General features: G+C 40.8%; 2 long non-coding RNA genes across 2 annotated transcripts; one reads left to right on the top strand and one right to left on the bottom strand.

The window, feature by feature from the left end:
• Positions 1-46,935: 46,935 nt before the first annotated feature.
• Positions 46,936-69,056, bottom strand: LOC122460278. The gene is made up of 3 exons (XR_006281499.1): positions 68,882-69,056; positions 63,417-63,423; positions 46,936-46,946 (listed from the first exon to the last, which is right to left on the bottom strand). It is a non-coding gene; the product is annotated as an uncharacterized LOC122460278 (long non-coding RNA).
• On the top strand, positions 56,058-61,717 carry LOC122460279. Its single transcript, XR_006281500.1, has 3 exons — positions 56,058-56,157; positions 57,130-57,161; positions 61,446-61,717. It is a non-coding gene; the product is annotated as an uncharacterized LOC122460279 (long non-coding RNA).
• Positions 69,057-72,089: the final 3,033 nt, after the last annotated feature.

The following is a 72,089-nucleotide window of genomic DNA, read 5'->3' as shown; positions in this document are numbered from 1 at the left end:
CTCCCAAACATTAATGATTTTATCCTCCTGACATTCCTGCCTGGTAAGGAAGTACACATCACAGATATTAAAAGACTTGCACAAATTTATAAGAATTCTGTGGTGGAGATAGGAACAGAAGGCAGATCTCCAGATTCCCAGTGAAGTGCATTAATCAGAAGACTATTCTTCCTGGATAGCGTTTTTCCCTTAGAGGAGGAGGCTGTTTTTCTCATTTAAGCTAACTGATAGTTTGAATATAAAATTAAGGTGCTCAAGCATTTCTCTCTCATTTAAATTATCTAGAGGTCCCACTACTACATATTGCATATTGGGGTTTTCACGCGAGCCGGACAAAGCACATCAGCCAATATGGTTGGTAGAAAAGCTGTTTATCTGTTATTTCCTCATTGCTTTTATACACTCCTCTTACATAACATTTTCAACCCCCTCCCAAGTCCATCATCCGGTCACGGAGACATTTTGTTGGTCGAGCAGCCTTAGCACATAGATTCATAGATTCATAGATACTAAGGTCAGAAGGGACCATTCTGATCATCTAGTCCGACCTCCTGCACAGGGCAGGCCACAGAATCTCACCCACCCACTCCTATGAAAAACCTCACCCATGTCTGAGCTATTGAAGTCCTTAAATCATGGTTCAAAGACTTCAAGGAGCAGAGAAGCCTCCCTCAAGTCAACCATGCCCCATGCTACAGAGGAAGGCGAAAAACCTCCAGGGCCTCTCCAATCTGCCCTGGAGGAAAATTCCTTCCCGACCCCAAATATGGCAATCAGCTAAACCCTGAGCATATGGGCAAGATTCACCAGCCAGATACCCAGGAAAGAATTTTCTATAGTAACTCAGATCCCATCCATCTAATATCCCATCTCAGGGGATTTGGCCTATTTACCCTGAATATTTAAAGATCAATTACTTACCAAAATCCCATTATCCCATCATACCATCTCCTCCATAAACTTATCGAGTAGAATCTTAAAGCCAGATAGATCTTTTGCCCCCACTGCTTCCCTTGGAAGGCTATTCCAAAACTTCACTCCTCTGATGGTTAAAAACCTTCGTCTGATTTCAAGTCTAAACTTCCTGGTGGCCAGTTTATACCCATTTGTTCTTGTGTCCACATTGGTGCTGAGCTGAAATAATTCCTCTCCCTCTCCTGTATTTATCCCTCTGATATATTTATAGAGAGCAATCATATCTCCCCTCAACCTTCTTTTCGTTAGGCTAAACAAGCCAAGCTCCTTAAGTCTCCTTTCATAAGACAAGTTTTCCATTCCTCGGATCATCCTAGTAGCCCTTCTCTGTACCTGCTCCAGTTTGAATTCATCCTTTTTAAACATGGGAGACCAGAACTGCACACAGTATTCTAGGTGAGGTCTCACCAGTGCCTTGTATAACGGTACTAAAACCTCCTTATCCCTACTGGAAATGCCTCTCCTGATGCATCCCAAAACCGCATTAGCTTTTTTCACAGCCATATCACATTGGCAGCTCATAGTCATCCTATGATCAACCAATACTCCAAGGTCCTTCTCCTCTTCCGTTACTTCTAATTGATGCGTCCCCAACTTATAGCTAAAATTCTTGTTATTAATCCCTAAATGCATAACCTTACACTTCTCACTATTAAATTTCATCCTATTACTATTACTCCAGTTTACAAGGTAATCCAAATCCTCCTGTATAATATCCCGATCCTTCTCCGAATTGGCAATACCTCCCAGCTTTGTATCATCTGCAAACTTTATTAGCACACTCCCACTTTTTGTGCCAAGGTCAGTAATAAAAAAATTAAATAAGATTGGTCCCAAAACCTATCCCTGAGGAACTCCAGTGGTAACCTCCCTCCAACCTGACAGTTCGCCTTTCAGTAGGACCCGTTGCAGTCTCCCCTTTAACCAATTCCTTATCCACCTTTTGATGTTCATATTGATCCCCATCTTCTCCAATTTAACTAATAATTCCCCATGTGGCACGGTATCAAATGCCCTACTGAAATCTAGGTAAATTAGATCCACTGCATTTCCTTTATCTAAAAAATCTGTTACTTTTTCAAAAAAGGAGATTAGGTTGGTTTGGCACGATCTACCTTTTGTAAAACCATGTTGTATTTTGTCCCATTTACCATTGACTTCAATGTCCTTAACTAATTTCTCCTTCAAAATTTTTTCCAGGACCTTGCATACTACAGATGTCAAACTAACTGGCCTGTAGTTACCCGGATCACTTTTTTTCCTTTCTTAAAAATAGGAACTATATTAGCAATTCTCCAATCATTCGGTACCATTCCTGAGTTTACAGATTAATTAAAAATTCTTGCTAATGGGCTTGCAATTTCAGGTGCCAATTCCTTTAATATTCTTGGATGAAGATTATCTGGGCCCTCCAATTTAGTCCCATTAAGCTGTTTCAGTTTCGCTTCTACCTCTGATATGGTAATATCTACCTCTATATCCTCCTTCCCATTTGTCATGCTACCATTATCCCCAAGATCCTCTTTAGCCTTATTAAAGACTGAGGCAAAGTATTTGTTTAGATATTGGGCCATGCCTAGCTTATCTTTAACCTCCGCTCCATCCTCAGTGTTAAGCGGCCCCACTTCTTCCTTTTTAGTTTTCTTCTTATTTATATGGCTATAGAACCTTTTACTATTGGTTTTAATTCCCTTTGCAAGGTCCAACTCTACTCGACTTTTAGCCTGTCTCACTTGATCCCTACATGTTCTGACCTCAATTAGGTAGCTTTCCTTGCTGATCCCTCCCATCTTCCACTCCCTGTATGCTTTCTGCTTCTTCTTAATCACCTCTCTAAGATGCTTGCTCATCCAGCTTGGTCTACAACTCCTTCCTATGAATTTTTTCCCCTTTCTTGGGATACAGGCTTCCGATAGCTTCTGCAGTTTTGATTTAAAGTAATCCCAGGCCTCCTCTACCTTTAGATCCATAAGTTCTTCAGTCCAATCCACTTCCCTAACTAATTTCCTTAATTTTTGAAAGTGAGCCCTTTTGAAATCAAAAACCCTAGTTGCAGATTTATTTTTGTTAATCCTTCCATTCAGTTTGAACTGAATTAGCTCATGATCACTTGAGCCAAGATTGTCCCCTACAACCATTTCTTCTATGAGGTCCTCGCTATTCACCAAAATTAAATCTAAAATGGCATCCCCTCTAGTCGGTTCAGCAACTACTTGATGAAGGAATCCATCAGCTATCGCATCTAGGAAAATCTGAGCCCTATTATTATTACTAGCACTGGCCCTCCAGTCTATATCTGGGAAGTTAAAGTCTCCCATGATCATGCAGTTTCCATTAGTATTTACTTTATTAAAGACATTAAAAAGGGCTTTATCCATATCCAAATTAGATCCCGGAGGTCTATAGCACACCCCAAGCACTATCGTAGGAGAGGCTTTACTAGTTTTCTTCCCCAATGTAATTTTTGCCCAGACAGACTCTGTCTTATCCATTGCATCGCTTCTTATTTCTTTACATTCTACCTCATCATTGATAGACAATGCTACTCCACCCCCTTTACCTTTGTTTCTGTCTTTCCTAAACAGCACATACCCTTCAATACCTGTAGTCCAGTCATGACTACTATTCCACCATGTTTCTGTTATCCCTATAATATCTGGTTTCACTTCCTGCACCAGTAGCTCTAGTTCCTCCATTTTGTTACCTAGACTCCTCGCATTGGTGTACAAACATCTTAATTTTTGCTGTTTGGCCTCACTCACATTTTGTACCCTATTAGGCACAGTCATTCTACATCCAGTATAACCTATTAGACTAGTATCCACACCGCCCTCACTCCTTATATACATTCTCCTACCCACGGCTGTATCCATTCTTACTTCATCTTCTTCCCTCTCAATGCTAAAATCTGGCGTGGAGATTTTCTGGACATCTCCCATCCATCCCCCCAATTCCTAGTTTAAAGCTCTCTTTATCAGTTGTGCCAGCCTCGATCCTAGAAGTCTATTTCCTTCCCTACTCAGATGAAGTCCATCCCGAGAGAACTGACCTCTGTCCATGAATGCCTCCCAGTGGCCATACATCCCAAAGCCCTCCTTATAGCACCACTGCCTAAGCCATCTGTTGACAGTCATAATCTTGTCAGACCTTTGTTGCCCTTCTCTAGGAACAGGAAGGATCCCGCTAAAGATCACCTGAGCCTCAATTTCCTTAAGTGTCTTCCCCAGCCTAGCATTGTCTCCCTTAATACTTTCCAGCGAGAATCTAGCCGTATCATTTGTTCCCACATGAAGGATAATTAGGGGATTCTTTCCCGCTCCCTTTAGGATCCTTTTCAACCTCAGGTCTACATCCCGTATCTTAGCACCCGGAAGACAGCACACCCTTCTATACTCAGGATCACGGGCTGTTCACGTGCATTCTTCCTCTTGATTGGAGCACAGCTGCCCGCTATCTGTTGTCAACAAGATCTGGTGTTGCCAGTCTGTCTGGGTCACGTTCCAGCCTGTAACCCTTTCTCAAGGTTCATTAAAGGGTCACAAAGGTTCACCGCGACCTTAACTAGCTCATTAACATTCTTAACTAGCTCATAGACACACTACGTTCCCACAATTGCATAGTGGGGAGTAGTTTACTTTTAAGCCCCCTTCGCTCATTCCCACTGTGGCTAACATGAAGGCGGAATCTGGTAAAGAGGGCTTCTCTTGCAATGGTCGGTATTTGGGTGGTTGTTTTTTATCCTGTCTTTCAATTTAAAAAAAGGTAGAGGAGTTTTAAATCCTATAAACATAGCAGCCAGTGGTGCAATGCAGTTATTATGTAGAAAAAACACATGCACGGAACTGCCTTGAATGCCACTTTTTCATGTTTAAAGGAAAGGTGTTTGATTTAGGGATGTGTAAAGGCAACGATGGGTCAACCTTAAAAGGTTTACAAGTTGTTTGCTCCCAAAAGTATGGTGTTAAAGAGTTTAATCCAAAACCAGTTTAATTTACAAAACTGGGCTAGAAATCTTGTGTTGCAGTTTACTAGTTAGGTGTGGGGGTTTGTTATGCCATAGCTGTGCAGAGCTTAAATGTACTTTATATAACATTCATTGTATCTGTGTTCTTAAGTGACAGTTACATCTGTTTGTTCTGTTCCATTCTGAGAAACTATTTACATCACGATCAGCTAAAATGGACTCAGAGGGCACATGTTCCCTAGCAGTACAGTTTTGATGGGACATCACTGTCTCCAAGTCTAGCAAAATCCTTCTGGGGAGTCTTCTCCTTTCCTATGGGTTTTTCCCCCCGTCACTGTGGGAACTTCTCTTCCACAATCAACAGTAGCTAGGTTGGTAGAAGCATTGTTCCATTGACTTAACCCCCGATGTAAACACAGCTATGTTGGCATATACATAATTCAGATATGGATTTTTCACACCCCTGAGCTGTGTAGGTACATCAACCTAACTTTTTAAAGAGTGGGCCAGCCCTGAGTCCATGGTAAATACAAGACTGCAAATTGGCTACGTACTAGTAACTGACACAGGATGGGGTTTGCTCATCAATTCTTTGTTTTTAATGTTTATATTAAAATGTTTGTAAAATAGAAAAGATGTATCATGATCAATTGGATTGGAGTCGGGAGGCCTATGTTCCCTGGAGCCACTGTTATTGAGGGACACTAGTGGAACAGGGAACACAGGGAATTAGGCTGGAAACAGCTCGGACACCTGGCCAGAGCAGCACACAGGGTTAAGTGCCATTAGTTCAACTTAGACTGCATTCAGCTTCACTCTTCAAATGAAACACTGTAAGTTGTTGTAAGTTCTTGTAAGTTCTATGTATATATCTTGTTTTATGACAATGCCCTAGGGTTCTTGAATGAAAGTGATTGTTAAAGGAATATAAGCTTATACTTAGTGTAGGAAGTGAAAAATGTAAACACCTCCAGGAAAGAGATCTTTATTATGACATTAACATTGGAGAAGAAATGAATTAAGTATTGCATATATATAAAGTAGTGTTTTAATTTTAAATGTAGCTTAGGATTGGTCAATATCATCTTGCATCAGCACAGTGACCACATTATATTGGCTGTTATGGTTAATAACTCTTCTTTTGTACTAATTGTGGGGGCAGCTTTCAGTCATGGGCTCGTTACAAAGCATCCAAATTTCACCCTGAGATCTCAACAGGTAAGTATGCAAAATGGTAACTTACTCCTCTGACAACTGGCTTCTCCAGGTCTTGGAATTGAATTTCCATTGTGAGCTGCTCACATTTTGATAGTTGGGCTATTTTTTATATTTGGATAAATTATTATTAATTGGAATATTATGGAAAAAACTGGGGCTGTCAAATTAACGCTTTCTGCCAAAACAAAACTCAAGAAATGTAAAAAGGGAAGTGACAGCAGATGGCACTTCAGTAGCAATAAAAGCAATAAATAAATAAGTCTAACTAGGATTCTTTCTTACCAATACCTTGAACTCTGTCAGATCCTCATCTGTGCTGGAGCTCTAATCAGTGGAGATGGAGGAAGGGGGCAAATGTGGCTTTAAATAATTTTTGTGCTTACTTGAGGGATTGTCAGGGGACAGCTCAGCTTGTGTCCTCTCTTTGAACAGCTTCAGGAAAAACTGTTAGAAGTACTAGGATGTATGTAAAAACTTCTCACCAAATACAAGAGAGGGATAAAAGGTCTGATTGTTTGGCTTATAAAAGAGAAAAGCAAGAAGAGAGATGATATTTAAGGCCTGTTGAAGACTATCTTTTTTATTTTCTCTTAACTTCATTTGACCACCAGAACTTTCAATGAAATTAAAGATAACAAATTTAAAATTGGTTAAATATTTTGGCAAAGACTTTAAACAGCATGTAAAGTTGGCTTCCTGCTCCATTAAGGACCCAATATTCAAAAGTGCTGGGCACCCAGGAGCTGCTACACGTTCAGCACTCTTGAAAATCAGGCCATTCAAGAGCCCAACACTGGGTACCAGTTTCTTTTTAAATGTTGGCAGAAGTATTCATCATTTTATAGAATTCCCTACTATTGAATATTAATGAAGCAAATAAGCACATCTAACAAATAGCATAGATTTATTTGTATAGCTGCCTCAAAGTCATGCACAGCAGTCAATATGGATATTAAGAAGTTACTGGAGTATACAGATGATGTAGCTCATTTCAGGTGGTGTCAGCTGGAGAAGAAAACCAAAAGTAGTACAGGAAATCATATGTGAAATTACCATAACTAGTGTAAACCTGTGCTTAGATGGGTAAAAAGGAGTCTGGAAAACTATGTTCCCAGGAAATAAGATATTATACAAACAGTCAAAACATATACAGCTACAGCAGAGATGAATTTCAAGAGCTATTCAACCTTCTACCTATCTCACTTCACCAACTGATATCAGAGAGAATTTTCCCGTTCCCTTCAATCCTGATTTATAGTATAATGTTGCACAAATAGGCACATTATGCTTCTGTAGTTGCCTCCACTGGAGGCTACTTTAGAGAATGGATAATAGTCTGTTCTAGTGTGGCATATCCTGAGTTCCTGAGGATTTGAACTTCAGTTCAACAGACCATGACCCATTGCTTTGCCCATGTCATGATGGATTTTGTTTACTGTGTTTTCTTAGCTCATCCTTGAGGCACCCGTGAAGTGCATTTGCCAGAACTGTGTTATGAAAATGGGAAATATAGCTTACATACTGTCATAAATCAACATTTCATATGGAACTTAAGTAAGAGCCTCTTGTGCTCGAAAGGAAACAATAATAAATATCAGCATTTCATTTAAATCTGAGTGCCAAGTGATAAAATACTTTTCTAATATGGAGTAAAGGGTATACATGACCCCAGCAATGCCGCGAATCAGTTGAAATCAACAGCCAACCTTCAAACAACTGAGATTGAGGGCTTTACTAGCATTTTTGTCCTTACAAGTCTACATCATATGTAATTTACAGACACAAAGAGAAATATTTTGGAACTCAGGATGTGTGAAATAGATGATGAGGTAAAAAACAATTGGAACCTTGGCCAAAATTCAAGCTGGATCTGAACCAAACCTATTATGTAGTTTCAAAAAGTTTGAATAATTTCTTTTGTACTCTCAGTATTATTTCCTACTCTTCTGTCTTTTCTGGTTCTGGCTGTTCTCTCAGTATTTCTGGCTTTTATGGGAGCAGAAAGTACCTGTAGCCTGAAAAAAAACTTCCCCAAACATACAAAAACTCTGTTCCTATAATATGTCTGTCGCAAATTTATTCTTTTTGTGACCCTTTCCAGATTCCTTGGGGGTATGTTGGATTCATGATTGGGCCTCCAGAATTCACATGTACAGCTAAAACTAAGGACAATGCCTTTAAGATTTGAAGTGCCACATTCTGAAGTTGACTGGAGCCCAGATTGCAGATTCAGGACCTCTTGGATCCCCTTGGTTCTTTCTGTGTTAAAGAGAAGTGATGGATCCACTAAGGAACCTAGACTGCAAACCATTTTGGCACAAGGCAGTCACATGCCCCCAATAAGTGATGTTGACATCACTCCTTTTAGACACTTCTACACACAAGCATCACTTCCATCTCATCAGGATTGAGTCACAATCTGTTAGCCTTCATCAGCAACCTAATTTAGCCAAGCAGAAAGCACTAATGACTCCACAGAACCTTGAGAAATAGCTCGATTGTACAATTAACAGAAATTTTGTATATAAAGCTGTGTGTGCGCATGTGCATACACATGTTTAATGTATTTACTTTTGGAAAGAATTTGGGTAGACTGAAGCATCCAGATAGTCTCAAAAACCCCTTCATCTTTCCTGGAACTAGTACATGTGACATCCAAAAATGTATGGTTTCTGGGTAGAAGGATCAGTCACATAGGAAACTTAAAAACAGCAGTGTTATACTCAGAAAGCTAGAATTTTCTGGAGTGAAATATATGGCAATGCCCAGAGAGCACAGGAACCCAAATCAAACCTCCATGCATTTTCCACCAAATGCATCCAATGAAGTGAGCTGTAGCTCACGAAAGCTTATGCTCAAATACATTTGTTAGTCTCTAAGGTGCCACAAGTACTCCTTTTCTTTTTGTGAATACAGACTAACACGGCTGCTACTCTGAAACATGTGCAGAGTGGTATCCTTTTTCTGGCAAAGCTTTATGGCCCTGCTCCATTTGTAAATCCTTGGATATTTCATAAAAAACAATGCAGATCTCAAATGTGTCTCTTCCTGCTGCTTTCTTGGCACTTTGCCAAGGGACTCAGATGTGAAAAAGCATAGGTGGTGCTAAGAAAATAACGTGCCTGGACTTCAGCTCACAGTAGTAGCATGACTAAGCCTAAATTTCAGTACCTAGAAAGCTCTTGGATGCATAACAATTACGTATAATCTGGACAGGCACCACCCAAATGCATTTGTCATGTACTCTTGGAATTAAACTGAAGAACACTGCCGTATCTTTATACTATGGTAGGCAGTGTTTCCGTCTGTAGTGGAAAGGTGGTCAGCTCTTTGCAGCTGAGGATGCAGCAACATTCTTGTTTGCATACTGGATTTCTAATCCCTTTTTAGACCTTCAGAAAAAGTCTTTTCTGAGTTTAAATTGACTAGTGATGAGCTCTCTCATACCCACCAAAAACTAGCCCCACTGATCCTGAGAAATGGGAATTTTGAAAGAGTAGGTGGGTTTTGTTCTCTTGGCAATTTCCTCTAATGCTTTTTGTCACATCAGTCTCCTAAAAAATGGTGGCCAGGAACTTCAAATGTGGCTTGTCATGCAGGGTTTGCAGAGCATTAGCAACTGCTCCCATTTGCAAATGCCTATTTGGGAAGTTATTTAATGGTGAATTAGGAACAGAATGTAAAGACCCTTCAAATTTCACTTACAGAACTAGCAAGGTTCTAAAAACATCTCATGGTTTGTTGTCAAGTAACCAAAAGGTTCAGTTCTATCAGACTCTTCCTGAGAGTTCATCTGATTTTATTTATTTATTTAGATTTATTTATAGAGGGGCTTATTTTTAGGCAGAGTCATCTGAGTAAAGGACTTGAAATCCACAGGTACAGCCTGGTTGCAATTTTGGTGCAACTAGCAAGCAGGAGGCCTGGTTATAATTAACAAAGGTGTCAAGTAGGAAGTGCTCTAGTCTATATATTTGGTGATGAATTAATATTTCCATATAGTGAGGGCACAAGATTTTTTTTCCTTAATGTGTTTATATGAAGGAAATTTGTGGGATAGGAACACATCATTAAGGATGGAGTTATGATGGTAAAGACGTAACAGCTACTTAATGTGCTGAAGAAGGAGTTAGAGTTCTTCTAGGCACAATCAGCCTCCCCCAAGCAGGACTGTGAGGCCTGTCAGTTCCTGGAGACGGTGGGCCCTGGTAGGTGTAAGATGGCACTCTGAAGGAGTAGGTCTGCAACTGAAAGTTAACAGAATAACAATCTCTTACCTGAGTGTGGCTTTGCATTACTTTCTGTTGTTGAAACAATACAAAAATTGCATCAAAAATCAACGAGTCATTTGAAATAAGGTAGCCCAATCACAGCCTATTTAAAATACAACAGCCATAAAGGTCTTATAAACAATTCCTTTTGCAGACAGTCTCAATTTGTCCCTATTTTAAAAGCACAGCTCACTTTGCCTGTGAGTGGATGCGCACACCCCTTCCCCCCCTTTTTTTTGTGAAAAAACAATTAAGGCAGTTAGATGTCCTGTTTTCCATGCTCTATGTGCAAAAATTGCTGCACAGTCACTGTTGTGTGAGAAATGCAAACTCAGAGGCTAGGGCTGGGAAAATATGGAAAACTGATTGAGAAGACAAGAATGCAAAGAAAACAACAAGTAAATTAAATGACTACTTTCAAGTTTCCAGGAAAAAAAAGTCCCATCTCTTCATCACCCTCTCTCCACCCTCACCACTTCCAGAAAATGACATTTGATTGCTGGAATTTCTCAATAAACCCATCTTCATTCACTAAAACTTCTGCAGTCAGTGTGAGGGGAGTGGAGGGACAGACACTACCTATAGGCTCTAACCATGGCTCAGTTACACTTCAACTTTTGAAGAGTTTGGAATCCAAATTGAAGCTTCACATATCGGTCTCAATCTCTATAATGGGTTAAACTTTGTGGTTGGCGGGAGATGAGACAGATTCAATTTTGCAGCTCAAAACTGAACACCTTGTGCCCTCTGAAACATAAACAAGGAATGAGTGGCTTGTCTCTGCATAAGTGAATCCAATGGAAGTGTTGCTGGAAGCAGAATCTGGCCCTAAATGAACAAAGGATGCATAGACCCCCCCAACACTTATGTCCATCCATCTAACAGTGCTCCAGCTTCCAGTGAAGAGAGAATTCACCATGCAATGTTTTGCTGATAAACTTTATAAAGAACAAGGGGAAAAGAAACTATGTGTAAGCGGAGGAATAGTCCCGCTATTGTGGGGAACTTTCCTGGCTTCTGCACTACCCCGGTGAAGTGGGCTAGCGAAAGGATCTGAGTACTTGCTCCCACTTCCTTTACCCAGTGGCCTCCCTGCCCTTGAGGACTCCCCTTCCACTCTCCTGTCTGGCAGAGACCTCGTAACCCCAACAAGGTTGGGCCCAGGATTCCTGGGGGGCTCGACCCCAACCCTGCTGTGGTCATCTAGGACAGAGTCTAGGGTGTCCCCACTCCGGGTACTCTCTCTGCATTGGGCACTTCTCTGACTCACTGATTATTACATACAATTTGAAGCAAATGCAAGTTATTTAATCAACAATTAATTTTAAAAAGAATAAGGGGAAATGGGAAAGGTTAAAGGAAACACATCAACCTGGTCTGTGGCAGGGAACATCACAAACAGTGTCTCTGGAATGTCAGGGCAGTTCACAGTCTGTTCCTTGTAAGTCCCAGGCCTTCTTCTCAGGCTCTGGCTGTGCTGCAGGGATGCTGTGGGTTGGACACTTGCTCTGGTGGTGGACACATGCTCTTGGGCTTTAAGTGGTAGAACCCTTCTACCCAGTGTCGCCCCCGCCCTGTCGGGGTTACGAGCCAAGCCTGGCCTGCAGAGCCTCTGGGCTGAGGCGTCTCTCTGTGCTGGGCCCGCTGCCCAGGGTCCCCCTGGCTCTCCCCAGCTGCTCACCGCACCCAGCTGCGGACTGCTCCAGCCCCAGCTCCAGCTCCACCACTCTGTCTCAGCACTGCTGCTACTGCTGCTCTGCCTCCAGCTCCCTGGGCTCCTTCTCTGGCCCCTCTGGCTCTGGTTGCTGCAGCTCTGCTCCCAGGACAGGTCTGCTCTGCAGGCTGCTTCTGTGACTCTGATCTCAGCACTGATCTGCTTCGTGGGCTGCTTTTCTGGCCCCTCTGGCTCTGGTTGCTGCAGCTCTGCTCCCAGGGCAAGTCTGCTCTCTCTGGGCTGTGCCTCTGGCTTTGGGGCTGCAGCTCTGCTCCCAGGACAAGGTCTGCTCTCTCTGGGCTGCTTTTCTGGTCCCTCTGGCACAGCTCAGCTCAGCTCCCCAGCTCAGCTTGGGCCCCTGCTTTCTCCTTAGCTTGGCCCCCTCTCTGTCTGACCCCAGCAAATCCAGCTCACACAGAGGATGGGACCTCCCTGGCCTCCTGACTCCCTGATTAGTCTGCCCACTCTGTCATTCAGGCTGACCTGGAGCATTGGCCTCTCCCCATTGTTCCTGGGGGCTGTCAGTCTCAGGGTCCTGATTCCCCATCGACCCTTCCCCCTTTTTAGTAGTGGGAGCTAGAAACTAAAACACTCCACTGAATATTAGTAAGGGGGCAACAGTCCCCTTTCATATGGGTTTAATTGAAGACTTTTTCAAGCTTTTTTGTTTTGTTTTGCCCTTTGTGAAACTTATTTGGGGAATGCTGACATGGCAAAATCCATATCTGCTGTAATTCCTTCCTGGAGCCTCTGTTCTTAGTAGACACAATCTACCCAGAACACTTGGCAGCAGTTAAGAGAAAACTGAGCCAAAATGTGCCTGACTCTTTTTAAAAGTGGTTTCGGCCCTTGTGACGTTTTGCAGTGGAGATGAGCTGTACTTTCAGTTTCATCAAATTTTGAATAGTGTCCCAGTTCAGGCCAATGTCTGCTTGTAAATACTGTATATTATGTACACTTGATGCCAGATACTGCCCTCTGAGAGCAGAATATTGCCATTTAAGTGAGGCATGCTTCATAATGTGGCAGTCTTTTTCTCTGTGCATGGTCTGCAGTAAGAGAAACACACTCAGCCTTCCTAAATCCATCCCTAATTGAGAACCTTCACTTTTTATTGGTGCATTATTCATTTTGTCTTAAATTCCTTTTATTTTTGTTCTGAGGTACCCAATATATCATGGTAATTAAAGGAATCCATTCCTCTAGGTTTACACAAAGCTGTCTGTTTCTTACTATCAATAATACAATGTCAATTGCTGAGGTTTCTAGTAAAATCTGTGGTGATATTTTTAATGGTTTACTTAAGGAACATACACAACCACAGAATGGTACATTAAACAACCCAAAAATCAGTTTTTTGCTAAAAATTTGTTTTTACTTATCTCCAAATATACAGTCCAGAGAATACAAAATGGATTGTGAAATGAGTTTTTCTTTTCTTTTAATGCACTTTAGAAATGTGCACTTATCTTCTTTGGTCTGAATATATTGGGGCCTACTTTGTCCCTTCTGCAAATAACTCTGCTGATGTCAGAGCAGTTACAACAGGAATAAATGTGCTCCACTGACAGACTTATATCAGATTTCAGAGTAGCAGCCATGTTAGTCTGTATTCTCAAAAAGAAAAGGAGTACTTGTGGCACTTTAGAGACGAACAAATTTATTTGAGCATAAACTTTCGTGAGCTACAGTTCACTTCATCGGATGCATTCAGATTAAATGTCTAATAAAATAGGATGTACCTGTGAGCATATTGGTTTATGTTCTTAGTCGTGCTAATTAAATCACAGGCTTGTTCAAACTGGTAGCTTTTACAGTAGTTTTGCAAGGTGAAGGAAGGGATTTTTAATTCTTAAAATTGGAGGAAACAGCTAAAAGAGCCTTGGGAGAAGGGAGGCTAATCTTGTTCACTGAATAGAATTATACAAAACTCTTGTTAGAGTTGTGGAGCCGAAAAACTACAAGGACAACCATCATTTGATCACCTCAAAAAGTAATTTTTATTCTTACCTCCTAGGCTTGAAAGCCTGACCCCCAATGTCTATACTGCAATTTTTAATGTTCTAGCTTAAACCCCCAGCACAAATCTGTCTCTCCAGACTGGGAGTCTCGCTCTGGATTGCAGAGAAGACATACCCTAAGAGAGTGAGGTGCTGGTGACAATGGTCACAAAACTATACTAAAGCTATTGTTCGGTATTAGAAGTATCTTGAAAGGGATAGTAACCCTTGGGTCTTCAGTTATTGGGAAGTCCTTCAGGAAAGTTATTGAGATTACATGATGAGATACAGAACTGCTTTTATTTACCGTATCAGCACAGCATGAGTATTCACACAATACTGAAAAATACCTAATTGCATGTTCTGGGACTAGTTCTTTAGGGGCCTCCAGTTTAGTTGTTCCAAAATCCTGGACCTGGATCTGCCATATACTCAAGGGCATTTGAGCATCTTCCAAGATCTTGGTTAACATCATGTCAGTGTGCTGTAACTTAAATGGAATTTCCTAAAATATTTTTCTTTGTAAAGTACATAAAAATTGAGCATAAATTATTAACCAATAGAACCATTAGAGTCTACTGCTAGGTAATAAACATTTTTGTTGGTAAAATTTCCATCCATAAAGAGCAATTACTTGTGTGCAGGCATAACCAAGTCTACTATGCATTAGGATAAAACTGTCAATCGAGGTAGTCTGTCAGGATGATTTCATATATGATAAAGTATATGATCTACAGGAAATTTTCTGCCGTGCATGTCTACATTACATGTCTACATTATTATGTCTACATGCTGTTGATTTTACAAGGTGATATAGTGTAATATTACACTATCACTGTACACCCTATTGCTGCTTTGGCGCAGGCATCTAGCTACCTTTAAAGTTAATCAAACTTACACAGAGAATTGAAAGAAAAATTATCCCCAAGGGTCTACTTCTCAGGAACAGACTCTAATTTTACATATGCTCTCACACCATGATGCACATATTATCAATTGTGAATGCAAATGTTACCTGACTTGCAGGTGCAACTAATATTTGTATCTACAACTAAGAAATCTTAACTCTGTCATTTGTACCTTCTGTTGATTGCATTCATAAAATTTGAAGATAGCAAATTAGAGATCAGGTCTGAGGCCCCTTCAAAAATGAGATCCTAAAGGTCTAAGTGGAAGCTGGGATATTTGTTAAAAAGAGTAAAAGTATACCAAGGTCAACATTCACATTCTCTTGTAAAAAGAGCTTTACAGTCCAACATGATGACCCAACAATTATTAAGAGTGTTGTTTGTAATACAAGGTTAACTGACCAACCAAAAACTACATTAAAAGACTATTATTGAGGTTGCAAAGTCAAGCTCTCAGGAAATGCCAGTATTAGGGTTGCCACTGAAACCTTAATTCAGTCCCCTTATGCATTTGCATTATGATACAGTCTTTAATTACATGATCCACAAGATTCCTGCCTCATTCTGTGTGCTTAAAATATTGAATAGCTGATCATTATTTTCTCCTCATTGTTCAGTGGATGTCCCAATACCTTTTTTTACTGCACAATATTCAAACTCTGCTTTGAAGACAGATATATGAATTTTCTCATGGGCTTCTCTGTGGGATTCATCACTATAGCATCTGCGTGCTTCACAAATATTAATGCATTTATTTTCACAACACCATTGTGAGGTAAGAGGGGAGTATTAGCCCCATTTTACAGAAGGGAAACTGAGGCACAGAGTTCAAGGTCAGAAGTGTTCACTAATTTTGGGTGTCCAATTTGAGACACTTTGAGACCTGATGTTTCAGAGTACTTTGTATGCTCAGAGCACAGCTTCCATTGACTTCAGTTGCAGCTTTGAGTACTCAGCACTTCTGCAAATCAGACTCAAGGTTCTCAAATTGGCCACCCGGAAAATGAGGAACACACATTTCATGACCAGCTGTGAAGAGTTTGGTTTAAGTCACTTGCCCAGCATCACACAGGAACTCTGTGGCAGTGGCAGGGATAGAATCCATTTCCCTCGGACAGCATTCAACTGCCTTAATTCTGAGACCCTCACTTCTCTTCCCGAAATCTTCATTCATAACACACCTTCCAACTTCTGTAGCAAATGAGGCAGAGGTGCTCTAGACAACAACCTCCTTTACTATACAACTATGATTCATCCACAGTGAAGGTCCATCCTGTGCACTGAAAGAGGCTCCCGTGCAAAAATCATATGTGATCATTTAATTGTAGATTGTCATAATGCTTACTCACAAAGGGCTGAATAAAGACAGTTTTATGGCTGGCATTTCCTAAATTTTGAGTTCTTGACTTTGAAGCCTTAATGTTCTTTCAATGTAATTGTGTGTGTAATAGGATGGGCCAAATTCAGCCAATTTTGTCTTACAGAAAAAAATGATTTTACATCACGTCTAACTTATTTGCTACTGTTATTATCTAAATTGGACATAGTTTTATATCTGGCAACTACTGGGAAACACTAAAACAAGGAGCATTAATGGTTTTAAAAGATATGAGTTCTTGGAGAAGAAGGAAGTGCAGAGCTGTGAGGGCGAGTCAGGAAACTGAAATGACAAGTAAGGGAAAAGAGCCAGCTTGAAGGGCAGGTGAATTTTTAATGCTCTTCCTTAAAAAGGGATTTGATGCTGAAGGCATTCTCTTATGAACTATAACTCACCACTTGACGCAGCCAAATACTGATAGTATCTTAGTCTTTATTCTCATTTGCTCATTCCTCTGTCTTCTTTAAACAGTCAATGTTTTGAAGCCTTCTTTTGTGCCTGCAACCTTTGCCTTATGGCTGATGTCACTACCAAAAGCTGCTTGCTTTTTTTTTTTTTTTTTAAATCTGGTGCAGGTCCACATGCTCTCTGCTCTGCAGGGGTGGAGAGAGTGAGAGAGTGTGTGTCTGAGGCAAGAGGAGATATGAGTGACTACTTCTGAATGCTCTGAAAATAAACTATCACATTTCCAAAAATACAAGGATTTAAAACACTAATAAAGATATGGCAAGTAGTTGAAAAGCTCATCTTATAACAATACACTGCTCCTCGTCTATCACTTTCTCTGCTGTAAGCTGTTTTCTGTCCACACTCCCTACATAGAAACCTACTGTACTGTTAAACCTGTAAAAACATTAGCATACTATCTGTGTAACTTTTTATAATCCTGTTCCTCCATGATAAATCTGTCCTCCTAAGGGATTTTTACTGTGCTTGCACTAACTCTCTCTTGCCCTCCCACTCCTCAGTTATATGGTGTCCTAAGAGAATAAAGCAGCCGGCTTCTCTTGTCTAGCCCAGTTTAAAATTAGAATGGGGATTTAATGAGGCACTCCCAAGGAGTTCCACAGGTGCCAGTCAACTGTGTGAATTTGCATATTTTTCCTGCTAGCTAAATTCCTGTAACAGAGCACAGATAAAAATGTGTCACCTGTTTTGAAATGTGGTAGGACTTTAGTGGAAAACTGCATATATACTATATCACCTATCCCTTAAATATTCATTAATAATACTTTGTACTTTACAAATGGACACCATTAACATGTCAATATTTATTCTGAGTAATTAGCATTATTTGGCTATTACAGGTATTATTTCTATTATCTACTCCAATGTGGGCTACGGAACTCCATATTTCCTTTACTGTGCTATAGTAGGTTTCAGAGTAGCAGCCGTGTTAGTCTGTATTCGCAAAAAGAAAAGGAGTACTTGTGCACCTTAGAGACTAACAAATTTATTTGAGCATAAGCTTTCGTGAGCTACAGCTCACTTCATGTTAATATAGTGGAACATGGAGGAATGGCAAAAGGAGCTCAGTTAATAGGAGTGTGGCCATAGGGCAGGAAGGGCCATGTTGAGCAGAGGAGGAGTGATAGGAAGAGGAAAAGGATTGGGAGGAGAGGTGCAAGGATTGTGAAGCTGCAGTGTTCCAACTTCTCCCCTCACAATCAGTTAGTCAGCTGAGATAGCATGTCAGGTATCAAAGCTGAAAGACTGAAGTCTGACAACCACCCATTGGAGGGCTCAGAATGAGTGCTCCCGTTACGTACATGTATGCATGTGGTGCACTTGCTTACTCGCACCTGGGCTGACTCAGGAGTTTCTTCCTCCTTCAGCCTATGCGGTGGGAAATGTGGATATATGCAACCTACTGCCCTGTAAGTGGAGATTGACCTCCAATGGAGGGGTCAACAATGCTGGTTCCAGAGCAGGGAAACGAGGGGCCAGCCATCCCTCAGCTGCACCCCACTCTTTCATCCTGTGTTGTTCCTCAGCTCCATCCTCTCAGTATCCCCTGTGGGTCGGGTACCACTAAGTAAGAGGTCCAATTCCTAAATGAGTACACTGAGGCACAGAGCGGTTAAGTGGCTTGCCCAAAGTCACACAGTGAGTTAGTGGCAGAGGTGAGAATAAAACACAGGAATCCTCTTTCCCACTTCCTCGCTGTAACCTCTAGACCAACTATAAATGTTCCCTGTAACTGTGCCCTAATTTATTGCCTGTGTTATCTAGAATTGTAATGCAGTAATGTCTGCAAAAATGAGCATGCTCTTCCTATTTAGACAAGATAAATCTTATCACAGAGCACTTACCAGCCATAGACTCTCTCTAAGAAAAGATAAGATTTTATCATCTCATTGTGGACATTTATGCTTTCTTTAGCATTCCTCACTGAATCTGTTATACAGAGTGTGATTTCAATATTAGAGAAAGCAACCGTAACTGTTGCTTTTTTAAGCAAAAAAACAAAGTTAGCAAAAATAAGCTCTAGATTAAACTTAGTGATTTGCCTTCACTAGTCACAAGCTCCTCAATCACTGAAAGGTTGCTGTTCAGTGGAAAAATACTTTTGCCAACCCTCTGATTGACTAATTAACCTATAGGCCAGTTGTTTCCCCCTGATTTTATAAGAAGAAATAAGCAAAAACAAATGAAATCACTAGAGTACTCTACCCTAGTGGTATAGAATACCATATTGTAATATGTAGGTGCTAGCAGTCTATCCACACAAAATACTGTCTTAAGCTTTCATTTCTCAATCATCGTCCCAGGGTGCCATACACTGAGTGATCAGTGTCAGAATGAATCTTGAGCCATTAAGATCAATACACTCCGGTTAATCCATCAAGGTCAAATTAATAAGAGGTGAAATCCACTCATTAGAAAACAGTTTGTGCAAGGCTCTCTGCACTTTGGCAGTCATACAGTACCCTTGCTTGGGATGATACTGGCAATGGCCAGGAAGGGTATCCTGTTTGCCATTTCCATGCTAAAGAGGTGGGTTCTGGTTTGGCTCCGAGTATGCTTCTGCAGAGGGTAGTTCCACAGTCATTTGGGAGGAAAGATCACTTGATTTACACATAGATGAATCCAATGACTTAAATCCTCCTCCGCAGGGAGTGAAGAGCAGTAACCACTATATTAGCTCATAAGCTAAAGTGGAGATCATAGAAGGACAAAGGTGCATATCTGAGTGAATTTTCTTTCTCCTGCAGCTCTTATGCTGGATAGCCTAATCTGGTTTTATGCAGTTTCCTGCCTCATGTTTTCCTATAGGCTCTTTGTGTTATTGAAATCCTGCACACTTCCAGTACATAGTAATGAAGGACTGAATTTCAGTCCTAGATTCTTGCTTGCATATATTCTTCCCCCTTACCATACAAACTTTAAAGTGCTCTGCTGATGTGCACCCTGCACTGCAGAGGACCGAGAGAAGCTGTTCTTGGAAATAGTGCCACTGTCAGAAGGTCTGTGTTGATAAAGCAGACTTGTCAGATGATGTGAACTTTAATCTTACAGATATATTGGTACATCTAGGAGCGTTTTCCAGTCTGAATGAGAATAAAGTAAGCTAAAAGATGTTAGCTAAACTTCTAATAACTCCTGGAAGGGCCAACTGATCCACATAGAATGAAAGTCTATAGATGGAACTGTCCATGAACAGTGGTCATGCAGTTACCACCAGGTGAATGTTTTGTGGTCTATGCAAAATAAGTTGTGGTGTCTCATTCCAGTTCATGGGCACAATCGGGGGTGGGGAAGGAAAGACCACCATCACAGATCACGGGTGCCATATTGTTTTGCTATCTCAATAGAAAACCTAAGGATTTAATAAGCATGGTGAAAAAGAGCCAAATCTGCACAGTGCCAAGCACTCCTACTTCCTACTGAAGTCTGTGGAGTCTAAGGGTTGGAAGATGTTCAGTTTCAAATTGCTAGAAGTAGTTGTATCAGAATAAACTTTTGAGGCACATGCATTATCAATATGGGTGTGATGTCACCTGTGCTACAGCAGTGTCCGAGGCAGTCAATCCATGAGTTTAAATGTATATAGGACTGAGTCTGAATTTACTTTGAAATGGAAGAGTTACCTATTTACTCTCCCTCCCCTTCCACACTGCTACACTTTCTGTTTCTATTAGCACTGAAAGTACTGTAATGTTGTGGAAAAGGCTACTGTGCCATGATATATTTCTTTGTGAATCTCACGGGAGAGAGCAGTGTTGCAAAATTTACAGCATAATTTCCAGGACAAAGAGATTGATATTGGTGGCTGGTTGTAAATTTTCAAATGTTTTCCAACAAAAACACAGGGGAAAAAAAAGTTCATGGAAAACTATCCTATTTTTTGATATTTTAGTTGATATGCATTGCAAAGTCAGTGGTGTACATCTGAACTCCCAAACCTTGGGCCTGGTGCTGGGAAATGATGAGCTCCCTCAAATGCGGCCAACTACAGGGTGTGTTGCACTTCTCAAGAGCTCATCTCTTGCAGGTCTGGGCTCCTCTTTGACTTTGGATCATTAATTGTCTCCCTCATGTGACATTTTCCGGTAGAAGTATTCTATTTTGAGATTTGAAGCCTACAGTAAATTAAATTCATTCACTTGAGACAACTAGCACCATTTAAAATTTAACTATACAAAGATTCAATCAGCCCCATGAAAGTGCAGTTGCAGGTCAGCAATTATGGTAGGAAACAGCCTATCTGTGCTTCATGGCAGCACACTAAAACATTGTCCAGGATGCGCACACTCATCTAGTGCATGACAAACATCACTAATAAGAATCTGTTTCCAATATAAATTGGATTTTTACGTGTCACTTTGTTAATGCGTTTGGTAGCTTCCATAGCTGCAACAGTGACTGAAGTGTGCATCAGGGAGTCTGCCACTTTGTACAGCTGCCACTTCTAGCTAGAGATGTTTTACCAGCTGGATCACCACAGATGATTTTACATTGGAGGCTCTGTATTCACACATCTGCTTTGGCATCTATCCTGCATTAATCATGGATGGGACAGGCAGCAAGAAAGAATTTTATGCTCTTCAGCATTTAGAAAAATCATCTTTTCTGCAATAATAAAAGTCTAATAGGTCTTGATTGCACACAACAGAAATGAATAATGCAGTTGAGACTCACTAACACTTCTAGGTCAAGAGGGCAGCATGTGAGTACAGTATGTGTTCAGTAACCGGTTTTGGTTAAATGTATTCATGTATTTCCTCCAACTGCATTGTTTATAAAAGTTCATCACTTTTCTTAATATGGGAGTGAGGTTGGAGAGGTGGTACTGAGCCTCACCCTCTTTTTATAGCATTCCACGGAGCAAAGGAGAAACATGTTTACATGACTGTTCTTGTAATGTGCGCTGGGTTATAACATAATATCTTCATGCTTCTCAAAGTAAACTGGTTCTTTATTAAGAGAGTTATATACAGAGATATTGCAGCTAGGATTCTATCCATGCATATACAGACTGACTTTCTGGTGCCTCCTCCAAACGCAATGTGTTTCATTGGGGTCCATCTAGTTCTGCTTCATATTCTTTTCTTATTTTCAGCTTTCCTTATTCAAGGACTAAAATGTTGAATGGGAGGGAAACCTATGACCACCCATGTCTTAAATGCTACCAAACAAACATAAGCTCTTTTTTCACCCACCTTGGAGCCCCTGCATCTCTAGTGACATTGTCCTCATCCATCTGCCAAAAACAAAAGGGAAATTGGATTTGATCACAACTTCTAGCTTCGTTTATTAACTTGCAAAGTGTACATGAGTGCAGGGAACTTGTATTTCACATTTCATAATCCAAAATATTACATTTTAACAAGGAAAGAGAGCAAGATCATACATAATGCACAAATTTATAAAAGCATGCAGACAAACTCAGTAGTCCTTGATTCTAGCAAAGTTTCCATTGAAATAAATGGGAATTTTGCCTGAGTTAGGATTACAGAATTTGGTGCGTCATAAATAACTGGGAAGAATATAAGGACAGGAGCAATGAGACTGAAGTAAGGAAGTTGAGATGTATGCATATACGTATTAAATTAAAACATACTGTAGCTAGGAGAGGTGTGTCTTGATATGAACTTCAAATATTGGATGCTGATGAGTTTGTGATATTCAGGACCAAATCTCCAGGTTTCATCAGTAGGGTTCTTTCAAGTTAATATGTGTGATCTCTGCAAAATGTTTTTGTGGACAGAATGGGCTAGGACCAATTTCTAAATATAATATAATGTAATCTATGCTTGATTTAAAATCAGATGGCATAATCTGGGCCCAGCAACAAACTATCAGAGCAAAGAGGAGAGACTGCCCAAAAGGCCAGCTAGAATTCCATCCATGAGCCTTTGCTCTCCTTTCCTGTGCGTCGTATGGTATCATGTGGACCTTGGTTTCTGTTTGAGACTGACTGAGGGAAACAATTAAAGCAAAAGAGGGGCACTAAAAACTTCTTCTCTTTGCTCAGTGATCTTACAAATGCTTTTTTCTTTGGCATAACAAACCTGGTAGGCCTTACTCCACTATGCTTCTAAATAGAAATGAGCCTGAGTTGTGGAGTTAGAATCTGAACTCCCCAGTATTCTTGGGCATTCAGATCTGTTGCCCATGTCCAAGCCTACCTTTGCTCATTCATCCTTTTCAATGTTGCTCAACTTTTATCCTATATGTTCTACTTGGCACCCTCATTTCTTCCCCCCCTCCTTTTTTCCCCCAGGGAAACAATATGTACTGCATTGTTTGTGCATTTTAGCTACACATTGTTGCTACCTCTTCAGGTTTCTCAGCCTAGATTTAACAGGGAAGCTTATGGTGGGATCTTGATTAACTTGTTGAAGTTCTTGGCCATTGTTCCTGCCAGAGAAAACAAAGGGCCCAGTTCTTGTTGTAGTAGAAGTCATATTAAGTTAATGTCAGTAAGTGTTTTATGCAGGCTAAGCATAGAATATGACCCTATGTATACTCCTTTGGCATTTGATGAAATGCCACATCAAAATTCATTTAAGAAAAAAGCTTATTTTATAGAAAACTGACCGCAACATGTCAGTGGGAGGTGGGAAGATTGAGGTACACTATCTATCTGCATAGATCAGAGGAAAGGGAGAGAAGTAGGTTTATATGTAAAAGAAAGTTAGTGATATCCAACAAAGCACTTTAGTACATATATAGTCTCCTTGAAGTCAATGGACTACTTCAGTGCTTTGAGTTATATACGTGCTTATATGTATTGCTGGATCAGGACCTTAGTATGATTTTAAAAACCTTTGGAGACTTGTTAAGTAATTAAAAACATAATGATTCAAAATTAATATGGTAAAAGAAATTTCTTATAGATTGGTTGAACAGAAAGTGCAACATAGCGAACTGATACAAACTGAAGCCAAGCAAGATTATGAAAAGACCACATTGGCAGTAGTGGGAGATTTCAGCTAAAGCTGCAGTGAATTGCCCCTTGAATACTAGGTTCATTCATCAGCACATGCTTTGATGTGCCCATAAGGTTTGCAATAAGGAGCGCCACCTTCCCAGAATTAAAGCATGAAAAATCATACCATGCAGCAGGTGGGAAATGACGAACACGTGGCAGCCAACACAGTGGCTGTGTTAAGTGACAAGTTAAGTCTTGTTTTTTACCATGTATTTTTTCTTGTATTTCTTTGTGTATTTTGTCTAATGAACATTGTACCAAAACATTTCAAATGAGCATTCTAAGGTTTGTATACATACTCTGGAAGCAGTGAGATCAATATAAAAATGTGCTTGTGAATTTAGATTAATCAGCTGATTGATTTTCTAGACAGTAGAAATAAGAGAAGAGAAAAATATTACTTCATTAGTTCTAATAAATGGGCATCCTTGCAAACCTCATTTAACATTGACATATTATATATGTAGACACACAAGATATTAGGATTGCTTTCCTACATACCCAAGACAGACCACGTGGAATCTCACCGAGTAATGAGTTCTAGAATCATCACTGACAGCAAGGTCTATGGCTGTGCTGATCCTTAAAATAAATGAAAATGTAATGGCTTTTCTTCATCATATATTCCACACTGCAAATAGATATTGTCTTCCAGGAGTGTAGTTTAGACAAGTTGTTCAAACGATTTTAAAAATGCCTATATGCTGCAATAATGTACTTGGCAGAAAGTCAGTAAATAACAAATGATCTTTTAGCTATCATTTATGTTTTGTTTTTGTTTCAGGATCTTGTATCAACAGTGTGGTTTAAGGTAGCATCTTGTCTCCCACACCCACACTCCAACACTTTTGTGTCTTTTCATTCATACTTTATGTTCTTAAGAATCTTTTTTTTTAAACTCCAAACCAATTGCTTGGTCTGTTAATTTTCCATTTATGCTCACCTCTGCCATTCTGGGTTCCAGTCAGGAGAGAAACAAAATTGAAGAGAGGCTACTGGAAAGCCATTCTTCTGGATTTCTGGTTTGATTACAAATAGGAAGCATCAGAAATCTGATGAGAGAACCTGTTGTGAGATGGAGGTCCAAAACATTCAGGAGAGTCTTATGCAAAAGTCTCCTCGAATCTAGTAGAGAATTCTGTTGCATTTCAAGGATTTTTAAATTTCTACAGAAAGGAGTTTATTCTCTATTAACTTCTATGCATTTTTGAGCAATTTCTATAGAGGTCAATTGGTGTTATCACTATAAAATTCAATAAGATTTTTTCATATAGGAAACATCTGGACTTTTTAGTGCTGAACTGAATCAAGCCCAAACTCTAAAATTTTTGAGGTTCATCTACTACTAAAAGTGACTTTGGAGACCTTCTCCTGTAACTTACTCTTATGAGTAACCTGGAATCCTAGTCTTGAGAGTAGTCTATTAAGATTACTTCCATGATAAGGATAGCAGTTTTTACATTGTTGAAAACAAATGTATTAAATGGGTGTCTATTGTAGGATTAGACCTATTCAAAAAACTAAACGGATATCCCACCCCCTGCAGCAATATTTTACAGATTTTTATTATATTCTCAAATGTCTTAAATTCCGCAGTAGATAGATGTCATATTAACTAGCCATAGATCTCTTTATGAAAGGCATCTACCAACTGTTCATAAATGACATCCCCTTCTGAAAGCAACATATTATCTTTGTGCTCTGTTTAATAATAAAAATAAAAACGCAAATCTGATATGATGCCCCATGTCCTTGTAAAGGAGAACTGTAAATAATTGGAGAGAAACAGAGATGAACACCTGTCATGCATTCTCAGCCACTGACTTTCATTGACACAGCTTGCGGCAGACCTATAATAAATATACCTTCACATCCAAAAAAAATAATCTTATAATAGTCAGTTTGGTTTCTGGCAGTAAATCTGTCATGTGCTGCTTTATCTTGCATTTTCTTAGGTAATGTGCTTCAGATTAGGAGTCTCACTTGATTTGAAATTGAATAAAACTATCATTTTATTAAATATTACATTTTTGTAATTTAATATATTACTGAAAATGAATTTACTCTTTAAATTTATTTTTCTTGAGATGTCAAATCTGATGATAAACAAAAAAGGAAATTCCTATTTCTTATTCTTTTCTTCATTTTAGATCATAAGATTTAGCTGAAACATCTAGTTTTGATTTTTTCCAACAGTCATTTCAGTTTACCAAAGGTCTTAGCAAATATTGAAGTATATTATAGTCTCATAATGAACCAAATTAAACTCTTCTGTAACTACCCTGAATGCAGTAGCTTTGATTCAAAAGCTAAATTTAGCCTGTTGAACTTCATACTTGTTCTGCCTTATTCGTTTTTCAGCATTTTAAGTGCCACACAACACCAGAACTGTACATGAGATATGTTTGGCTCCCACTTCAGAAGATCCAGGTTCAAATCTTGGTTGGTCAGAAATGACGTCATTGTTTTAGGTTAATGGATAGTACAGTCCAAAATGCATGTACTATGATACGTTCTGAAAGATTTGCAATGTTCTGGGGAAGCCCTGTACTAACAATTATGGCTTCGTCCTGACTTGCACTGAGTCATGCAGAGAAGCTTTGTACAGTGTGAGTCAGCAATATGTGGCTTTCTCTTCAACACATCTCCTGCATTTAGAGGGAAGTCCCTTGTGTGTGATGCCTAATTTTCCATGACCTCTAATCAATAAGGAATGATTGAAAAATGTGATCAGATGAACAGTGTGTTTTCACACAATTATGCAAAGGACCATACAAGTGTTTTTTGTCCCATGAAGAAACCAGTGAAGGAGATGGTCCTTAAACGTAAGCTTTGTTCTGAATTTTTCAAAAAAGTGCCCTCTATTTCTTTCCAGAAAACGCTAGCCAGTTCAATTAGCTTATCAATTTCATTAGCACCAACATTAAGATGAGAACTTAAGTGTTGGATTGTATGACAGAAAGTATAAGGCAGAAAGTCACAGTGTATCCTTGGTTCCATCTGCAGCAGAATACAGGCATTGCAATATTCTTGCAAGAAATCTGTTTAGAGTTTTCTCAACCATTTGATAGTGTTTCACATATGTATACATTTGGCTTACTCGCTTAGGCTGCACGTACAGCCATCCTGCACTTTCAGAGCTCCACCAGCTATGGGGAGAGAAACCAAATAAATACAGCATCCTTTTAGTGATCATGAAAAGTAAACTCAACTGATAAGAAACAGATTACTGTGCTTGATGCTTAATCAAATGGCTGAGCGATATTTCCATAAGCCTGGAAAGAATTTTGTAATTGAAGCAGCAGAGATTTCATAGCCTGTGCATGCCTCAGGCAACATCGGCACAGTTATTGCCTTTTTAAATTAAATGCTGCCTTCACTCCTTGTTTCAGCAGCAAAATAATACCTCCATTTAACAAACTAAATTAGCATAGCAATTCTACTATAAGTGAGATCAGCATTGGATATTTAAAAGACTCTACAGATTCATAAAGTTTATTTTCATGCATTTTAAGTGTCACAACAGAAAAATTCAAGGACCTGATTCTAAATCCTTTGTCATTGCTTTGGAGGAAATTTGACAGCTCTGGTAATAAATTTTTAATTACCCTTTCTGGCACTGTAATAACATGGTGATTAGTTTTCCTGACAGGAAGATAATTATGCAACCTGAATTATTCAATAAAGTGAAGTTACTGCTGGGGAAACCAGTAATAGATCCAGCATCTTTTCTCACTTAAAGGTATCTTGAGGGAATCCCTGAGCTAGCATGTTCTGTGACACACAAAGATTTTTACTGCAATCTCCTTGGATATCAAACTTTGCACATGAGATTTCAAATAATAGATAATTTGAAGAGAATAATGTGAAAAGACACTTCTTAGATAAATATTTTAGAAACCTCTTTAATAATTAACCCATTGTCTTTTTTAATTTATAATTTATTGAAAATTTTCCCCAAAAAATAAGGGGAGGAGAAAAAGAACAAAAAAGTAAAGGAATGGAAAGGAAGGAAAAGGAAAGGTAGAAAGGGGGTAGGAAGGAGACAGAAGAGTGACATCTTGGTTACCATCCACTAGAAATTAATCAAAGATTTCTAAAATGTTGGATCAAATCTTTTCAAATTTGTCTGAGGTCTCTCCTCTCCAAAATGTTACCCAATCTTTAACTGCCAGATCATTCCAGTGGCTGTGCCAACCTTGTGTCCTTGGAGGCAGTCTACTCTTCCTTCTATGCAATATGGGTTTCTTGGCTAGAGAATCAAGCTTTCCACAAGCTTTTCAAGCTGATGGGATACGTCCCAAGACACAGTTCTAGGCAGTAATTTTTAAAGGGGGGTATACAGTATCATGATGATCTTCCTGCCTATGTCTAGCCAAAGGAATTGGATTCTAGGGCAGTCCCAAAACTCATGAGACAGAGTGGCTCTGGGGAGACCCATATTTCCAGCAGCAGTTTGCTTTGGGAAGGTCCATGCACTGTAACCTATGTGTGTAGCAGTGTGAAAGAAATATAATTTTCTGCCGAATCAGCTTTAGCCACAAATCAGTAGTAGAATTTTTAATTTTTTTGGCAAAGTGCTTTCCCTTTGCCTAGGGTTCAAGGATATACACACATCTTTGTTCCAGGGCTGGCACAGGCTATCAATATTAGGGATGGTCTTTTGGGCCATGGCATCATAACAGGCTATAGCTGGTTGGGTGAACCTATGGAGCACTCTCCACCTCAACAACAATTCTAGTGTGTGTGGTGCTTCCAGCATATCAGATCCAAATATGTCCTTCAAGAGATACTTAAGCTGCAGCTAATGCCATGTAGCTAGTCCAGGTAGGCTGTACTGTTGGAGTGCTTATACTGGCAGAAACTGCTCCTCTGGGATCAATTGAGAGATCCAAATGATCTCCTTGTGCATCCTCTCTTTTCTCATTAATGATTTACTGTCAATTTTCAACAATGGGATGCTCCAAAGCACAGCATTAATGTATGAGAGGGGATGGAATTTAAATTTTATAGCCAGTGTCTGGTAGCCAATATGGTATGGGACGTTTTATGATCCAAACGGTTATAATCTGAACCCAGTATTCCTGCTAATGGAAAGAGATGGGACAACTGCAGTTCCACCAGCAGCCGGGCCCTGTTATGTTCTGGAGACACAGGGCTGCCTGGTTAAGGATAAAGGCTGTATGATAATGCTGCAAATTGGGGAAACAGGAGTTGTAATTTACACAAAGCCAATCTTGGCCTCCCAGCTCCCCACAGAGAAATATTTTAAAAAATTCATTAATTTTGCTAAAATAAAACTGAAGAATAGTAACTGGGGGACCACTCAGTATATACAATATTTGGGGAAGCACATTCATTTTGATAATATTATTTTTGCCCCAAAGGTAAGGTTCTCTCTGTCCACATCTCTCAGTATCTGGGGTAAAATGAGCTCTAGATTAATTTTGAACAGATTTTCTAACTCACTGGGTGATGATATCCCTAAATGTTGGAATTGTAGGTGGCAACCCAAACAATTACCATAGATATCTCTCTGAGCATGTTTGGTTATGCCCGGGATTCCCAACTTTTCTCAATTGATTTTTTGGAGAGGGGTCCAGATTCATTAATTAGATTGAATAGGTTTGGAACAGAATCTTGAGGTTTAGATATATAACAAAAGTGTTGTCAGTATATCACATGAACTTGTGCTCTCTTTTGCCTATCTTGTTTATATGTTGATTTGTACAAATAGAAATAGTTAAAGGTTCTAGGGCTAGGTCAAACAACAAAGGCAGAGGGTGGGGAACAGCAATTCAGTCTCGTAGCCCTCTGAAGTGGAAATGGTTCTGAAATGATGCCCCTGGTGATGATCCTGGAAGAGGGGTTCATATAAAAAAGTTTAATCCAAGAAATAAATTGACTACCAAATCTGAATTTAGCAAAAATGTAAAAAAGGGTAATCCTAGGATACACAGTCAAAGGCCTTTTGAATATCCAAGAAGATAGTGGCAGGAGGCTCCTTTGACTCCCTCAAAGTTGCAATGATGTCAGTCAGTTGCCACAAATTGTCAGATTCATGTCAGTGACAGATACCCCCCACCTGATTGACATGAATAATTTGGGACAGGATTGTATTCCAGCTTTTTGTTCTGATTCAAAACTAACTTTTTTCAAAACTGCAGATTATTCCATGGAATAGAAATTCCAGTTCCTGCTCAATTTTAATGACAACCCACCTCTGCAAAAGGTCAGGGACATGAGTTTTGGTGAAGCCTGCTAAAAAGAAGAGCCAGCTGTACAATTAAGATCCAGGTTTCTCTGTTCAGATCATCACTAATATAAATACATGAGTCCTAGACCCCCATCTGTACTAACTCAGGCTGAAAATGTTTTGAGTTCCTAGCATGGACAGGACAAATATTTTTACTATTGTTGTGTAAAGCAACCTTGACACTTGGTGGGGCCAAGAACACTTTCTGAAATGGTGCTTCATAATGCTCTGTGAGCTCTGCTTATTACACTGATCATACTTGTCTCAGCATTATGCTGTGCTTCTCCTGTATCCATCTGCTTATGTGCCTACCTACCTCTGTGGGAATGTTTTGATGTAAAGTTAATATTTGTACAATATTTTGAAAGGGTAAATCACTATATTGGTTTTGGTGTTGGTGGTGTTAAACACCTAAACTAGAAGACCCAATGTTAGAAAAAAAAATCTGTTTTCAGAAATGTTGGGGGTTTCTTCAAAATGTTAGTAACCCAAAAACTAAGCATTTTTGGTGTTTTGGCAACCAGGCATTTTTGTAGGGGGAAAAATTACCCACCAGCTCCAACAAATGTATTTAGGTATTATATTTAGAAATATAAAATAGGGCATTAGTAAAGTATTACAATCACAAATGTACTTCTCACTGCTTCTCTTGCATTACTCAGCCTAGAGCACGAGCATCCTAGGAAATAACCTAAATCCTGTTGATACTGCTGCCCTGATTGTAATAACTGTGAGATGGCATCAAAGTCCTTACTTATAGTACCTTGAATAAATCATTTACCATAACATGGGATAATTTGACAACAGGAAACCAGACAAGCCCCAGGAATAGGAAGTATGTCTCTCATTTGGTTATAATGGTAGATCTGGAGGGGGTGGCTATTTTCTTGACCATCAGTTTAAGTAAAATTTTAAATTTCTTTATAAGTAAAACCAAAGAGCTTGATCCTTAGTGGTGGGTGGAGGTATGCAGAGGCCCAACTTCTGCTTAGTTACTTTCCCTGCCAGGGGAGCCAGAGAATCTAAAAATTTGACTTAACATCTTGACAGTATCTCTTTAACCAAATCATTATTTCAGCTTTGAACATTGTTGTTCACAGAATAACCACTTGTTTTGCTAACAAGGTAACTGACTTTGTTTATAGATATGGACAGATTGTGAATGTTGCAGCAAAATGAGGCCTTGGCTGTTTAGTTGACAAATATAATTGATAGATCAAAGATGAAGGAAAGAATTACATGCACTGATAGTTGTATACTGGATCAAGGATAAGGGGGAACTTCTCAATGGCATATTACAGATGAAACACACATTGTTTTAGATTTTAGCATTTCACATCAAGTGGGGAAGAGAAATAATAGAAGTATAATATCTTCTCAAGATTCATGTATTAAAAAAGTTGATGACACAATTTGTGTATTACACACAAACCCAGTGACTAGAGGCTATTGCATGTAACTTTATTAATTCTGAAATAGCATGCAGAGATCAGAACAAACACTTTTAATGCATCACCTAGTGGTGGGGTTTATGGTTTGGTTTGGTTTTCATAAACTGAGGTCTTGATGGCACTGTGTTCACAGGTGAAACAGAGAAACATAGGACCACTCTCAATTTTGAAGGCCAGCTGACTTTTCTGAAAAAGTAAGCCCTTATTTTTAGGGGTGCTGTCTAAAGCTTGAGTTGACAGTCGATTTCCTTGTTCACTTTTTGTGGATTGTTCATTGCTTCATAGGGGGAAAAACATAATTTCTAACACCACATAAAAAGCACTTAATACTATACATATATAGAGGCATTACTCCATAAAAAATTAACTTATCTGGTTTCAACAATTACTTAAACAACTCCCAAGAAAAAGCTGGGGGCGGGGGGGGGGGGTCTGCTCCCTCTCTCTGCCCTTAATGGCTAATGTGCTCTTAGCTGATTGAGAGGTAATTTACCCAGCCCAGACTACAGAGCAGGAAGGGGCAAGCTGGCAGTAGACTGGTCTGGGTGCAGCCCGGCCCTAAGGAGAATGAACTACTGTAGCTGTTTTGTGGCTTAATTAAAACAAAAAAAAATCAACTCTCCCACAACCTCAAAGTGTGGGTCACCAGGCTCTGATGCAACTGCAATTTCAACTTCAGGTATCTCAATTTTATGACACAATTCAACTTACAAAGCCCCCTTAACATGTGTATAAAGATTCTAAACCCCAATGACTAGTAAATAATATCCAATGAGGATGCCCTTGGAATGCAATGAGGGATCCTTACACAATTTCCATGGAAACCTAACATTGAAAGACAGATGGTCACCCACAAGGCATGCCAAGTTAGTCTGATGGTCAAGATCATGAGCACTTTTTTTGGTGGTGTTTGTGTTTGTGTCTGTGTCTGTCTACTATTTTCCCCTGGAGGGCATATCCCTCCCTCTATTGCAAAGTTAATCAGTTAAGAAAAGTAGAAGCAGTATGCCAGAGACAAAGAAAAAAAGAGAAACAGCTGAGGAAAAAGAGGATGTCCCTGGTGAGTTGCAGCATTTCTGACCAGCATCAAATTCTGACTGAGAGATTAGTCAGATTTCAATTTAGATTTTACTGAAATGAGTTCCTATCCTGGATAGGGAAGTTGGCTTTGTGCATCTCTCAGTGTCCCATCTGGGGTGTCAATCTGTAGCCTGATCTATAGATTATGTATTAACTATAATGATTACTTAAGAACCCCCAGTTATCACTCTGAGGGTTGACAGGTTCCTGTTCCAGGATCAGGCCCAGTATTATTCAAATTATTATATAGTTAGGAACCCCAATGTGCGCAGTTGCAACATTCACACTCTAGGAGCACTTCTATATTTACAAATAGTTTATTAATACAAACACCCCAACTCAGTAAGGTAGACAGAGATACTACAGAATGTATACTTGCACATCCATATACTCACACCATCCCTTGTAGAACAATCTGAAATGTTAGCCATCATCTTCCTCATCACCATCACCGTCCCCCTTCATCATCAGTGATCATCATTCTGGCACCTCCTAAGGACTACATCTTTTTCTCCTACTACCCCTAGTCTGGGATGCAACTTTTTTATATATGATACACTAATGCCCCTATGTTTGATGCATATTCAGTATGAGTTTTTCCCCTTTTCCTTATCTGCATATCTTCACCTTACTAATGTTGGAATGTCTTTCTCCTATAGGTTAGTATATCAGTGAGCTCAACTTATCATATATGTCAATTCATTACCATGGCCCTCTTCCGGTTAAATATCTGTGGCTGTAGCTCATGTACTTGTTATGTACATCAGTTTGTTATCATGCCGCTCTTGTGGTTGAGTCATGTTTCTGTGGTCAGAAATTCCCCTTAAACACTCTATTTTCAGCTCCCCAATACATGGGGTTTCTGTTGGGCCGTATATCTGTTCAAAGGACATAGCCATCAAGCTTTATGCTAACTTGCTGAAGCTAATGTCTTGTAGGATACAGGCCTATAGGTTCCTTGTATTGCAGCTGAATATAACAGTGAATATAATAAAGGCAAGCTAGCCTTACGGGCTACAGTGGTGATGGTCATTTACATCCACACCTGTAGATATTGTAAGTTACCACAGTTTTACAGTGGGGAAGATCAAAAGCTTAAGAATCTAATTCTGCTCCAATTTAAAACTAATGGGAGCACAATTGGGAGAGGAGAATATTTTAACACTTATAAATCTGAAATAGATTTATATTAAAACAAAAATTCTAGGATGGAATCTGACAAGCAACAGAAGAAATTGATGATTAAGTCCTCCCCCTAGAATTGTGCTATTGGCCCTCCCAAACAAAAAGGCCTTTGAGTGAACTCATAAATGCAAAACAGATAATGTGTTTCTTGCTAGCATCTGGATGTGTGATAGCTGTTAATTGGAAAAAAGAAAAAAGTTATCTCTTTCTTTCACATGTGCATTTGGTACCTCTTAATGGAAACATTCACAGATGCAAAGAAGATTTCAGAAGGGGTGTTGTGTGCTCCTCATTCTTAACACATGTCAGAAGCAGTTTAAACCAGACTGCTTTTTAACAGAGAAACAATCATGTATTTTGTACTCCCATTGCTCTAAATACAGAAGTTTCATAATAACCATCGTAACAATTTTAGATTTGTAGGAAGTGGGTTCAAACAGAAAAATGAAAGAAATAAGGATTGTCCAGTATGGTTTTGTGAGATAGCATAATCAGCTCATAATCATAATCATAATCATAACCAGCTGCAAAATTCAGAGCTGGATCTCATTTTGGGTTCTGAGCCCCTTTCCTAAATGTGGGAGGATTCAGATTTGGGGATTTATTTCAGGGACTATATGTTTCCTACAGTCATCTCCTAGCCCTAGAGAAACTTTAGGGGAATTCTAGAGACAATGAGGACCCAGTGAGAAGTGTATGACTTGTGGAAATGGTGGTAGGCTTGAAGTTGATTGATTGGTTTTTAAATAACATTTCAGTCCTTTATAGAAGGGTGAGAACTGTATTCAGAATCCTAGAGGAATTGGTTTTTGACTTAAAAGATTAAAAGAACCAAATATGTATAACTTTGCTTAGCAGCAACATGGTAAAGACATTTTGAGAGTCTGAAGAATCAGAACTTAAATCCCCAGCCATCTGCACCCTTTAAAATATTCGCAAAAACTTATGCACATGTTTAACTTTACATACTGTCAGTAATCCCATTTAAATCAATGGAACTATTTCATGAGTAAAATTAGACTTATTCATAAGTCTTAAAACTGGAGACTTAGCCCTGGTCTACACTACAGGCTTATGTTGGAATAACTATGTTGCTCAGGGGTGCGGAAAATCCACACCCCCTAAGTGATGTAGTTACTCTGACCTAACCCCAGGTGTAGACAGCACTATGTCGATGAGAGGGCTTCTCCCATTGACATAGCTGCCACCTCTCAGGGTGGTGGAGTACCTATGCAGAGAGGAGCAGCTTTCCTGTTGGCATAGGTAGCATTTTCCCTAATCAGTATAGTGGCGCAACTGTGCAGCTGCAGCACTGTAAGTGTAGACAAGCCATGAGTGAGGTACATGGATGCAGAACATTAATTAGAATGGAATGAAATAAAGAAAAATAAAATCCAGGTTGAATATCAGGAAGACTTTTCTGACAGTCTGAGACTTCTCTGAGATCTTTTAGGTTGTGGAATTGTTTCCCAAGTTAACAATCTGGCATTAATAAGGATGGTCTTTTGGCTGAGTCCCATCCATCTTTACAGAATCTAACAACTTTTTAAAATTTTTGTTTCTTTGCTGTCATGTTCTCATTTAAAATATCAGTGATGTCTGATGATCTCCTGGGTCTCTTTACAGTAAATTGAAAATATATGCAAGAACATTTTTTCTAGGATTTTGAAAAGTATCTGAAATCAAATTTAAGTGAAACTCCATAGTACAGTGGTTCTCTAAGGGCTGTTCCTTATTGTGAAAATTATTGCTAGTTTAAAGTCTCATCATTTCTGCCAATGGGTTATAAAATTTCACCACAGAAGTTCTGCATAATACAAATGCCAAATGATGGATTCCATAGAACTTAATGCCCTACTGTATATTGCAGGGAGGAAAATAAATAGTATAAACATGGAACATTTGCTTTCAGGCTAATGCAATTCTTATTAAAAACTCATCAGAGTACAAGTGCCCATGAGTGTGGCATGGGAACCAGTGGTGCACAATTTAATACTGGATTTCATATATAAACCACTTACTTTGTAAGGGAAAAGAATGTAACTACCGTAAGTTAATGCTGATTTGCATTTTAAAATTCACAGACCAACAGAAGTTTTTTGCCACTTTATTTTTAGCACTTATGTTCATAACTGTTTCCAGAGGTGGTCAAATAATTCAGTGTGAATAATTTGTGCAATTAACATTGATATTTTTGTTGAATAAATTATAGGTATTAAAAATCAGACTATATTATTCAACAAATATTTATCCTATACATGTAGTCACTAGTGGACCAGCTTGAACAGTCTCTTGTGTCTGTAATTATCCATTTTATTTTACAGTAGGAACTAGAAGCCCCAAGCATTCCAGCTGGAACACTTCTAGAATACAGCAGGGTTTCCCCCTCTTAAAACAAAAAGGATTGAACTTCTAGGTGACCTAGTAAGGCTGTATATAGAGATCATTGTCTCTGTAATTTGGGATCATAAATCTGGATATGAATGTGTCCCAGAAATCAGACAATTTTTCATCAAGCCTCTCCCTTTCCATTGAAACCTTTATTGATTTTTATGACCCAGACTTTTATTAAAATTATAATAAATTCAAAAAGTATAAAACAAATTCCCACAAGGGGCTTTGCACCTACCAATCATTTGGAGGTGTCAAAATTATCTTGTGGCCTGGTACTGCCTGTCTGGCCAGTAGTATAGAAGATAAATCCCTGCTAGCATAGCAGATTTATAATGTATGGGAACAGCATAGTATCATTTTAAATAATTTGTGAACCCTCTAATAATGGCTGGGAATAAGATTCTATGGTTCTGGAAGCTGGCCAAAAAATTTCAGGGCTGTCTAAGCCTGAGCTTGGTTGGAGTGCAGATTTCCCCCAGAGAGGGTGAAGGTAGCAAAACCTGTCCCCAAAAGGTGGAGTACTAGAGGGACTAAAAGAGGTCTAAAGTGCAGCTCTCCCTATAACTGTGACATCCTGCAATGCCCAGTTGGACTTTTCCAAAACTCTTTAGGAGGGGGGTAGGGAACTGTGTGAGTGTGTCAGTGTTCGAGCTTCGATAATAGTGAATCAGTACTTGCTTCAGTAGCATAGTAAGTGACTGTAAATCCTTGAAACTGAGTCCCATCTACTGCTGGCAAGAAGTGCTGCTTATGAGGTGCCTAATACTGCTTAAGCATCAGGACAGTGGCATTATTGTATTTGAGTACTATGTGTGTAAGTGATTATAATTATTGTAGAGCATTGATACAGTGTACACATTGGAATCTGATCTCAAATTTTACCGGTAACTTCTTATAATCAGTATCTTCTCAATGGTCTGACATCTTGTATTTCAACCCCAAATCTACATCAAGTTTTTAAAAATTCTCATATGCGTTTTCAGTGGGGACTGTGTTCTTGTAAGTGGTTTTACAAGGTCCAGCACAGTTGTAACCTCTGTATGCTCCTGTTCAGGGTCTATGGTAGGGGCAGGCAAACTTTTTGTCCCGAGGGCCACATCTGGATATGGAAATTGTATGGTGGGCCACGAATGCTCACAAAATTGAGAGTTAGGGTGAAGGGAGATGGATGAGGGCTCCGGGTGGGGGTACAGGCTCTGGAGTGGGGCTGGGGATGAGGGGTTGGGGGTGCAGGAGGATGCTCCAGGCTGGGACTGAGGGATTTGGAGGGAGGGAGGGGGATTGGGGATCAGGGCTGGGGCAGGAGGTTGGGGCACAGGAGGGGGTCTGTGGTGCAGGCTCTGGGCAGCGCTTACCGCAAGCAGCTCCCAGAAGCAGCTGCATGACTCCCCTCTGGCTCCTATGTAGAGGCGCGGACAGGTGGCTCTGCATGCTGCCTGCATGGCTAATGGGAGCTGTGGGGCCAGCGTGCAGAGCCCTCTGGCTGCCCCTGTGCATAGGAGCTGGAGGGGGGACATGCTGCTGCATTTGGGAGCCGCACGGAGTGGGGCAAGCTCCAGACCCCACTCCCCAACTGGTGCACTGTAGCAGGGTAAGCCCTGGACCCCACTCCTCAGCGGGAGCTCAAGGGCCGTATTAAAACATCTGATGGGCCAGATGTGGCCCCCAGGCCATAGTTTGCCCAACCCTGGGCTAGAGCATAGGGTGTGAATGGGCAAGTAAGATAAGGGATTCGAAAGAGGGAAGCAAGTTTGAGAGGGGGAAGTAAGAACTGTGTGTGAAAAGAATAAATTTGTTAGTCTCTAAGGTGCCACAAGTACTCCTTTTCTTTTTGTGGATACAGACTAACACGGCTGCTACTCCAAAAGCAAAAAAAGTGATTTTTGGCTAAAATGGAGAGGGGGATGATGGTAGAAGACAGGAGACCAGGGAGGAGGAAAACCAATAAATTGATATAATCCAGGCATGAATCAGGGTTTTAGCAGGTAGGATAAAGAGGAAATGATAGGCTTTACAGTCATTACAAAGGAAGAAGTGATAAGATTTGGTGAAATCTTGGTGTGGTGGGGAAGGAAAAGGAATGGTTAAAGATGACCACGAGCCTGGGGGACATAGGACAAAGCAGTGTTATGGATAGTGAAAAAGGGCAGATGAGGGATGATTCAAACAATTAAAATGTTGTCAATTATCAACAATCCCGTCTAACAGAGACTCACAGAGTGAGAAATTTCACATAAAACAGATCATGACTCAATTTACCAATCTTAGAACCAAATCTTTCTGTCAGATGCTTCTCCCTTTAGATACCACAAATGATTGTAATTGCTGTTTACCAAGCCATTCAATTCAGAATATTTATTTTGTTTGTTTGCTACTCTACAAATAAATGATTGAGGACCGAGGCTTGAAATATTTCAAACAAGGAAGAAACCACTACATTGTCTTCTAAAATGAACTAATGCAGGAATTACTAGGATTGTCTGTTGTAACTAGTTGTAAATAACCCCCCTCCATAATTTCCTCCTCCTCCCACAAAAAAAATCTCCATCAAGGCAAATTGGCCTAGCAATATTATTACTAATAATATTCAGACACGCCCCATGTAGCCCAAGGTCAATGACCCATAGAACGAGGGGGCATTGCCTGAGATCCTCACGGGGATGGAGGAGGAGGTAGCATTAGTTCCAATTTATGTTGAAAGCTCTGGTGGGGGAGAAGGAGGAACTCTGCCTCTACTTTCTGAAGAGTATGGGGAGCTGTGCTTCCTCTTTCTTTAATCCCTTGTTCAGAGTTGAAAATGGTAGGGGTGGGTAGGTGTGATAGTGGGTCTAGTAAATATCTTGGTGCTTGTGTTTTTTTTGTGTTAAGAAGATGTTCCATAATAAAGAAAATATAGAAACCTTCTTTTACACCATTGATTCTATTATTTTGTGAAGAATTTGAATAATAAAGGGACTTAGTTTCTTTTATTCTATTGCAGTAGAATTCACTCCTCTCCGCTGGGCAAGCATTAGGCCTATGTGTCACTTAAATGCTTGTCCCTTCCTCAGATTAGCTAGTGCCAGTTTATTTGCCTATTTTTCTCATTAGGCAAATAATTTTTTTAAAAAATCCTCGTTAATCTGAGGGTTTAAGTGACTCCTGTGACTTGTGCTAGCCATCTGCATGGGGATGAATTTCACCCTGATGGCCCAAACCTGCTCCTGTAGAAGTGAATGAGACTCTTACCACTGGGCTGAAGACTGTAAGCCTGTAGTGCCCAGCTACACTGGGACTGTGTTTTCTCCCCTAGCTTTATACCTCTTTTGCAAAGTCTTCTGTTAAACCAGGTGTTTTCAGCCTCAACAAGGGCTGTGTTCAAATAGCTTTATGAGGGACCCCTAGCTAACAACCACCACCAGCTTGAACCCCTGCCCAGAATTTCTGAGCTCATTAAATACTTCCCTGCGTGGAATTAATAAGTAATAACTTCTTCACTCACAAGCATTAAGTCTGTGAATGAAATAAGAAAAAATATTAGGGGAAGAGAGAACACTGTATCAGCCAGGAAAACGCACAAAGGATATGCCCATATCAATTACTGCTTTATCTTGTGATTGGGTAGGTGGTGTCTTATCAGAGTTCAATCAGGGCTAGCATTCTTATCTGTCTCTTCTAGACATGAATGTAGTTTCCCTGAGGCTAATCAAAACTAAACATACAATGAAGAAACGCTTGCTAAACAGAAGCTGAGAGTAGGTTACCACTTGCATACCTTCGCTGCGAGCAGAACTGTTTCAGAACTATAGTTTGAGGTAGTGTCAGATCACACTGTTGATTCCTAGGAACCTTCTATCATAAACCTTCATGAGCAGAAAAAAGTCTTCTTGGGCAACAAAATGGTCTACAATGGATATTTTAAGGACAGTTTCATAATTGCCCTTTAGTATTTTTTGTTATAGGCTAATGGTTTATATTTTGAATAGATTCCATTAGATTCACCCAGTTCATAAAATGAATGGTAGTCCTGTCAGATTGATCTGGTCATACCTAGCCTTGTAGATTTTCAAGTCAGCATCAGACATAAAGGATGCTTGAAAAACTTTTAAAAAAAAACTTTTAAAAAGTTTTAAAAAAGTTTTAAAAGTTTTAAAAAACCCCAAACCCTGCTGACTTTTTTTTCCAGATATAACCTACTTAAATTTTTGTGGGGACAGAATAAAATGTATCTGAGTAAAAGGGATAGTTTTTGAAAGACACAGCTATTCTCATCTCTTCTGTTTTAACTCCTATTTTATTTTCTCCTCTATTTTCTTTATTCATAATATCCTCTTTCCTCTTTATAAACTTTAGTGTTCCTTCTATGGAGGATCTCTTTGCAGTAACCCATTATGCATGTAAAGTTCATAAATAAGAACACGTTTTATGAAGGTGCTCACGTGTCTCCTTATCCCATTTCCAAAGCTCTATTTTGTTCCAAATTCCTTCCTAAAAGGAATACTCAGGCAGATCTCTAGTCCTTGAGGCACTAGACTAAAATTCTTCCAAACTAAGTGGATATCTGAAATATCTGGTTCAAGTAAGTGATGTATCCATAAACCAAGTTTAGAGAACTTAACATCAAAATGAAAAAACAGACAAAACTTTCTCTTGCCTGTGTTAATCAGAGGCTCTGTTCCTTGTGACTCGGGCTGGAGCTCAAGTTATGAAGCCCCCACTGCCCTCCGGGGCTTCAGAGCCCAGGCTCCAGCCCTAGCCACAATTTCAAAGTGCTGTCTATGCTGCCATTTTTAGAGTTCTAGTGTGAGCCCTGCTATCCCAAGTCTGTCAAGCTGCACAGGGGGATCGCACCCACTTGCTCCAAAGTGCAAAAAAAGACATACCCTTTTTTGCTAGATGGTTAAAATAAATAATTTAGACCCTGCACCTCCAATATTTGTCCTCAAACATTAGTATTCCAGTGTTGTCATCCTACACGACTCGTTGTGAAGAGTCCAGTCTCTTGCTGCTACCAGACTTGAGGGAATCCACATCACTTTAACAGTGTTAGTCATGCATAGGTCACAATGTTCTCTATTAAGGTTTCATGAAACTTAGCAGAAGATCAAAAGTAAAATAAAAAACCAAGGAAGTCAAAGAAAATAATAAATCTATTCTGTAATTAAGACTTTAAATTGCCACTTTAAATAGACAATCTGAGGAGCCAGGAAAATCCCATTACAAATACTTAACTAGGACCATTAATTCAACCTAAAATTACATAAAGAGAGGGGATAATTTGGTAACCCATGCATCAGATTTAATATACTTAAGATCTTAAGAATGGTCTGGAAGTGATACTGTATGTCTCTTTTATTTTATACTGACACTCACTACCCAGTAGCTGAGCACCTTCCACGTTAATTAAATTGGAAAAGCAAGGCCCTTGGTGAACTTTTTGGAGTCTTCAGCTCTTCCTCCGCCTCTTTCTGCTGGGGATAAGGTGTGAGGGGGTGAGGTGGGAAAAGGAGAGGGAGGAAGGTAAATAGCAGCAAAAGAGGGGAAACATTCTCTATGCCCTCTGCCCCTGTCAGTACAATTACTGCTTTGCTAAGCTGCAGAGACAGTACAGTCCCAAAGGACTAAGTGAGCAAATAAGGAAGCTACCTTTAGCAGCCTGTCCTCAGAAGTTAATAGGAGGTTGATCAAACCAACTTGCTCTCCTCCCTCAACAAAATTAGCAAAGGTATGTAGGGGCAGTCCTTGGAAGTCTTGGGGTACTACTTAGAGCAATGGTGGGCAATTTGTGGCCCGCAGGCCACATGCAGCCCATCAGGATAATCCACTGGCAGGCCGCAAGACAGTTTGTTCACATTTGCATGGCCGCCCGCAGCTCCCAGTGGCTGTGGTTCACCAATCCCAGCCAATGGGAGCTGCGGGAAGCGGCGGCCAGCATGTCCCTGCAGCCCATGCTTGCCCACCACTGACTTAGAGGCTCACGTTCCAGAACCCAAATCTGCAGGGTTAATGTAGATTCAGAAGGCAATCCTTGTGAATGGACTCAGGAAAAGCCAGACTCTGGGGTGTTCACTCAGCACTTTCTCTGAGACAGCATGAGCATGTGAGTGCTCTCACCCACCCAAATGGATTCAGAAAATACCAGATTCAGCTGATATGGGATACAGGCACTTCTTTGCTATTGACTTCTCATTGTCCACAACTTTAACTTTCATTTAAAAGAAGAAGAAAAAAAGTCAGGCCTTGTCCACATGGGGAAGTTTTTTCTGGAATGTTTTTCTACCATAAGGAAAGCAGTGGGAGGATGGCCAGAAGCAGAATATGTAATCTGAAATACGGATGCCTCCACATAAACCTTATTCGGATGTAACTCATTCTGGAATTATTTCACTTTCAAAGTGGATTATTTAAAGTGAGATAAAATGCCAGATAAATATAAAATAATAATAAGTGTGTGTGAGCTCTAGGCAATTTAGGCTAAGACCTACCCTCCCACAAATCATATCAAACCAACTTTCCCATGTGGACGAGTCCTAAGCCTCTAGCTGTTTTGGTTGCTGAGAGGGATTTTAAAGCATGAGCACAGTGTAGTCAATGCAGTGACATCTGCTTGCCTTTTCAAAACCTAAAACAACAATTTAGAGAAGTGTGAGCAGCCCCGTTCATCTCAGTGAAAGCTAACTCAGATGCCTAGTGATGACAATGTTGATGTTTAAGATGTAAACTATTTCAGTGCTCATCACGTAAGAAATGAGAAAGGTCATGTAAATAAGATCTATATAATTTACTGTGAGTGGCATCTTGTGAGTGGAGCTTGGTAGTATATCATCACCTTCCTCCCTCATTCCTCCCCTCACAAACTGACCCCCATGGGAAATGATTGTAGTAGTTTTCTGATCACCATCATTTTTCTCTTTCTCTAAAGAGTATAGGCTGTTGGTAATTTAATTTTAGTGAAACAAACATGCATGTCTCTTTCACCATCAGGACAGATTTAAAGGGTTAACATCAGAATTTGCTGTTAAAATTGGCAAGTGAAAGCAATGCCAAGATATCTTTTTCTTACTCAAATGGGCTATTGATTATCTTTATCTTCAGATAGTAGTTGATGCATCGACAATGGCCAGCTGTCCTCTCTGCTTTCAGAGGTTGTAGGCACGTGCGCCAGGAAAACAGACATCAAAAATGAAAAAAACACTTTCCTCAAGTATGGCATTTTTATTAATTGAATTCATGAGTCACTACTGCCAAAGGGCTTTTGGATAGTAGTAACACTTTTAATCTACCAGAAGTGCACATACTAGAAACATAATAGAGTGTACCTTCAGCAGACAGAGGTTAAATAGAGAGGCTGCATAGCACCTTGAGACTCCAGTCTTCCCAGAATTCCTTCTGGGGCTCCTGAAAAGCTTCCACTTGCCAACCTAGACCTATCAAAAATGGGACCCTCCTTTACTGTCCAGCATCCCAGTAAGTTAAGTCTTAGACTGAAAACTGGCTGAACAAAATTCAACTATAAATGTTGCACATGCTTGACATGGCATTTGATGCATTGTGAGAAAGGGTGTTAAACTGTGGGCTTCTAAGGCCTGGTCTACACTGCGATGGGAGGGGGGGATCAATTTAAGTTATGCAACTTCAGCTACATGAATAACGTAGCTGAAAGTCAACGTACTTAGATCTACTTACCATCGTGTCTTCACTGCGGTAAGTCGACGGCTGACACTCTCCTGTCGACTCCACCTGCGCCTCTCACCCTGGTGGAGTACCGGAGTCGAAGGGAGAGTGCTCGGCAGTTGAGACGCTATAAATCAACCCCCGCTGGATCGATCACTGCCCGTCGATCCATTGGGTAATGTAGACAAGCCCTAAGGTAATGACAACACTTCTAGGTATTGACCTGTAGGTGGGGGTATTCACATACTTTTGATTAATCAGAAAAACAGAATTCCTTTTCTGGGATCTGAAACTTTATTGTCATAGTCACCTTTTGTAGACCTCTTAGACATAATCTGTGGACCCACCAGGGACAGAGGTTGAAAACCACTGATCTACAATGATGGCAGCACAATAAAGTGCCAAGGAAGAGTATTAGCAGGAAAGATGCAACATAGGGCACGTTCACTGTATTCTACTTGATTGACTAATCTGTGAAGATCCCAGCAGTGTTAATGGTGCTCTGTAGCTATTTCCCTGTGTATCACACTATGAAACTAGTCTTGTGTCAAAGTTTTTATTGGTGGCATTGAAAAATTCAAGCAACATTTCCATCTGAATAAGAGAGATTTATGTAGCTAATCAGGCCTCCTTGTGAAAGCAGGAGATGGAATCTAGAGAGTGACACTCATTCAGGAATCAAAAACCTGGATGATTGCATTCAGACACAATACTCTTACATTTCAGAGCCTGCCATACAAGTATATAGATAATGATCAGATGCTCTTCATAAATGCTGAATATAATGAAATGCAAAATCATAATTGCTGCTGGTTGTGCTATCATTAAATCCAGTTTATATTTAGAGAGAAGCCATTTTAAGAACGCAGAGAAGAATAACAGATCATTTACGTGCCTGAAAGGAGTTTACTTAACACACAGCTGAACCGGCATTCAGTGAGCAGCACACAGCCTAAGGCAATTTCACAAACCAGAAACCTAGAGCACATGGACAAGCTGAATGGCAGCACATACATATGACTGGCATTTAGAAGCTGGGACATAAAAGTAGTCTAAAAGCAAGTCATTCTTGGGAGCAGAGCAAACTAAATGCATTATCAGAAAGCAAGATTCCAGAGTGTGTGTTCAGGTTAAATTTAATCCATTACATGCCTTGAGGTGGCATTTGCTTCAGAGGCCATGCCACTTTATTTTGGCATTATTACTGTTCGTTGTTGGTTTTTTATATGTTACAGGCTGAGGGAAACACTCTAAACTTTCAAACAAGCACCATCATGCTCTTCCCCCATGTTGTCCTTCAAAAATGTCCACTAAGTCACCTCTGTCTTTCTTCAAATCCATCCTCAAAACCCTCCTTCACTGTGTATACCTACTTGACAATCGTTAGTCAGTTGGTGGCTGAAACCACAGCCTATAATGCTGACCAATATTATCCTATTGTTTCCTTGTGCTCTCCTGTACCTGTTTTTCTCTCATCTTATACTTAGGTTGTGAGCTCTTTGGGGTAATGGCTGTCTACAACTCTTTGTTTGTGCAGCACCTAGCACAATGGAGTTACTGGTCCGTGACTGAGTTCCTAAGTGCTGCTGTAATACAAAATGAATAGTAAAAGAAGAACAGAGAAAAACAACTCCTGTAGGAAGAAATGCAGTATGCAAACTTTACAACAGTGTGTACATGAACTGCAGGGTTTTCCATAGGAATTGCCAAAGTGGTAAGGCTAGTGATCCACCTCCACACAGGTTCCACCTGCAGTAGTAGCCAGCACAAGGTGCTGCAGTAGAATAACAGGGGAATTTGTTCCTGTTGGCAGACAATTAGTAATTTGCTTCTGCCCTGAAGCAAGAATGTTACATCCCTTATACATTTTTATCCTATGTCTTCAGCTCAGAATAAAAAAAACTTGATGTATTTTTCTTACTAGGAAAAGGACTTTTTCAGACCAGGAAGAAATATTTTGAAGATTATACACCATATAGGAAAACTAAACACCCTTGTGTGTTTAAAGCGGTGTCAATTTCTGATTATACCTCTATTACCAGTGTAATTGCCTGACATGAATACTCAATTAAGAAATGTAGGTGCTTTGGCTCAAGACTATGTACATTTTATTTTAAATGCTATTTATCAGTTTGTTGGGGAGACATAGCTAAAACAATACTGCATTTATCAATGTAGAGAAACAAGGTAGATGAGATCCCTTTTATTGGACCAACTTCTGTTTTGTGAAAGGTACAAGCTTTAGAGCTACACAGAGCTCTTCTTCAGGTCTGGGGAAGGAAGCAGGGTATCTGAGATAAATACAAGTTGGGACAGATTAAGAAGAAGGGGTAACACATTAATTTTAGAGGTAACTAGGTGTCCAGCAATCTATTTGTCTTGTCTAATTGGTTGTGTTATAATTAATTTGAACAGAATACCAGGATACACATTGACAGAGCCATATGGGTGGCACTTTGGTGGGTAGTAATCAGATCTGTAACTCTTGAGCAGTTACTATGGTTATGGATTTTGTTTTCTGTTAATAGAATTATTTTATTGTTTCTATCTTCCCCTCCCTGCACCTTTACTCCCACTCATATAGGAAAGAACATTTGTCAAGTCTTGTCCTTTGGCCAGGAGACATATATTTTAGAATATTGTTTCTAAACAGGGTTATAATCACTGTTCACTCAGGGAATTTGGGGCTTAGACTGAAAGCTACTCTGATATCTATGTTATTTAGTGTCACATCACACCTACTATAAGCAAGCTGGCTCTGAGTGATACTGCCATGAACAACAATGTAAAGTGGCAAGACAAACAGTAACCTTGACAGAACTTACAATGCAATCAGAATTGATGTTCTCTTTTTCTTAACACTCCTTGTGCATTTGTAATTTCTTAGTATCTTTTGGACAGCTAAAGGCACCTTCGTGAACACAGCAGATCCCATCATAAAATGAATTCCAGTCATATAAACAACATTCAATATTGCATGTGTGCCATTCCAGCTCCAATGGTAATAGTGCTGCTAGTATTTGTTATTCACTAGACATGCCACCTATTTCCCTATGTGTGACTTTGTTAGGTATCTCTCTATGTTCTTGCATATTAATGTTCAGTGGTCGCACTGGTTAAGCTGCTTTGTAAGTGCTCTGCTTTATTATGTATCCTCTTTCAAATGGCTATACATAACAAGAGCTTCACCACACTCCATTCAGACTCTCTGTTTGGGAAGCTCAAGCCTTGAAGATATAATCCCAGTACAACAAAATGGACCCTTTGGTTTTGCCTATCTAACCTTTTCCCCTAACATTTCTTACAGTTTCTACCACTGATGCAGTTCCATAGTGATAGCAGTGGCGAAAGTGCAAGTGCAAAGGAGGTGCTGGTGGCCCTTTACATTTTAACCACTAGTTGTTTAAACCTTCTCTGAGCACAGTGGTTAGTCTGCAATGCTGGTTGAAAATCAGAATTTCCATTCCATGGGAAATTCCAATATTTTAACTTATTTTCATCCCAAATCTGAAAGAGAAATTAAAATATCATTTTTTTTGTAATGGAAAGTTCTGAAAAATTTCAATTCTGAAATACTGAAACATTTTGGAACAGTTTGACTTTGTACAGCATACATGTGAGCTGCTGCAATACCTCATGGGAACTGAAGTTCAGATGCCTCAATGCCTCCATGCAAATGATGCAATTGGATGTACACATCAGGCATTTTAACACAGAAATTGGATTTAAAGCATTCATTTATGAAAATGCCTAATTTGAATGGTATTTGTGTGTGGAAAAAGTACATACACAAACATGCTCCAAATATAGTGGCATTAAGTCCTTTAGAAATACCTACCATAAATGTACCAACAGGTGCACAGATCTTGAAAGTATGGCCCTAATATAAATGAAAGAGAATGAGCGAGAACGAGCACGTTTATTTTTTTACCACCTTTGCCCACACATTATCTCACTCCCAAACTTCCCACCCTCCAAGTTAAAAGAACATTAAGCTTGCAAATTTTAGCCCTCAGAAGTTAGAAAATACTTATATAATATATATACTTATATAAGGTCGGGGGTCCTACAAAAGCTTCTTTCTTTATTGAACAGTCTTGATGATTGCCATTCTGTCCACTGAATGAGGCAGGCGTCCTGTGGAAAAAATTGTGAGATACTTTTCATAAAGCATGTGCAGAAGGGAGACATATTAAGTTTCTTACCAGCCAAGGAAGGAAGAAGGGTAGGTCAACCCATTTGGTAGATAAGGCTTAAGCCGAATACTGGTTAATGTTCCTTGAGTGACAGAACAGCTACAAAAGAGTTGATAACAGAGTACAGTGGCTGTGTCCACACTTGAGTATATTCTCAAATTCTCCCACCTTGGCTGTAGCACAGGCACTAGAGAGCATTGCAGTAGTGCAGTCTTGAAATAACAAAGGCATGGATCATTGTGGCCAGGTCGTCTTCTGTGAGGAGAGGGGCACAATTTTCTTGCCAGTTAGGGGTAGAGGTAAGGTGTTTCTGTGTAGAGACAAAAAACAGGGAAGACTTAAATCTCTGAAGAAATCTGTCAGGAGATTGAAATTGGACCTTTTTCAAATCCTGGTCCAATTTGAAGTCAAATGGGAACTTTTGTCATGAGTTTCCCTGGGATCAGGATTTGGCCCTTTGTTCCCTACCTAGAACTGGTTATAGTGTGAGCAAATCCCAGATTAAAAATAATAAAAGTTGCAAAAGATAACATGCAATTTCAGTCTGCTGCAATCCTTTATAATTTTTGGTTTCCTGTTTCAAATTTCAGTTTTTTCTGCAATTGTAAACCACATAATTTTTGCATAGAATTTTTGTCCTTGATGGTAGTGAATGTATTTTAATCTACAGCTGACATGGGAGTGGGGGAGACAATTTCATCTGTAACAGACCCAGTGCAGGGGAGATATCCCTGTATTGCTACAGAAATGAAAAGGTGATTGTTTTGCCGCAATGAACCCTTTATTTATGCTGGAAAGTCATTTTTTATTTCCTGGTTCTTTTTAGCTTCTTGATGTAGCTGATGGATATCTCAGAATATTTAACCTCCTTTAATATGCCTCTCCTGGGTGTTTCTGTACAGAATTCCTAGGGAAATAATCAAAAAGATTATACTGGTATAATAGAATGAAGCACACAAACAAGATTACAAAAAGAGTACCTTTGATTTCTGCTTTGATAAAAGTGTGGTCAGGGTTAGACAAATGACTGTTCAAATATATGCATATTAGCCATCTGTGACCTCCACATCAAATCAGTTTTAGAGATAAATAAAAAATTCACAGCAAATAATTCACTAACGAACGTAACCTCCTTTTCTGCTCACAATATTCATGAGCAGATTGTGATTTCTTCAAGTTTATTAATTATTAGTAAATGTGGTATAAACATATCATTTTTAATTTCCCCTCACCCTTTGATAGCTTATTAACAGCATGTTGCCTGTAATTATTCTAGGTATTTATTTTGAAATTTAAACTGATTGGTAACCTAAGTCACATCATAAATTTTCTGTTCACTGATTGGAAGAGCATCTCTCTCTTCATAATCAGGAGGGCTTGAAGTGAGCTGTAGCTCAGAAAGCTTATGCTCAAATAAATTTGTTAGTCTCTAAAGTGCCACAAGTCCACCTTTTCTTTTTGCGAAGTTCAGAGATAACTTTAGTGGTGGTGGTGCAAGTTACAGGTTGGGATGCTGGTATAACCTGAAGCAAATACCCACCAGCAACCACACAACAAAAACACTAACCCAGGAACCTATCCTTGCAACAGAGCCCGTTGCCAACTGTGTCCACATATCTATTCAGGGGATACCATCATAGGGCCTAATCACATCAGCCACACTAGCAGAGGCTCGTTCACCTGCACATCTACCAATGTGATATATGCCATCATGTGCCAGCAATGCCCCTCTGCCATGTACATTGGCCAAACTGGACAGTCTCTATGTAAAAGAATAAATGGACACAAATCAGACGCCAAGAATTATAACATTCAAAAACCGGTTGGAGAACACTTCAATCTCCTTGGTCACTCGATTACAGACCTAAAAGTGGCAATTCTTCAACAAAAAAACTTCAAAACCAGACTCCAATGAGAGACTGCTGAATTGGAATTAATTTGCAAACTGGATACAATTAACTTAGGCTTGAATAAAGACTGGGAGTGGATGTGTCATTACACAAAGTAAAACTATTTCCCCTTGTTTATTCCCCCCTACTGTTCTTGTCAACTGCTGGAAATGGCCCACCTTGATTATCACTACAAAAGGTCCCTCCCCCTCCTCTGCTCTCCTGCTGGTAATAGCTCACCTTTCCTGATCACTCTTGTTACAGTCTGTATGGTAACACCCATTGTTTCATGTTCTCTGTGTTTATAAAATCTCCCCACTATATTTTCCACTGTATGCATCCGATGAAGTGAGATTTAGCTCACGAAAGCTTATGCTCTAATAAATTTGTTAGTCTCTAAGGTGCCACAAGTACTCTTTTTCTTTTTGTGCTATAAATTAGTGTAAGCTGGACCAGTTTACATACTGCCGGAGTGAAAGAGGAGTGTTATAGCTGGAAAAGTGATAAAGGGGAGTGGAACAGGGCAAGAAGAGTATTGCTGTTTGCTTTTTTCTTGGTTGTGTCTTGGTCTGAGCTATATGCCAATGTGTGCCCAGATATCGGGACAGATGGAACATCACAGTCCAACTTCCTTCCCTTATTTTACCTCCTCAATGACAAGAGGCTTCTTCCCCACACCCTTCTTTGCTATCTGATGCCCTTTTATTGGAAATGAGGAAGAAAGAATGAGCAGCTGAGTCTACACTGGTGGATTATGCATTACTCTCCCTTCCCCCCAGTTATTATGATCTTTAATATTATCTAAAAGACTGTCAAACAGGGATTTCCTGCTAAAAACATTTTACAGTGAAAGGGGACAGGCAATAAGAAATATTGTTAAAATGAAAGCCATTCTTAATATTTTACATTTCTAATGCTAGAACTTTTTTTTCCTTTTTCTGTATCTTTAATTAAAAAAAGAAGAAAATGGGAGCAGGATCAAGGCCTTAGTATAGTTGTTTTATCTGATCCAGAGAGGCTTTTTAGAGCAGTACATCTGACTGCAAACAATGAAAGGAACAGTGATGCAAACTGATTCCTGGTTAGGAATGTGTCTCAAAAGAAGTTGCTAGTGATCCCAGGTTATTTCCTAATTCATAACTTCCTCCCTATGTGAGTGTCTAAATAATATTGTATGTGCACACAGCTGTATAATTTAAAACCCATGTATCTAGTCATAATGGTGATTTACCATTAAACTATAACACGAAAAAAATTAATGGTAGAGACCTGAGAGGTATCTAAGTGTTTTCACTGTATTGTGTGGTGTATGATTCATCCCTCAATACAAGAGGAACCTTGAAACAAAATTACTCAAAGTAGATAAAAGCTATAAAATGATATATGGACCATGGGAATATGCTTCTCTACTAAATATGTAAAGCGTCTCTGCCTTATGTAGATAGCTGATTGCACTCCCACATGTAATATTTGTTGGGAATAAAAATTGTTCTCTTGGAAGAAAAGTAGTCTGGAAGACAAAACAACACACAGTGGGTAGGAAATAGAGACTTGGTCTACACCAGCAATTTATGTTGATATAAATATGTCACTCGGGAGTGGTGGATTACCTACACTGGTGGGAGAAGCCCTCCTGTCAGTGTAGCTAGTATCTTCAGTGAAGCACTACAGATGCAGCTGCACCACTGCTGCCTGTTAAGTGTAGACAAGCCCAAATCTTTTAATGAGCTCTTCTGCCTCTGTTATGAAATGCACTGATATTTCTACTAGTTAGTTTTATTGCCACATTTGCAAAAAAAAACAACAAAAAAACAAAAAAACCCAGTAAAGACATAAGGCCCAGTGATTGGGGAGCCTCAACTTTTGGGTACCTAATTTGGGACACCTTAAACAGGCCTGCTCACTTTCAGCCCCTCAGAGGCAGGAACAGAATCCAGGAATAATGACACCCAACATTCTAGTACTGTCTTGCAGACTACCTCTACAAACTGGTTCACACAGGGTCCCAGTTTGCTTTTGTCACCAGTTGGTCTTACAGCTGAATTGGAAGTGGCCCGTAGCCTCAGACCCTACTGATAACTGACGTGGGAGACAGAATTATATAATCATCCTCTTAAATTAGTGTGAGGATGCTGAATAATTGGAATGATCTTACCTTACAGCACATTGTATTGAAAGTGAATTTGATCACTGTGTTAATATTTGTTTTATTTTTAGTGTGTGTGTGTGTGTTGCTTAATGAGAGCTGTTCCTTTAAGAATGGGGTGGAGCACTTAATTAGGAGTATTTTCACTGAGCAGTGTGTGAGAGTTTTGACCTTTGTAGTCAGAGAGGGAGGATGCTCCCTGTGTAAACTCAGCAGGTCAGAACCTGATTTAATCAACTTTTGGAATGGATGCTGGCACTTAGTAGGAGACTGGATGCCTAAAGATATTGCTAATGAGCGTCAGACCCTTTTGCCTTTAGATCACCAGTCTAAGGCCATGTCCACACTACCTCTTATGTCTGCAAAATTTATGTTGCTCAGGGGTGTGAAATCCCCCCGCCCCCGAGCTACATACATTTAATTGGCATAAGTGGTAGCGTGCACAGCACTATGTCGGTGGAAGAGCTTCTCCCGCCAACATAGCTACCGTCGTTCATTGCAGGTGGTTTAATTATGTCGATGGGACAGCTCTCTCCTGTTGGCATAGAGCAGTTACATGAGAGATCTTACAGCGGTGCAGCTGCATCACTACAGCCATGCAGCTATAAAGTCTGTAGTGTAGACATAGCCTCAGTCTAACCCATGCCAGTAGGGATTAAAAGTTGTTCCCATCTAATGGATCTTTGATGGCCTATATGAGATTCATTTTGGTCTGTTTTCCAGCTCCCATGGTGTAAACTCACCCCCATACTTTACACTAGCTGGCAATCTTAGTAGAAAGACTAAGAACTGCAAGGGCCATGGTGACCGAAGTGCCCCATTCACCCTGCAGTGCAGTTGAAGAACATGCTGTGTGCGTGAGAAGTTTTGCTGTACTGCTGGTGATGAACCAAGGTTGTCCTTTGCTAGGGCAGAGCCAGTGCCTTTTGCCAGTATTAATTTGCACTTTTATAAAATCTGAATTTTGGGCTATATTCAAAATATTCATTCATTCATTTTGCATAATATCATGCCTGATGAAAACTTGGCAGTTCTACAGATGGTATTTTTAATACCTAATAATGTTTTAACCTGTTATGATTTTCCATACACAATGGCCATGCATGTACATTCAGTTTGAATTTTTATTTTAAGTTGGAACACCCGATAAAACATAACAAAGGTCTTTGTGAGACAGCACAGTGTTTTGTCTCCTTGTGTTACATCAACTGTGTGTCAGAAGATAACAACTGCTCCTACAAACACCTTAGAAACTTAAAGGTGCAATACAGGGGAATAATGGTGTAGCTGCAACTACTGCACTTGATTATCCAGAATACAAAAACAAACAAACAAAAAGGCTGAAGGGATCAGCTATTCAACTTCAATGAGGCACAAGGTAAAAGAGGTAATATCTCTTATTGGGCCTCACCCACCTGGTTTGTCTAATATCTTGGGGCCAACACAACAACAATGCAAATGACTTCAGTGAGGTCATTTACATTATATAACTTGTTTACAACTCCAGTAAGGCACATATTCTTCACAAAAGCAGAATTAATATGGTCACTCTAGCTACATTTTTCAAAGGGCTTCTGAAACTTTTTCATTCATACATGAGACGTGCCATCTTCTCATTTGCACAGAAATCGAATCTTAAGTGCGCAGTTACCTGACTTGACTGCACACACATGTAAATTTTATATGAATATGTTTCAGAAGCCCTTTGATAGTAAAATTAAATGAAATAAAAGTATCTGAGATCTCTGTGAATCTCTGGAAATGTAGTGTGTAAAAAGTTGATGATTATGTGTCCTTTATCTGGACTGCTTAGTTGTAAAAAAACAAAATGATCATGAGCAGGCTTTTTAAGTGACAGAATTTCCTTTTGAATTGATTAGATTCATTCATTCTATGGGAGAGCTGGGCATACAAAAATGTTAATACTTGATCCTGCAGTTTTCATGGAGAGCACAAAAATATTTTAAATAAAGGCCTGGATACAGCAGTGGCAACAGGATATTGCTTTGTCTAATCCCTTACCATATTTAAAGTTTAGCCGTCAGTGTGTGACACTGTGTCATCAAAGAAAGCTTTTGAAATTATAGTCAATCTGAATGGATGGGAAATAGGTTGACCCTGGAAATCTCTACTTAATCTTTTCTCAGCTTCCATCAACAAATGACACTCATCATTACACAACAAGCCTCAAAGGCTATCAACTAGGATTTCAGTCAGCAGCGGCATATATGCAATTTGGGGATAAAGAATTATTCAGTACGTGATGCTTAGTTATTATTCTATTCTGGAAGTTCTATATTTATTTTGTACATTGTATTTACATGTAGTACATGCACTCTAGATTCTTCTTGTCAATCTTTGCTGGAAATTTCCTTTTGGACTTACTCCCTGAATATTATTTCAGCCTTTGCACAATCCAGGGGGAAGTTTCTACAGATTTACATTTTTTTTGGATAAGGTAATCTTGTTTTTACTATTTGACAGCATCCTACAGCACTCCCCTTCTATGCTGTTATGTATGTTTGTCCCTTCAACCTTTAGAGCAATGCCTTCCAAAATCAGACACTCAGATGCATAAGAAGAAACTTTACATTTACAAGATGAAGTGGGGGAAGCACAAGGCAATAGTTAACCAGTGAAGGGAACACAGCATGTGATCTGAAGGACTATGCTTTCACAGAAGAAAGAATAGATGTAAAATATTCTCGAGATAAAATATTCTCAAGATAAAAAAAAAACTTAGATGTGAAAGCATGCCTGAAGTCTCATTCCCCTGCCCCAAGAGATATTATTTAGAATCATGATATCAAGCACCTCTCTTTCCTCTCTGACAATTTGTTAATTATTGCTCTTAAAATGGGTACTAGTTATAAAATAGTATACTTGGTCAATTTGTGGTCCTAATAACCATAATCCTAAAACAGGCATATGCCTTGTAAGAACAGATAAATTTACTGCACACTAGACAAAGAAATGCTGAGCTGGGGTAAGATCCTGCACACTGAACTCAGTGGCAAACTCTATTGACTTTAGTGATGTAGGGTCAGGTGCCTTGGTATAGAACCCATTGTGTATCAAAATGTATAGTTGTTATGTACAGAGAAACCTTAAACAGGGTCTCCATAGCTGCTTTTGTTGTTTATTAACATTTCACTAATACCCTAGAATGCTCCAACCAGGAACAGGCAATGAAACAGGACATTTGGCAGTGTGGTCTAGAAGATTGAGCACTGGACTCGGACTTCAGAGAGCTAGGTTCAAATCATGGCTCTGCTGGTGATCTTGGGCAACTCACTGCACCACTCAGTACCTCAGTTTCCCCATATGTAAAATGGGGATAATGCTACTGGCCTCCTTTGTAAAGCCCTTTGAGATCTGTTGATGAAAAGTGTGATGTAAGAGCTAGGTAGTAGTAGTACTTTATTATATTTGAATGTGTGTGTGTAAGGTTAGGTTAAAAAGTTACTGTACTCTTTTAATATTATATGGAAGAGTCTGTTCAAATGATGAAGAGTCAAATTACTACATATAGTGGTTAGTCTTTGTCATCTTGACACAAAATAGGTTCTGTCAAAGTATAGAATCTATATTATGGATGACCCTGGGCAAGAATACTGTCCAACATCTAGACAACTCTGTCAGTGGTCTAGTGGGACATGGTAATCTCTTGTCCTTGATCTGCTTCCTAAACATCCTCTCCTAGCCTCCCTATACCCTGGTGATCTGCAAGGGTGAAGATTTGAAATGGAATTGCACCTGCAGTTATTTTGGGTTCAAAATTTCTAAACACTTTTCCAAATTGGGGCCCAAAAATAGCCAAAAATTCAGTGTAGTTTTGGAAAAATATATACTGCATATACCATGAATAAGAGTGTAATGCACGCTCATTTAATAATACTTTAAATTGCTCTCACTTGCCTTTTCCTCCTCACTGTTGCAAGCCTCTCCATGAAGAACTTTCACTGTGATGTCACAATTAGGATAGCAACAACTGCTGGTTGCCGAGAATATGTGAGAGATGAAGAAAGGCAGCCAGAGAAGGTGAGACTAAACAGCTTGTGCTGACATATTCTATTTACATTAATTGATCATATATTAACCATTGTAACATATATATGAACACTTCATTCACCCTCTTTAAGTGCCTCCCTTGTTCTCCAAGTATATGTCTACATTACAGCTGGGAATGTGCTTCCCAGCCCAGGTAGACAGACATGCACTAGCTCTGCTTAAGCTAGTGCACTAAGAATAGCAGGGTGGATGTTGCAATATGGGCAGCAGCACTGGCTAGTTGCCCAAGCTTGGACCCAGCGGTTTGAGTAGCCTTGTACTCAGATGTCACCAGGGAGTAAGAGGTAGCAGCACTAGCTACCTCAGGGTCTTGCCACCAGAATTTGGAGGAGAGAAAAGTGAGGGATGGACAGGCTAAGGAAACAGAACTTGTTCAAGGGGGAACCAACTGGGGACAGAGCTCAAGGGGAAACGGACTGGGGAGTGATTTGGGGGTTCAAATGGGAAACAGGAAGCAGCGATGGAATGACTGAAGCTGTCCCTTGATACATCCCCCAAACAATCCCCAAGTCCCAGGTTCCCACTGCTCCTCCACCTTAGCTGCCTTGATTCCCTCCAGTACTCTGCTCTCCCAACCCTATTCTTCTTCTGCTGGTGCCAGAAAGAGACTCCTGCCTCACTGGTGAGAGCTCTGTGAAGGAAAAAATCTGTGTGTGAGAAAGTGTGTTTGTGATCTGGGAGGACAAACTTGTGCTCTTAATCATGCAGAGCAGGGACTTGAACCTGGATTTCCCAAATCCCAGGCCAGCTTGCTAACCACTGAGTTGTCTCACTCTCAGTTTGACCAGAAATGACTTCCCAATTAAATTTTTCTCTAAACCAATATGTTTCTTCAAAACATTTCAGTTTCCACAAAAGGGCCTTTTTCAAGAGAAAAAGGTTCAATTAGCTCTAGTTAGTACCATATCTTAAATCTAAACTACTTTTCTCTTTATATTATAGATCCTTGTAGTTCCTTATCTCTTGGCTTCCTGGTAAGATTGTGTTCCAATTTTAAGCTCCAAATTTGAACAAAAACACATATTGTTCTGTTTAAGATATTTCTACTGTTTTACATATTACAACTATGTAACCACACACACAACACATCAATGCCTCACATGGAATGCAGAGTTATCCCATATACAGTGTGATATCAACTGACTGAAAAAAGGGTGACTCCTCCAAAGAGAACATCTCACCAGGTACTGATCCCCAAATCTCTTGAAATGGAATACAATATGTAGTAAAACATTAGGTGACCTACTGAAAGCAAGCTCCATGCTAGATTTGAACCTGACAGAAAAGACGTGAAACCTCACAGAGAATGCAATGTGACTTCACACAAACAACATCAGCCTGCACAAAACACATCATATTTCACTGAATACAACACTCAGCGTTATTACCATACATATACATATGTACATTATATTAGCTGACACTGGAAACTGATGTCACCTCTCACAGGCCAGTATCTCAGAACATACTGTTGTTTGGCATAGACTACAATGTGACCTGTAACTGTGGTCACTGAACATGTTTCATGGTACACAGGAAACAAAAGTGAGAAAAGACTTCTTGTAAAGTTTATTTTCTTTCTTTCTTTCATAAACAGTCTTGTCATCATATTTCATTTATTTTTTTCAGTCGTGTCTAAAATCAGTAAGCACTGTGACATCCTGGAGTCAGGGAGCCTGCATGTGTACGTTGGTTATGCTATCAACAATGAGCACAGGAATTGCATTGCTTTGGTGTTGTGCCTTCCTTCTTCCCACATGTATGTGAGTGTGACATATTAACACTGGATAATACTATAGGCGATTCTCAGTGGTGTGCCCGTTTACTGCACTTGCAGTATGGCTGCTCTGATACTAGCATTAGCGTAGGTGCGCTCTTTCTGTCCCCGCTGTTGATGGGTCAGGTTTGTCAGTAGCTCTGTGGCATGGGGGATTAGCATAGCAGCACTTTTGACAGTACAACAGTTAGTTCATTTCCTACTTGGGGTAAGCTTTTCCTTTCAGAGGTTTAGAGGTTATTTACTCTTTTATTTTGTTGACAGATCTCAAAGTTTCAGAGGCAAACAGTATATTCCATTTCATAGACTGATAGAGTTTAGGGCCAGAAGAGATCATCGTGATCATCTAGTCCAGTGATTTGCAAACTGCGGGTCGCAACCCAGTACTGGGTCACAGAATTTAAGGCACTCGGTCTTGATGGCTTTGGTCAGCACCGCCGACTGAGCCATTAAAAGTCCCATCAGTGGTGCTGCCCAGCTAAGGCAGGTTAGTTCCTATCTGTTCTGACACCATGCTGCGCCCCGGAAGTGGCCAGCAGCAGGACCAGCTCCTAGGCAGCAGGGTGTTATGGGGCGGCACAGGGCTCCGTGTGCTGCCCCTGCCCCGAGCACCAGCTCTGCACTCGCACTAACCGGGAACCGGCAAATGGGAGCTGAGGGGGCGGTGCCTGTGGGCAAGAACCACGTGGAGCCACTTCCGTGCCTCCGCCTAGGAGCCAGACCTGCTGCTGGGCACTCTCGGGGTGCAGTGCAGTCCGCGGCGTCAGGACAGGCAGGAAGCCTGTCTTAGCACCCCTGCTGCACCACTGATTGGGAGCCGACCGAGGTAAGCCCATGCCACAATCCCCTGCCCCAGCCCCGAGCCCCTCCCAAACCTGGAGCCCCTTCCCAAACCCCAAACCCTTCATCCCCAGCCCCACCTCAAAGCCTGCACCCCCAGCCCAGAACCCTGGCCCCCGCCCGCACCCCAACCCCCTGCCCCAGCCCAGAGCCCCCTCCCATACCCTGAACCCCTCATTCCCAGCCCCATCCCATAGCCCTCAACCCTTCACCCCAACCCTCTGCCCCAGTTCTGAGCCCCTCCCATACTCCAAACCTCTCATCCCCATCTCTGTTGGGTCATGGGCATCAAGAATTTTCTTCAACTGGGTTGCCTGAAAAAAGTTTGAAAACCACTGATCTAGTCTGACTTTCTCCATGACACAGGCCATACAACCTCACCCAATAACTTCTCCATGAATCCATATCTTTTGTTTGAGCTATAACATATCTTTAGAAAAAATCCAATTATGTACTCTCCTGTATTTTAACATAGTGATTAGAATCTTAATAGAATCTTTTGAATGTACTTAATAGAATGTTTTCTACTGTTACTGAGCACCAGATAACTCAGGGAGAATTCCTGTTACCAGTTAGCTGAACTCCTTTGTTTCAAGAACCAGTAACTAAACTGGAAAACTTAGTTACTACAGTCAATGTTTGTATTAGGGTTCCATCCATCCATAATTTAGAAAAGATTAATAAAAATATAACAGATGATTTAGTAAATCAATTTTCATAGATTACTGTAGAGTCCAACTGTTCAATAGATTGTTTATAACTATAGATTGTAGGTTTCAGAGTAGCAGCCGTGTTAGTCTGTATTCGCAAAAAGAAAAGGAGTACTTGTGGCACCTTAGAGACTAATAAATTTGTTAGTCTCTAAGGTGCCACAAGTACTCCTTTTCTTTTTATAGATTGTAACCATTTATAAAAGCTTCCATTGATGTGTTTACAATCATATAGAACATATTCTGTTCATGTCTGTAATCTGCTTATAACATTCATTGACCATCTAGTAACCCTGTACAAACCATTAATGAAGAGAACCCTAATATAAAACAAGAGCATCACAAAAGCACTTGTTTCTTTCAGAACTTCAGGCAATTCGTGGTTTTTTTTCTCTTGGAATCACAGTTATTATAATCACTAACTTCTACATACGAAACCCAACAAAAATGTTTTAAGGAGACCCAAATGTTTATCAGTTTCTTAACTATTCAAGAATTTTAGGGGAGATTTTTAAAAGTGTGTAGAGGGTTTAGCAGTAGAAGTCCTATTTAAGGTCAATGGGACTTGTGTTCCTAAATCCCTTGCATGCTTTTGAAAATTCCCCCTTGAACATATTCATGAACAATAACATTTTGTTTCAGCTTGTCAAGAATTCACCTAATCAGTTTTGATCAAGTAGTTTTGAACCACCTTCATGATAAAGTATTTTTTATTTCACTTCCTTCAAGAAGAATTTTTAACAGCAATAGAATGTTAATGTAGATTCTGGAAAGAGTCTTATTATTTCTATTTCAAAACACTAAAGAAAAAGAGATATGAAGCATTCAGAGTTGTTTTGGTGCCTCTTTACTCCCTTTGGTTAAATCAGAATTAAATATGTAATTTCAGGATACACAACAAGATAAACAATATTACCCATTTCAAAATTACAATTTAAATTACTACCAAGATACATCCCACTTAAGTAACATTCAAAACGTACCACAAAAATTGATTTTGTTAGTCATGCCCAACAAAACAAGACAGAATTTTCCATCCTTTCCATCCTCCTCAATATCTTTCCCTCACTAGTTTTAAGATTAATCTTAAAGGTGTTCCTATAAGCATTATGTAATCTAAAATAAACTAGCTAGACTGCTCCATGTGAAGTCTTAGAGCCTGATTCTGCTCTCATTTATGATAATGCAAACCAGCAGTTGCACCGATCGAGTCAGTCCAGATACACTGTTGTGGATCAGAATCAGAACCTCAGTTCTTAAATTATGTAATGTTTTCCCTTTTATGTTTGCATTGCTACCCTCCCTGGAATGGGATAATCCCACGTAAAACTACAACAGCATTTGATCCCTCCTGGAAAAGTCCTACCTAATTTAATAAAGAATGAGAGCTTTTCTTTGGTTATCTTTTTGAATATCGTATAAAATGTAATTGAAAATCAAATTGCTGCCATGGAATTCTGTCAGCTAGTTTAAATAATAATAAACCTCTCTAGAAAGGTTGTAATCTATTAAACCATATGGATTTCAGAGTGATCTCTGTAAAGCCCTATTTGTTTAATCTCTCTAAGTGAATGTCTACACTTGAGGCTGGGGGAGTAATTCCCAGATCGAGGAGACATACATACCTGCACTAGTGCTGATTGAGCTGGCATGCTATAAGTAGAGTGTAGCCACAGTGTTGCAAATGGCCCTGAGTGTGTGCCTAACATCTTGGATGGATACATACTTGGGATGGCTAGCCCCTCTGCAGCAGTGGCTATGCTCTTTAGCAAGCTGTCTCCCCAAGCTGTAAATTATGCCCTCATACATACCCTAAGAATGAGTGGTCTTCCTAGAGTAGGACAGGGTTCTGTAAAGGTTTGTCTGATCCTGTATGTTATGATGTTGTCTTAAAATTTACTATTTTAAAAAAATTCATTTAATTTCTCCAGCCACCATCACTTGTGTAGCTGGCAGTACCATTGCCACACCTGCCGGCATCACCACAGCCAATAAGCCTATTGCAGCTGGGTCCACCAATACAGCCACCACCACAGGCAATTCACAAGCCACAACCGCAAGAGCTACCAAGGTCAGGACAGCAGCCAACCCTACTGCCACAACCACCACTATCAGTCCGTCCAGAGCTGCCATTATTACCACAGAAATCACCAGAAGGACAAACAAAGCCTCAGCAGGCAGTGAATGATAAAAGCTCCCATACATGCCCTCCCTGATGCATGCAATTTAATTGTAAGGGTCTTTAATGAATATAAATTTCTGTGTGCATTTCATTAATTTTTGTCTCTTCATCTCTTTGAAATTCAAGCTAAGAAAAAAGTCTTCATCTGGAAAGGTTTAACAACACCTTTTCAGTCACTAAGGCAATCTAAATGTTTTAGTGGTGACTCACTGTATTTCCATTAAAGAAAGAAGGACGAAATCGAGAACCCAGGGCACAGATTGCATTTCATTTTTTCATAGCATCTGCATTGCAATAACCTTTTATAGAATAATTTTATTCCCAATCCAGAATAACCCACTTGCAACACTGTGGCATGCTGTCCCCTTTCCAAGGTATAGGAACATTAGATTTCTATGTCTCCTTTTATCTGTTCCACAAAGTGGTCTTCTAAGACCTCTTTCAACACACAATTATGTCCCTTGATGTCACCACTTCAGTCTGTACATCCTATTCTTTACATCAAGCTCCCCTTCCCAGTGGATTGAGATTTTCCCAACATCCCTTTACTCTGCCAACCCCATCAGGGCTTCCTCAAGAGATTCTGTGAATGAATTTCCTTCTTTTTCACAGTCCATCCACTCTGATTTCACAAGCTGCCTAATGCCAGCCAGTGCTAGCAGGGTGCTAATTGGTTTATTCAACAGTACATCCCATGATTTGCTAAAACTAAGCAGTGTTTTCACCAGCCAAGGCATTAATCTTTCACTGACCTGTGCTCCAGCCATAGCTATTTTGGCCATTGCCATCTCTGCCAACTTAGTGATGGGTACTGTCATGTCTACTACCTTTTCCTTGTAGTAGCAGTTCATATAAGGTGTTCATGTATGTATCCTTTTTTTAAAATAGTGCTTTGTGCTCCTGGCACCAGATTGTGAGCTGCAGAGCAGACAGCTTGGCATAGCTCATGAAGGGTGTGTGGTCAAAGATGCCTTTTGTGTCCCGCCATTCTTCATCTAGCTCAGGTTATGGCTGCTTCCTCCAGCAGAGATTAGAGCAGGCTGAAGGATACAGCAAACTGCAATGGCTGCCAGTGACCCCCAGAGTATTAAATGTATAACACTTCCAAGTGGGTGCTACCCCACAGTCCCCATTGCCAGCTTTTAAGAGTTTCCAAGCTTCTAAGTAGTTCAAACTGGTATTTTTTTGAGCCCTGTAGTCTGATGGTCACTGGTTTAAAAAGATATGCAAAAAATAAGGGTACGTCTACACTACAAAATTAGGTCGAATTTATAGAAGTCTTTTTTTTAGAAATTGTTTTTATATAGTCGATTGTGTTTGTCCCCACACAAAATGCTCTAAGAGCATTAAGTGCATTAACTCGGTGGAGTGCTTCCACAGTACCGAGGCGAGCATCGACTTCTGGAGTGTTGCACTGTGGGTAGCTATCCCACAGTTCCCGCAGTCTCTGCTGCCCATTGGAATTCTGGATTGAGATCCCAATGCCTGATGGGGCAAAAAACATTGTCGCGGGTGGTTCTGGGTACATGTTGTCAGGCCCTCCTTCCCTCCCTCCCTCTGTGAAAGCAATGGCAGACAGTCATTTCACGCCTTTTTTCCTGAGTTACTGTACAGACACCATACCATGGCAAGCATGGAGCCCGCTCAGCTCACTGTCACCGTATGCCTCCTGGGTGCTGGCAGACGAGGTACTGCATTGCTACACAGCAGCAGCAGCAACCCCTTGCCTTGTGGCAGCAGACGGTGCAATAGGCCTGAAAACTATCCTCATTGTGCCCGAGGTGCTCCTGGACACCTCGGTAAGGTCGGTCAGGAGCGCCTGGGCGGACATGAGCACAGGGACTAAATTAGGAGTGACTCGACCAGGTCATTCTCTTTAGTCCTGCAGGCAGTCCTATTGCACCATCTTCTGCCGAGCAGCCAGGAGATGTGGATGGCTTGCAGTCCTACTGCAGCATCTGCTGCCAGCCAAAGATGTAAAAGATAGATGGAGTGGATCAAAACAAGAAATAGACCAGATTTGTTTTGTATTCATTTGCTCCCCCCTCCCTCCCTCCATGAAATCAATGGCCAACAATTGTTTTGGTGAGGTCTGTCAGGGGCACCTTGAAAACTTTAATGGAGATTCATTCCTGCTTGAAATACCAGAGGGAGGGATGGCTTAGTGGGTTGAGCATTGGCCTGCTGAACCCAGGATTTTGAGTTCAATCCTTGAGGAGGCCATTCTGTGTGACAGTTGTTTTTGCTTCTCCTTGATGTAAAGCCACCCCCTTTGTTGATTTTAATTCCCTGTAAGCCAACCCTGTAAGCCATGTCATCAGTTGCCCCTCCCTCCATCAGAGCAATGGCAGACAATTGTTCTGCACCTTTTTTCTGTGCAGATGCCATATTATGGCAAGCATGGAGCCCGCTCAGATCACTTTGGCAATTAGGAGCACATTAAACACCACGCGCATTATCCTGCAATATATGCAGCACCAGAACCTGGCAAAGTGAAACCGGGTGAGTAGGCGATGTCAACGCGGTGACGAGAGTGATGAGGACATGGACACAGACTTCTCTCAAAGCATGGGCCCTCGCAATGTGGGCATCATGGTGCTAATGGCGCAGGTTCATGCGGTGGAACACCAATTCTGGGCCCGGGAAACAAACACAGACTGGTGGGACTGCACAGTGTTGCAAGTCTGGGACGATTCCCTGTGGCTGTGAAACTTTCGCATGCGTAAGGGCACTTTCAGGGAACTTTATGACTTGCTTTCCCCTGCCCTGAAGCGCATGAATACCAAGATGAGATCAGCCCTCACAGTTGAGAAGTGAGTGGCAATAGTCCTGTGGAAGCTTGCAACGCCAGACAGCTACCGGTCAGTCGGGAATCAATTTTGAGTGGGCAAATCTACTGTGGGGACTGCTGTGATGCAAGTAGCCAACGCAATCAAAGATCTGCTGATATCAAGGGTAGTGACCCTGGGAAATGTGCAGGTCATAGCAGATGGCTTTGCTGCAATGGGATTCCCTAACTGATGGAACCCCTATCCCTATCTTGGCACTGGAGCACCAAGCCGGCAAGTACATAAACTGCAAGGGGTACTTTTCAATAGTGCTGCAAGCACTGGTGGATCACAAGGGACGTTTCACCAACATCAACGTGGGATGGCCAGGAAAGGTACATGACGCTCGCATCTTCAGGAACTCTGGTCTGTTTCAAAAGCTGCAGGAAGGGACTTTATTCCCAGACCAGAAAATAACCATTGGGGATGTTGAAATGCCTGTAGTTATCCTTGGGGACCCAGCCTACTGCTTAATGCCATGGCTCATGCAGCCTGGAGAGTAGTCAGGAGCTGTTCAACTACAGGCTGAGCAAGTGCAGAATGGTGGTAGAATGTGCATTTGGATGTTTAAAAGCACTCTGGGGCAGTTTACTGATTCGGTTAGACCTCAGCGAAACCAATATTCCCACTGTTATTACTGCTTGCTGTGCACTCCACAATATCTGTGAGAGTAAGGGGGAAACGTTTATGGTGGGGTGGGAGATTGAAGCAAATCACCTGGCCACTGGTTACGCACAGCCAGACACCAGGGCAGTTAGAAGAGCACAGGAGGGCACAGTGCTCATTAGAGAAGCTTTGAAAACCAGTTTCATGACCGGCCAGGCTACGGTGTGAAAGTTCTATTTGTTTCTCCTTGATGAAACCCCCTGCCTCTTGGTTCACTCTACTTCCCTGTTAGCTAACCATCCTCCCCTCCTCCCTTCGATCACTGCTTGCAGAGGCAATGAAGTCATTGTTGCTTCACATTCATGCATTCTTTATTAATTCATCACACAAATAGGGGGATAACTGCCAAGGTAGCCTGGGAGGGGTGGTGGAGGAGGGAAGGGCAAGGCCACACAGCACTTTAAAGGTTTAAAACTTTAAAACTTATTGAATGCCAGCCTTCTGTTGCTTGGGCAATCCTCTGGGGTGGAGTGGCTGGGTGTCTGGAGGCCCCCCCACCACGTTCTTGGGTGTCTGGGTGAGGAGGCTATGGAACTTGGGGAGGAGGGCGGTTGGTTACACAGGAGCTGTAGCGGCAGTCTGTGCTCCAGCTGCCTTTCCTGCAGCTTAACCATATGCTGGAGCATATTAGTTTGATCCTCCAGCAGCCTCAGCATTGAATCCTGCCTCCTTTCATCACACTACCACCACCTTTCAGCTTCAGCCCTCTCTTCAGCCCGCCACTCACTCTCTTCAGCCTGCCACCTCTCCTTCCGGTCATTTTGTGCTTTCCTGCACTCTGACATTGTCTGCCTCCATGCATTCATCTGTGCTTTGTCAGTATGGGAGGACAGCATGAACTCAGAGAACATTTCATCGCGAGTGCGTTTTTTTTCGCCTTCAAATCTTCACTAGACTCTGGAAAGGAGAAGATCCTATGATCCTTGAAACATATGTAGCTGGTGAAGAAAAAAAAAAGGAACAGTGGTATTTAAAAAGACACATTTTATAGAACAATGGGTACACTCTTTCATGGTAAACATTGCTGTTAACTTTACATACATAGCACATGTGCTTTTGTTCCAAGGTCACATTTTGCCTCCCCCCACCACGTGGCTAGCCCCTCCCCCCTCCCCATGGCTAACAGTGGGGAACATTTCTGTTCAGCCACAGGCAAACAGCCCATCAGGAATGGGCACCTCTGAATGTCCCCTTAAGAAAAGCACCCTATTTCAACCAGGTGACCATGAATGATATCACTCTCCTGAGGATAATACAGAGAGATAAAGAACAGATGTTGTTTGAACGCCAGCAAACATATACTGCAATGCTTTGTTCTACAATGATTCCCGAGTACATGCTATTGGCCTGGATTGGTAAAGTGTCCTACCATGGTGGACGGAATAAGGCTGCCCTCCCAAGAAACCTTTTGCAAAGGCTTTGTGAGTACATCCAGGAGAGCAGCAAATGCCAGAGCAAATTAATCATTAAACCTGCTTGCTTTTAAACCATGTATACTATTTTAAAATGTACACTCACCAGAGGTCCCTTCTCTACCTGGCGGGTCTGGGAGGCAGCCTTAGGTGGGTTTGGGGGGTACTGGCTCCAGGTCCAGGGTGAGAAACAGTTCCTGGCTGTTGGGAAAACTGGTTTCTCTACTTGCTTGCTGTGAGCTATCTACAACTTCATCATCATCATCTTCCTCATCCCCAAAACCTGCTTCCGTGTTGCCTCCATCTCCATTGAAGGAGTCAAACAACACAGCTGGGGTAGTGGTGGCTGAACCCCCTAAAATGGCATGCAGCTCATCAAAGAAGTGGCATGTTTGGGGCTCTGACCCGGAGCAGCTGTTTGCCTCTCTGGTTTTCTGGTAGGCTTGCCCCAGCTCCTTAAGTTTTACGTGGCACTGCTTCAGGTCCCTGTTATGGCCTCTGTCCTTCATGCCCTGGGAGATTTTGACAAATGTTTTGGCATTTCGAAAACTGGAACGGAGTTCTTATAGCACAGATTCCTCACTCCATACAGCGATCAGATCCTGAACCTCCCGTTCAGTCCATGCTGGAGCTCTTTTGCGATTCTGGGACTCCATCATGGTCACCTCTGCTGATGAGCTTTGCATGGTCACCTCTGCTGATGAGCTCTGCATGGTCACCTCTGCTGATGAGCTGTGCACTCACCTGCAGCTTGCCACGCTGGCCAAACAGGAAACTGAAATTCAAAAGTATGCGGGCCTTTTCCTGTCTACCTGGCCAGTGCATCTGAGTTGAGAGTGCTGTCCAGAGTAGTCACAATGGAGCACTCTGGGATAGCTCCTGGAGGCCAATACCATCTAATTGTGTCCACAGTACCCCAAATTCGACCCGGCAAGGCTGATTTCAGTGCTAATCCCCTTGTCGGGGGGTGGAGTAAGGAAATCGATTTTAAGAGCCCTTTAAGTCGAAAAAAAGGGCTTCGTCGTGTGGACGGGTACAGGGTTAAATCGATTTAACGCTGCTAAATTCAACCTCAACTCCTAGTGTAGACCAGGGCTAACTCTGCAAAGGTCCTAGTTTTCTGCAGCACATCAGATTTTTCCGAGATTTCAGTGTGCCACTACATAACAAGATGTCCATGGGTTTGTATTATGAGAATCTCTCCATTATCTCCTTTTAATAACTGTAGACATCAAATGGGATATTAAATAATAAAGTGGGATAAACAATGGGCTTGTTTAACAAAATATAGAACACATTTAGATACTGTGTGCTACCTTATCTTTCAAATGAAAGTTCACCAAACAAGCAAAGTCTTTTAAAATCTGAGTAAAACTCAAAGTTGGGATAAAATGAATTAAGAAAACAACCAAACAAATGAAAACTGGACATAAATAAACTGATAAATCTTTTGAGGTTTGTTTAGGTTTATACAGAAAAATCATGAATTTTTTTCCTCCTTTACTTTTACAATTTTTTAACTCAGGAGTTGTTGTTTTTCCTGCATGTAATAAGATTTTTTTTTTTACATTGCTTCAGTGGGTGATACAAGTGTTGAAGTAATTAGTTTCATTCAGTACTTCTAGGCTCATAAGACCAGATCCCATTTTTCATGCTAACATCTTACTCCAGACTGGTAGAGTAAGTTACTCAATTGTAAGCTTCTTGGGGCAGACACTGTCCTTTTGTTCAGTGTTTGTACAGCATCTAGTATAGTAGTGTCCTTGTCCATGACTAGGTGCTAGGGCAATACAAATAATAAATGACAATAGTAGCAAATATTCATAAGGGTATCAGCATCTTGTTCTATTTTGGCTAAATTTTAGCAAACCCCTACTCATTGAAAACTATGAATTTATGTTTTTTTAAAAAAATATTAATAGTATCTTGAAATATGTTGTTTTAGCTGGAATTACCAGCAGTTTGTTTGTAAGAAAAGTGTACTTTTATTATGGAATTACATACTTTAAAAAGAGTTTATGAAGGACTATAGAAGTGCTTAATCCTGCTATCCTAATGTAAATCCAGGTTAGCCAGGTTGCAATAACTCAGCCAAAATTTCACCAGCAGTTTCAACCATAGCATTTATTCTTCACTTGTACAACAGTTATTGTAGAGTAACGCAGCTGCAGCAGAGTGGCTGATGTGGGTGACCATGGGTTTCAGAATTTCAAACGTACCCCAGTATACAAGTATGACAAATTCAGCCTTCCAAGCATAGAGGCTGTTGAGACGTTGACAGGCCAGGTGCCAGCTCTTGCCCAGGCTGCACACATTAGCTAAGAACTGACAAACTCATAGCTCAAGACCAGACCAGGTCATCTGTATGTTGGTTTTGCTCAATATAGGTATTAGTGTTATAAGAATGTATTTAGTGTTTAGACTCTGTGAAAAGCTTGTAAGTTGCTGCATGTATTAATCTCTCTTGTAATATCTGCATGCCATACTATAAGAAAATATGTAAGTTTTGCTTTATAACTTTGAAAATGTTTGCTCTGAACTTGTGAGCTTGGGCACTGGAATAATCCCCTCTGCCCATCCAGAAGGACTGTCAAAATCAGATGGGCCATCAAGGATCAGTGCAATAAAAGGATTGGTTAATGTCCCTATTGCACCCAGGAAGGAGTATGGGCTAGTCTACACTAGAAGCACTACAATGTCGCAGCTGCACGGCTATAGCACATCTGGTGAAGGATGCTCTCTGCTGACGGGGAAAAGCTCTCCTGTTAGCATCCCCGAAAGGTGGTAGCTATTTTGGTGGGAGAAGCTCTCCAATTGACATAGCTCTGTCCACACTAGCACTTAGGTTGCTGTAACCTATGTTGCTTGGAGCGAGGGATGGCTTATTCACACCCCTGAACATGACCTAAGTTATGCTGACATAACCCGTAGTGTAGACAAGCCCTAGCTGCAGAAGGCCTTATCCCATCCCTTTGAAGGCTGGAAGAGGGAAATAAACATAGTGGATGTGAACATTTTTCATCTTTTTTGGCTGTTTGAACTCTGAAGGGCAAGAGACTCTAAATGGAAGCCAGAGATCCCCAGGGGTGCCTCCTGGCTCTGCCCTGAAAGACACTTTGAACTGACGTATCTCTACAATACTGTCACTTTTAGAATTTAGATGGTAACTCGTTAGTGTGCAGCTGTTTGCTTGCTTTAACCTGTAAATAACTTATTCCTTTTTCCTAGTTAATAAATCTTTTAGATAGTGTATTACAGGATTGGCTACAGGTGTTGTCTTTGGTATAAGATCTAGGGTACCATCAGCAGATCTGGGGTAAGTGACTGGTTTCAGCGTGACAGGTGTCGTATGAATTTCCTGCTTCAGTTTCACTCCTGGAATGGATGGAAGAAGGAGGTGCTTTCCAGGGGTGCTGGAAGAATGTGTACAGTGGGGGTGCTTAGAGCCATTGAACCAAACTGTATACCCTGTATATAATGGAAACCACTTCAAGCCAGGGAGTTCTGCAGCACCTCCAGTACCCCTAGTTCCAGCACCTATGGTGCTTTCTCCTTTCCTTTGGAAGCTCCCAAACTGCTTCATTTGCCATTCTAAATAACTGTATTGATAAATATCTCTCTCTGGCATTCTCATCAAGCACATTTTCCAGGCCAGAGTAGATCTTCTGCCTTATTCCCTTGGAGCAAGGTTATTCTGTTCTCTGACTTACTGTGGGGCCTGAAGTGTCTCAAGTGGATAGAGCACTAGATTTGGATTTGGTGGACTGGCTTTAATTCCCAGCTGTGCCTCTGACTTGCTGCATGATATTGGGCAAGTCAGCTCCTCTCTCAATTTTGCCTATTTAAATTGTAATCTTTTTTGGCTGGGCCTCTCTTCCTATATGTTGTATAGTGCCCAGCACAGTGGAGCTTCTAGGAGCTATTATAATGCAATCAGTAATACACTCCAACACAGTTGTCCATATACCTTGTACATTGTTTAACCATGTACATCCAGCATACCTATAACTATTCATCCTTCATGTGGTCACTCTCCTGGTAGCAATGTATACCATTCTTTTAGTACCCTGCCTTAATCTACTCACTTTTACTCCTGGGGAATTCTGTGCCACTGCGTGTGTGCAGAATTCATGTACCCCACAGATTTCTTTGCTCCCTGCAGTAAAATGACTTTCTGATAGGAAAGCAAAGGGAAGCTGCAAGAGTGGTCATGCACCACTCCCTAGCAGCACAGGTACATTGTTTCAGGTATCTGGAGTAGCCAGCAGAGCGGTAAATCACCATGGGACTGGGGACAGCCAGTGGCTCCTACCCTGCACTGGGATCAGCTGCTAGTCCCAGCTGGGGAGGGCAGGACTTCCTCTTCCCCTGCAAGGGGTGACCGGGGCTGGGTCAGACTCACACCCAGAAACCTTCCCCAGCGGCAGGAAGCTCAGCATCCTCCCCTGTTTCCTGCCCCCCATCATTCCTCAGCCACAGAGAGAGAGATCACTGTATGGGGAGCTGCTCCCCCATCCGTCCAATCCCCTGCATCCGGACCCTCTATACACAGACCCCACAAATACCCAGAACCCCCACCCACCCAGCCCTCCATACCCAAACCCCAACCCACTGAACTTTAACCCCTGCAACTGAAGTCCCCCTGCACTCCGATGTCCTGTCTCTGGACCGCCACCTCTGCACCCAGACCACCTCCTGCACCTGGACCACCCCAAAGACCCCCACCCCATTGAGCCCCATCTAGCAGCACGTGGACACCCACCCCCCAAACCCCACTCCCCCAGCACCCAGACTCCCCTGCTGAGCCCTAACCATCTTCACCTGGAACCCCCTACAGAGTCCCATTTCCCCTATACTTGGAACCCCTCAACAAGTCTCTGTGCACCCAGATTCCCCCCCCCTGCATCTGAACCCCCCCACTGAGCTCTCTGCACCCAGATTTTCCCACTCAGAACCCTCTCACCTCACACCTGGATCCCCCCACACTGAGCCCCTCCACACTTGTATCCTGTTTGGTTGAGCCTGCCTGTCGTGGTGTGCCTGGCACGGAAGGGGAGGGCCTCGGAGTGTTTCTAGGAGCAAGCCCAGCCCTTGGGCTGTGTCAGGGTCAGGTGCAGCCTCACTGCCGAGTCAGTGTCCCAGGAGGGTGGAGGGGAGGCTGTAGGGTGATCTCCCACCTCTGTGCAGTCAGTGGCCTGTGCTCCCCACTGCTGTGCTGGAGCCTCCACATTTATTTATTGACACATAAAACTTGTAGAATTTTGCAGAATTTTTAACTTTTTGATACAGAATTTTTAACTTTTTGGTGCAGAATTCACTCAGGAGTGTCACTTTGTTTTTATGAATGTATCTATTACTGAAAGCTTTCAGTAAATAGGGGTTGTATTGTGTTTATTTTCTCATCCTCTTGTAGGTATGTGATGCACTATACTGCTTTATTTAGCTTAACTAATAAAACTAAGAAAGGTTATAAGATGAACTATATGT

Source organism: Dermochelys coriacea, chromosome 5 (genome assembly GCF_009764565.3).
Source record: "Dermochelys coriacea isolate rDerCor1 chromosome 5, rDerCor1.pri.v4, whole genome shotgun sequence".
In the NCBI taxonomy this organism is placed as follows: domain Eukaryota; kingdom Metazoa; phylum Chordata; order Testudines; family Dermochelyidae; genus Dermochelys; species Dermochelys coriacea.
This window is presented reverse-complemented; position numbering and strand designations above follow the sequence as displayed.